The 72,089-nt window shown below is 32.1% G+C and overlaps 4 non-coding genes across 4 annotated transcripts; 2 read left to right on the forward strand and 2 right to left on the reverse strand.

Moving 5' to 3' along the window:
• Window positions 1–33,489: 33,489 nt before the first annotated feature.
• Trnah-gug lies at window positions 33,490–33,561 on the reverse strand. Its single transcript has one exon. It is a non-coding gene; the product is annotated as a tRNA-His (tRNA).
• A 293-nt stretch (window positions 33,562–33,854) lies between these two features.
• On the forward strand, window positions 33,855–33,926 carry Trnah-gug. The gene has a single exon. It is a non-coding gene; the product is annotated as a tRNA-His (tRNA).
• Window positions 33,927–52,492: 18,566 nt separating this feature from the next.
• Window positions 52,493–52,564, forward strand: Trnah-gug. Its single transcript has one exon. It is a non-coding gene; the product is annotated as a tRNA-His (tRNA).
• Window positions 52,565–64,592: 12,028 nt separating this feature from the next.
• Window positions 64,593–64,664, reverse strand: Trnah-gug. Its single transcript has one exon. It is a non-coding gene; the product is annotated as a tRNA-His (tRNA).
• Window positions 64,665–72,089: the final 7,425 nt, after the last annotated feature.

Raw genomic sequence — 72,089 nt, forward strand, 5'->3', positions numbered from 1 at the left:
TCAATTCTACAAGGAAAACTGTTGCAGGTTTCAAGATAAATAGAGGATGTATATTTTTCCTTAAATGCCAAGAAATAAATATTGTTTTAATGCTAAAATTGAGAAACTTGTTGAATTTCATCTACTGGAATTTGTACATAAACTTTAGGGTTTTATATGATAACTAGCTGACCCCGCAAACGTTGTTTTGCCTTATATATATATATTTTATTAACCCTCTCAATCCCCCCCCCCCTTATAACTTAGGGGTATGAAAAATAGATGTTGGCCGATTCTCAGACCTACCCGATATGCCCACAAAATTTTATTAAAATCGGTCGAGCCGTTTCGGAGGAGTTCAATATTTAACACCATGACACGAGAATTTTATATATTAGAAGATTATTAAAGCCATACTATTTAATATTATGTATATGTGTGTCGTTATACATGTTGAATGTTAGTAAGAAGGCACGACAACGTTAAAAAATTTCAGTATTTAGTCGAACATATATTTGTTTTCACTTGCAACTATAGGTTTTATATAAACTAAAATATCCCTCATGTTATATAATAGCCATTAGTAATGACTTTCAAGTTGTATATGTCGTCTACGATATATACAACTTGATGATTGATGTGGTAAATATTGTGAAACAAAACTGAAATGTACAGGTTTTGCGGTTTATTTGGTACATCTTTTTTAAAACTTGTAACTATGTCATTAAGCAATTTTTAAGTTTATTTATTTAAATTAACTTTAACTGAGGTAGGGCAGCAGGAAATCTCTGCTCAACCTTAAAAAAGATCACAGCTAAATAATACTATTTTCAAGCAGCGTAGTGTTCCTGTCGGTGAGTAAGGTGACCAGAGCTCCTGGGAGGAATTGGGGATAGGGTCGGCAGCACGCTTGCGATGCTTCTGGTGTTGCAGACATCTATAAGCTGCGGTAATCGCTTACCATCAGGTGAGCCGTTCGATTATTTTTCGACGTAGTTCTATACATAACAAAAAAATCGATAAAATAATTTAAAGAAATGATTACTTAAATATTAAAATATTTTCCTAAAAATTGGTGTACGTTTTCACTAAAATATGGTTATTATACGGTACCCTGCGGCGAGATACCACAAATGTTTTTACTAAACATTTAAAAGTATATGATAATAACCTTCAACGATATATTTTTACGATATTTCTAATGTATTACGAAAACGGTCAGGTCGTATAAAAAGTTTGAATTAACAGTGTGTACAAGTAATAACTATTCTTAGGACTACTATATTTTTTTTTATTAAATTTGTAATCCTTTTTATATAAATTTGAAATAAAAAATATTTATTGTAAAAAATTGAAGAATTTTCAGCCTTAATATTCAATAAGCTTCTTAGTTGATAGGTTCCGAACATTAAAAAAAAATCGTCAAGTGGTTCTCGCGTGTGTGCTATCATCCGCACATCCAAAACGTTGACGTCCAACATAATATTTATTTTGTCGATTCTTTTTGATATAATAATATGCAGAGAAGACTTCAAATGATATTTAATTTTTACTTTGATGTGTATTTTGTATAAAAGTGTGTATTTTATAGCATATTAATGCATTTTTATAAAAAAAAAGGTTTAAGAGTAAGCGCTTCGAATGCTTTTCTTTTTGTAGATGTGAAGTACAGCCGCAGGCCTGCAATAGCTAGAAAGTAATTATATTACTTATTAAAAAAACAACGATAACTGTTTTGGCATAGTCTTATAAATTTTAAAATCGAATTCATTTACTCATACCACACAGTAAAATTCAATAATAATTTATAGATATTGAAAATAATTGTGTTTGCTCGCAAACGAAAAAAAACCGACTTCAATTACATCGACGAGTAATACAACGTAGATCGAGGAAAAAATAGTTAAGTAACAACGCATTATCAAAGATTACTCAAAAAGTAGTTATCAGATCTCGATGAAATTTAAATGTGACCACATGATAAACTTCGGCTTTCGATTAAATTAAAAATCATTAAAATCGGTACACCTAATAAAAAGATATTGCGGATTTTCAAGAAGTTCCCTCGATTTCTCTGGGATCCCATCATCAGATCCTGGTTTCCCTATCATGGTACTAAACTAGGGATATCTTCTTTCCAACAAAAAAAGAATTATCAAAATCGGTAAACCTAGTAAAAAGTTATTGCGGATTTTCAAGAGTTTCCCTCGATTTCTCTAGAATTTCATCATCAGATCCTAGTTTCCTTATCATGGTACTAAATTTGGGATATCTCCTTTCTAACAAAAAAAGAATTATCAAAATCCGTACATCCAGTAGAAAGTTATGCGGTATAATACAACGTAGGTCGACGAAAAAAGCGTCAAGTAAAAACGCATTATTAGATACAGCTCGAAAAGTAGTTGTTAGATCTCAAATAAATTTAAATGGGACCAATTGGCACACACCACCTTTCGATTAAAAGAAAATTTGTCGAAATCGCTCCACCGAGTCAAAAGTTCTGATGTAACATATGTACATAAAAAAAATAATAATGATACAGTCGAATTGAGAACCTCCTCCTTTTTTGGAAGTCGTTTAAAAACTTAAAGAAAATATATTACACATTTATTATTGACAATAGAGCTCAGGCGATTATTGTAAAAATCGTTAATTTGTTAAATCCAAACTAGAGTATTGAGTAAATTTCATTACAAACGAAAATTGAAAAATAATAAATATATTAAATGACAAAATTAATCTCAATGTTCAGAACAATTACAGTATTATGAAAATATTTGGCGAGATGTAATTCTCTTTATTAAAAACAGTAGTCCAATTGTATCTGAACCAATTACATTGGTCTTGATTGTTTTCATTTCATTTCATCTCAACTTGTTTTATCAACTGTCAAAAATATTATTCCGCTAAACAGTTACCTATCTACTTTGTTTTGTTTGATGGAAAATTGTTTTATAATTGTTTCCCATAAAACAAAAAACATACTACTGGATTTTGTATTTGCTTTGTTTAATATAAACTTAACTTCAAAAAACGATAAGTTGTTAATATAACAAAGCTAGAAAGATATTATTCTTTAACAGCAAAAGCGCAGATATTATCTTTTTTTCCTTCAATGTGTGTAAGTTTACAGAGTGACTTATTGGAGCGCGAAATTAGAGACTGCCTGTCTTTGTTTCCTAAATAAAATTATCCGAATAAGACATCAGGCGCCTTGTAAGAAAAGCGCAAAAAATCAAGAGAGGATTCTGTTTTAGAGATAAATGAAGTTTATGTTTATTATGTTCAAAAAAAACATCATCTTTCTAAATTATTATTTTTATAGTATAAATGTGTGAACAACAGCCGTTTGTATTAATCCAACTGCTTAAGGAAAGACAAGTCCAACCAAGTTAGGTATTTAAAAAAAACAAGAACAAATTTAATTTCAGGAAGTAATTCAGTGCTTTATCTATCTATTTTACAACTAGAAAAAAATGAAACGCTGTGTTTGCGACAGCTTTTTATACTACACTTGTCTGTGGTTTTGCTTATCAGCAAAATTTAAGAAAAATTCGTTCGGATTAACGAGTATGTCCAAATTCTTACTTTTGTAAACTAAATCGACATGACGAGATACTTATAATATGATTACCATTTCTTTTTTCTTATTCACTAATAATTTGTACTCTAGTATTTGTTGAAGTAGCTAAGTCTTGAGTTGGATAAGAATTTTTTCATCTTTTGCTGATCGGACTTCTTATCAAATTTATAAAGCATACATATTCAAATGGTGTGATCAAAAATCAATATCGCGTGGGACAGAGAGATTTATGAATACATGATTTATTTATATATTTCATAGTGAGCTAACGTATGAACGATGTTGAAATGACAAAATAATTCATGATATTTATGTTCTTACTTCCCTTATAAAAATGAACGCAATAAAAAATATTTTATCGAATGTAGCGCAGTCGTCCGGAAGTAATGAACGTAGGTTGATACATTCCTTTAGATTTATTGAGTATGCGTTCCTCAAAATATAGAATGGGAATGGTAGCAGTCGAGCCAACCGCACTGGTGTAGTGGCGAGTAGACGCCTAAAAACAACGTTGGTTTGTGGGTTCGATTCCCGCTCGGGATGGATATTTGTATTTGTACAAATATTTTTTGTCGTTTTGGATGTCTCTCCTTGTGGGTTTCCCTACCGTGCCTCAGAGAGCACGTTAAGTCGTGTGGGTTACATTTGGTTCACATCATAAATACCCGATAGCGATCGTTACTCATAGTAACGAACATATTAGCCAACCCGCAGTAGAGCAGCGTGGTGGATTAAGATCCAATCCTTCTCCTACACGAGAAAGAGGAGAAAGAGGCGTATGCCCAACAGTGGTATGATATAGGCTTAATGCATGCAGTAGTAGGAATAGTCCAAGCGAGAGTAATTTACACTAAAATTTGACAAACTCCCTCAAAACAGCACCATGTTTAGCAGAATTTTTACTACAATCTAAGCCTGTTTTTCTTTTAATTAATTATAAATTTTACTTTTATTTAATTATAAATCTCTTCTAACTGAGGTAGGGCATAGGAGTTAATATTCTGCTTAAAAGCTGGAGCAGCGTGACTGGGGAAGTATCTCGACTTTACAGAAGGTCACAGCTAAATAGTACTGCACAAGCAGCGCTGCGTTCCTGTGGTGAGTAAGGTGCTCAGAGCTCCTGGGGGAATGACTGGTAGGGTCAGCAACGAGATTGCGATGCTTCTGGTGTTGCAGCCGTCTATAGGCTACGGTAATCGCTTAGCACCAGATGAGCCGTTCGCTGGTTTGCCGACCTAATTGAATAAAGAAAATAAGAATCTTATTCCACTTCAGTGTTAATCACTCAGCCTAAGCAGCTGACTTACAATATAAGTTGACATAGTATGTATATAGCTTATACATTCTCTTGAAAGCTATCTGCATAGGTAGTAAGCAACCACACAAAGGGCTATCGTTGAATATTAAATTTCTAGTGATTGCCAAACATATTATATAGTACCGAAAATCTGAATATTTATACGGTATTAGGTGTTGCTCGTGATTCCACATGACAAAAATGTTTGCATATCTTTTTATATTACTTTATGTGTTGTAGTCATCGAATTAAATAAAATTTCCTGGTTTTGCTTTTGTTTGTCATAGTGTGATGTTCTGTAGCCTATATCATTTCTAGATTCTAGATGCTATCCTTTTCTAGATAATTGTGCTATCCAACGCTGAAATATTCTTTCAGTTTCAAGCAAACAATCTTGCGTTTAATAATAGCAGTATCTATTGATATCGAAGTTAATTGTGATGGCAAAACATAAAAATTTAAAAATAATATAAAATAGTACAATTAAACTAAATATGAATACTTAGTTTAAGCTGTGACCGAACCTGTATATTAAAATAGTCTCAATTTTTTTCGGAATGCCGTTCCTGACACAGTAGGCAAAAATATGTTATTTTCTTTATTTTTGTTTGCCTGCCTGTCTATTTTTTGACAACGCCTTACGCTGAAACTGTTAAATGAATTTGAATGAAACTTAGCCATAATTTTAGCCCAGATATATTATATTGTATATTTATAGCTATAGCTATGACATTGCAAAAATTTTCCCAAAATTCAGTATGAATCTTTTCCATCCAGAGGAGATGGCGAAAATGTGTATTTGCGTATTATTTTGTGAACCCAGCTAGTTATATAACAAGGATCATATGTCAGAGCTTACGTGCAAATAAAAATGAAAAAAAGATAACGTCTCTGTACCAGATTAATCGTCGCAATTTGTCACTTGACGAAGCGCTGCATTTTGATGCTTAAAATTATATAATGTAAAAAGAGTCATATATTTTTATATTTCGCACTAGCGACCCGCCCCGGCTTCGCACGGGTGCAATGCTGATACTAAATATACTACAGAATGTCTTTATTTATAGTGTGAATGAAATGACATGGTTATTAGCATAATAACAACAACATTCAAATATGCGTCGTTAGATTACACGTTGTTACAGAATGCGTTAAAGAAATAAAGGTTCACTGCTCGTTTCCCGTAGGCGATAGCGTGATAATATGTAGCCTATATGTTGACCCGACTTCTGAATAATATTCGTGCCAAATTTGAAATAAATCCATGCAGTACTTTTTGAGTTTATCCCGGACATACATACAGACAAACAGACAAACAGACAAAAATTCTAAAAACTATATTTTTGGCTTCGGTATCGATTGTAGATTACTCCCCAAGTATTCTTTTAAAAAAATGTACAGTTTTGACTTTCCTACCATTTTATTATATGTATAGATATATGTGTTTTTAATTGATTATATACTTATGCGGTTTACTTTTCTTTTTCAATACATTTTAGGTGATGTTATTTAGTGTAGTAATTTTTAAAAGGGTTAAATTTTTCAAATACTTCTACTCGCTACCAATTGAATTCCTTTCAAAACAAGTCTAATATAATGTCATTTCCTAAAGAATAATTTTAAGTTTATCGTTATTTCGAATGATAGATTACGAATTTCCTTTCAAATTATGTCGTAGGTGAAATTGTGCCAAAATGGAGATAACTAGTACTAAAAATTACGTCCTGACTTATATACTTTTTATATATAAAACGGGGGACAAACATGTTTTCGAGTTAAGAAACTTGTCAGTAGTCGACTTGTAACTATAATCTCGTAACTCATTGTTAAATTTTATTATGTGCATGTACTGTTACTCTAATTGTAAAAGTAACACTTGCCCAAGTAGAAACTTCCGCTTTCCATTTCATACCCTTAGATATTTTATAATCAAAACGCTTGAACACATATTCATTTAGTTTTTAATCAAAATATTAGAGTTTTAGGGTTCAGTTAAGACTAAAGTTTAGTCATTCAAGCTTTAATAGAAGAATTGCCATACAAAACAGTAATGTTTCGTTTAAGAACGGTCGGAAATAGATTAAATCTCTCGGAAATGTGCCAGCAGGAAATTTCCTTATTCAGTCTTAGTTCTAATGTGTGAAATATATTGCTTTGATACTATATCGTATATGTGTATAAATATGAGACTGCTGTTCACAGACCTCTACTGCTATTAAGCTTAAAACATTAGGTCCTAATCTACCATGCTGTTTAACATCAGTTGCGTAACTAGAGCTTAGACTTGTTTCATAATTTCGAGTTCTATGACTATGTCACATTATTTTAACTTCGGAAATCTCGCTATCGTAGTTGTCTTACTATAAAATTGAACCCTTGGCCGTTTTTTGACTACACGATCTTCTAGCCGCTGTTCGAAGGCACTGAAGGATTTCAAGACTCTTTTTTTTCTCATCTATCAGTTGCGTATTAGGCTGTGGATGTTTAGCCATTTTTTTATACATGTAGGTCACCAAACCTGTGTACGGCTTAAATGATGTAAGTGATTACCGTAGCTTATAGATGCGTGCAACACCAGAAGCATCGCAAGTGCGTTGCCGACCCTACCCTTAGTCCCAAGAGCTCCGGTCACCTGACTCACCAGAGGAACACATCCCTGCTTGAAAGCAGTATTATTTAGCTTTGATCTACTGTAAGCTCGAGGTACATGCTGTAGGCTGCTCCAAATTTTTAGCAGGATATTTCCTACTGTGCCATACCCTATTTGCTGTAATAACCAAGTATCATCCATGACATTTTTTTTACAGTTTTTTTTTTATTTCCTACTATTTATTGGTATTGTAGGTGTCCATAGGTCAAGGTGATGGCCTACAACAGACCGCAAGCTTAGTTGCCAACCTAGTAGTATAAAAAAATCTGCATACAACGTTTTACCGTAATCGGTTAAGAAGTTCAAGCGTGAAATCCTATCAAACGTCTATTTTATCCATTCTGACATGCATCCATTTATCCTCGCAAGCATTCTCGTATATAATAGGATATCCAAACTTCGTTGGAAATTGCCCTATAAGCTCGTAAAAGAGCATAATAGCTTTGAAGACTGTTACTGGATTTTCTTAATTGCGGTTTCTAATCGTTCCGCAAATACTTTAGTACGCGTTTTTCATAATAATCCTGTAATCATTGTTGTTAATTAATTTTGACTGTAATGAGTTTCAAAAGGTTCGCGTACTCACGAAATTCTTAATTAAAATTATACTCAATAAGTATTAAAATATGAATTTATTCTTATTAGTTGAGTTTATTATACTGGATAATTTAATTTAACAAAGTAAAACAATAGATAACTAATTAAACATTTGAATATTTTTGTTTGTCTTAAATTAAAGCCAATTCCAGAATTTATCTATACTATAATATTATAAAGCTGAAGAGTTTATTTGTTTGTTCGAACGCGCTAATCTCAGCAAGTACTGGTCCGATTTGAAAAATTCTTTCAGCCGTAGGTAGCCCATTTATTGAGTAAGGCTATATATAGGCTATACGCTAAGACCAATAGGAGCGGAGCACCATAGAAGAATGTTTCAAAATCGTTTTTTTTCCTTTTGAGAGCTTTCGTTGCGTGGCCTGCGTAAACAGTACAAGTTTTGCAAAAATTATATATGACAGAATTGTTCCTATTCCACGCGGACAAAGTCGAAGGCAGAAGCTAGTCATTAATAATGATTATTAAATTACTGTAAAATTCATTATTTGTACTAGTATAAACTTTATCACGAATATTACAGCTAAATATTACTGTTTTCAAGCAGTGTTGTGTGGGGAATTTGGGGTAAGGTCGGTAACGCGTTTGTGATGCTGCTGGTTTTGCAGGCGTCTATCAGCTACGATAATCGCTTACCATCCGGTTAGCCGTACGTACACTTGTTGGTCGACCCATTTATATGAAAAAAAGCATTCATTCAAATACATTCGTTCATATTACCGATCTATTTCATAATAAATTAGGTCCCTCTTATTCTTTACCTTTCCTTCTAACCAAATTACACTTTGGGTCATATAGCTAATATATATAATTTAAAAAGCCACATTGGGCTCGGCACTATGTATTTACTTGGCATTAACTTTAATTAAAACACAAGATATTGCTTTATCTATACAAATAAATAAAATTGAAGTGTTTGTTTGTAATATTAAAATAACCGCTTTTTACTACATGTATATTAACACGGTTCATATACCAAAATAACATTTTTACAATTTTTGTCTGCCTGCCTGTCTGTCTGTCTGTCTGTCTGTCTGTCTGTCTGTCTGTTTGTTCCGGCTAATCTCTGAAACAGCTGTACCGATTTCGACGGGACTTTCAATAGCAGATAGCTGATGTAGTAAGGAGTAACTTAGGCTATTTTTATTTTAGAAATTTATTTATTTTATAACTCTGCGAATTAAACAATAACTTTTTGTTAAATTCCACACGAACGAAGTCGGGGGCACGCCATACAAATTATTACTACATACGAGTCTAAGTTAGGTTTAAGTTTGAATTAGTTTACAAATATTGAATTGTATGTACCTAACAATATAAAGTATGAGTACTTTTTTTATATAAATCTCATATTGTTTAGTTTTATTTGATTTGTTCTATTAAAGATTTTTTTGTACTGGAATTCTAGAAAATAATACAAACAGCACTACTACACGATACGCTCAGACGAATAATACATAATTAAAAAGTCAATAAAAATGTATAAACTTGTTGTTTGTAATGTAATAGAAATTATACTATACCCGTGTGCCCGCGACTACGTCCGCGTGGAAAAGTGACTTTGGACAGCGTTTTTTAATATACCTTTTGGTTTATTTTGGACATGAGAATGGCTCTTATATTTTGTCTGTTTTTGCAAACTTATAAAACCTTATATATTTCCATACAAGCTTTCATTCTCTATTCCCTGTTGTTATTTTGCACCCTTGAGGGTAAAACTTATTTTTTAGGCTGTTGATTCGATATGGATAAAATTTGTTAAAAATAAAAATTATTTATATCAAATAAATTTTATGTAAAATAATTTTAGTTTCAAGCTTCTAGCTCTAAAAATGACGACACTTCCATACAGCTTTTCATTCCCACCTTTCAACCCCTTACCCCCATTTTTTCGCATTAAAAAAAAGCCTATGTCCTTCCTCAGGCTCTTGACTATTTGTGGACCAAATTTTATTTTTTAGCACTTTTGGCGTGAAAGCTACAGACAGACAGACAAACAGAGTTAGTATCGCATTTATAATATTAGTGAGAATTTCTTTCTATAATTTTTTCTTTTAAACAAATTCAATAAATAAAAAGTGTTAAAATTTCAATATTATTTAAAATTATTTAAAAAAATACGATATATTAGTGTTCGCCTTTGGAACAATTAATCTGCCTTTTATTTCTTCCTCTGATTCTAATGTTTAATGTACTCTTTCATTGCAAAAGTATCCGACTATAAAAGATTTAGCAAATAACACAAGAGAGTTGAATGACCTTTTATATTTTGGCGCAATTTTACAAACTTACTTTTCAGAATTGGATCGTGGATTTAGCTTCGCTTTGAACTTTCTTATAATGGAAATGTTATGTGATGATATGACGACATGAGAAAGAGTATGTTACAATATTTTTGCTCTTATATCCTTGTAATGTGGCTTTTTTCTTTTTTTATATTGATAATGGAGTGGATGTAAAGTAATTACATCATCTTTTGTCGATTAGGCGAATTAAAATTCAATAAAGCTGATAACAGCTCTGGTATAGTAGTGAGTGCAGGCTGGCTAGACACATATGTACATACTCGGAATGGATATTTATATTTGCACAAATATGTTTTCGGTCTGGTTAGCTGCCCTGGGACTTTCCATCGTGCTTCGAAGTCCACATAAAGCATACGATACATATAATCCACATAAGTCGGTCCCGGTTGTTGACATATACATTTGACATAGATCGTTACTCATTAGAATGAACATACCCGCCAAACCACAGTGGTGTAGTGTAATGGATTAAACTCCGATTCATTTCCTAAATAGAAAAAGAGGTGTATTCCCAGCATTGGGATGTTACAGGCAGTGCATCACTCAATCAAAAGATGAAACAAACTTCAAATCCATTTTTCAGGTACCTACTATAAATATTATTCTTCTTTTGTACTACGTAAACTGTGCGGTAGCAATTTATTAACGAACTAGACGTACCCACGACTTCAGACGCGTGGGAGATTCTATCGAGAGACTCGTTATTTTTTAACTGATTCCGTGAGAATTATTTGATAAAGATATAAGTTGCCATGTGACTTCCTATATTTTATTTTAGCTGTTCCAGAGACAGATGTATAGACAGATATATATACAAACATGTAAAAACGTTTTTAATTTAGCAATAAATAAAAATATAACTTTAAAGCTTAATAAAACAAAGTAAATATTTTGGTACGCAGAATGTAGTATTTTGTTACACTAGCCTAACCCCTATCAGTGTGCCTCCAACTTTACTCCATACGAAGGCTGCAACAATCGTGATTATTTTAATTTTATTTGCTTACTAGCGGCCCGCTCCGGCTTCGTACGGGTATAAAATATATATAAACCTATGTCATTCAGTGAAAAAATGATTAAAATCGATCAAGTAGTTTGCATTTATTCATTACTGCCCGTGGCCCGCACGCGTTAACTTTAGAGTAAAACAATTGTTCTTTCCCTAAACCATGAAGATTTCCTGCTATCTTTGGAATATCTAAATTCATACACTACATTTTTTACTTATTTACTTTTTATACTATACTTATTGGCACGCTCCCGCCGCCCCGGCCGTCCGGAACCGCCGCAAACGCTACGTCCCGCAATTTTTAAATCTGTAATATCTTCGAAAATATTCATTTAAATCATATGCTGTAAAGGTCCATATAGATCTATATTCAATGAACAATGTATTTAAGGTATTTTATTAGATAAGGATTAATGCTGTATTGGTTAAAATCGCTTCGAAAATTAGCCATTATTTGTCGTAAAAAGTAAATGACAAAAAAATGTTATTGTGGAATATCCATAAGAGATAGACATTTCAGTTCAGTTTCAGTCAGCAGAGTTTTCTGTAGACCTTTTCAATTTGTACAATACTTAGTACATTATTTTGATAAATCTCGTAGGGTTTAGCCTGCGTTTTCAATGTAAGCGGAAAAAATGTAATTATTTACGAAATCACATTAGAAACCTCAAAAATAACAGTATTTCTCCAGTATTCAATGGATGTTATTATACATATAAACTTTCCTCTTTAATTACTCTATCTATTAAAAAAACCGCATCAAAATCCGTTGGGCAGTTTTAAAGATTTAAGCATACATAGGGACATAGGGACAGAGAAAGCGACTTTGTTTTATACTATGTAGTGATGTACAATTTCCGTAATTTATCTTATATTATTTTATAATTGAAACTTTTTAGGATTTTAGTTTTTTTTTGCTTACAAAAACTGTCGTATTAATTTGATTGAAAAATGTTTGGTTATTTCATATCTATCTGGGCGGTATGAACTCGTGTGCGGTAAACGTGGTTTTACGCGGTTAACGCGGGAATACTGGAATAAAAAAATAGACAAAAAAAGTGTGTGTGTGTGCTCCGACGCACGACTAGAGTTTACTCCTTCAGATCGACTGTCTAAATAGGCACAAAAAAGGCTTACTAGTCTAAGAAAAAGAACGATACCATATCAGATGGTAAATAAATGAATTAAATAACGCCATCTTTATATAAAGATGGAGTTAGCAAAAACGTAGTTCGGAACGGGTTAGAAACGGGTTCATTCGTTCAGTAGTTTCATATGTAATGTGGTTCATTCGTTCATTAGATTTTACTCCTCATATTTTTTTCATACCGGAGGCCTTATATGAAAATCAGACAGGCATACAGACAAAAATTTCAAAATCGTTTGTTTGTGTTTTAGTAACGTTTAAATAACTATATGCACTCGAGCAAACACAGCTATTTTGAAATCACAAACAGACGCTTCAATTTTATTTACATATATAGAAAAGTTTATTTTTTTATATGGAAACAGAATAAAGCCTGTGTTCACTATTTCGGTTGGGTTTTTCAAGCAGCAAAGCGAGTCTCTTATTTTCAACTGCTTTTATTTACATTACACTTTTAGTCATGAATACTCGTATCCACAATTTATTGTTGGTCACTAGTGCTTTTCATTGCGTTATAAAATTAAAAATAGCAGACTTTTTTAATTTTGTTTAGTGTTTTTGTAACAACGAATATTTCACTTACTCAATAATTTTAGGCTTCATTTACTTTTGCTCAATTTTACTATTATTATTTTGTACAGTTAAGCTTATATCTTATGTCGCTATTACCACAACTATCTATAATTATCACTTAATCTTAGATTAGTCGGAGTAATTAATTACGGCAAGCCGAACCTTCATTTATAGTTCTCAAACAAACATATGCTTGTGAACTGTTACACAAACGGAATTCAGTGTAAGATCAATTGTCCACATGGCACAAACAATTCATTAGATTGATTATACTTGCGTCGAGATATTGATACTAGTTCAGTTACAGATCTATAAGATCAATCTTTAATCAAAGTTCCGGAATTCGAATTTAAACAGGTTTGTCAAAATAATACAAAAAAATAATAATTGAAAATTAGATTATATCAAAAACAATTCTTTTAAAATAATTTTCTTTCCTTTACCTTCAACTCTACGTTTATATTAACTTGTTGGCATATCAAAATGAAGTAATAAACTAAATACCTATGATGATGGGGAGATGGGGACTTTTGGGCCAAAATGTAATAAGTAGAGATATTGTTCAAAAATTTGGTCATATTTTTTTATTTTAAAATATAAAATATCAGCTCAATTCTGAATCTAGAATCGGAGAAAATTGAGAAAGATAGTTTTCATCAAATTATTTGGGTATCGATTCAACTATAATCGATTACAGAATTGAAAAATAAAATGTTTGCACTAGTTAATTAACTCAAGATATTTAGATGCACAATTAAAGCTGTAAACAATAAAGAACATTTAAATAAAGTTACATTAATATCGAAAATATCAATTGATATCTGATAAACCAAACTTATTATCGGTTTCGTATCGATTTAAAATAAATCATATTTTTAATGACAGCTTTGACAGCTGACTAACAGTAATACTGTGTACGTCACTCGTTTCGTGTTTACTGTTTTCCGATGCATTCAGAGTCCATTCCTGATATTTATTTATGGTTTCAAGTGTATATCAATATTTGTAATGAGTTTTCAAACAGTTTTCACTAAATATAACAAACATTAATGCTACAAGAATTTAGTGATCGGGTTTTTTATAGACATTGTAACATAACCTCACTTTTACAAAAAGTCTAATAACTCCACTCTCAGATAGCTAAAATATAGATAATTTTCAACGAGGGATCAATAAGCCTAAATGCATTAATTGATACCATTTTAATTTCATTACATTTTGGCCCAAGAATGTATGGAATCGTATCGATCTCCTTTTCTTTACGAGACGGTAATCTAATACATATAAAAAAAAAAACAATAATAAATAAATCTATATAAATGTATCATAAGCTTTGCTTGAAATTAATACAGTATTATTTTATTGTTATGTTCGTTACTGACATAAGCTTGCTCAGTAACAAAATTGTGTCAGTAACATGTCCAATTAAATATAAACTATAAGTCAGCGTCATTACGCTTTGAAAATCAAACAAAAACATATGAAAGTTTGGATGAAGGTTTGGATTGATAATTTCGAACGTCGAATTGATATTTTAAGCAATAAAAAAGTTTTTCAATAGCTTCGAAAGCGTCGAACACAAAAGCGGCAAAAGTTTTCTTTTTTTTCTGTTGTATTGACATTTTAGTAAAAAAAAACTCTTTGATATTGAAACTATGGCAAATATTTTGACTTTTTTTTTGATATAGTTGTGGGTGTATGTTTATTTTTATTTGGCATATATACTTTGTATTAAGTTGTAGACAAAATGAACACACTTTATGGAAACTTGTCAAACTTTGTCGAGACAATGATATGTTTTATCATTCATTTTATGATTATTTTTTAACAAAACATAATTTGTTTGAATGCATCTCAGGACTGACTAGTTTCATTTGCAACGAGTGTGCTTTAGTTATGTTGCCGTGTTCTGAGTGTTTGTGCAGTCCTTGTGGGTCGGAGAGCACGTTGAGCCGTCGGTCCTGGTTGTTATAATGAGCGATCGCTACTCGTAGTAGGGAATATATCCGCGAACCGGCATTGGCGCAGCGTGGTAGATGAAGCTCTGATCTTTCTTCTACATGGGGAAAGAGGCCTATGACCAGCAGTGGGGTATTACAGGCTGAATCGTGGCATTTTTTCCTTATAATCATAATAATACAATACCGCTCTAACTTATTATATTTATATTTGTTTTTAATATTCACCAGTCGCGAATAATTGTTAAACTTGTAATCTCTTTTTTGCGGGACTTCACGCAAATGCTGGCGACTAGAACTGTACAAATATTTCGTGCTATGAGATTTCACCATTCATCATTCCAGCCGATTGCAGTCCACCGCTGGACACAGGTTCGCGCCAAAAATGCGTGAACTCATGTGTGTTGCCCATAGTCACTACGCTGGGCAGGCGGGTTGGTGACCGCAGGGCTGGCTTTGTCGCACCTAAAACGCTGCTGCCCGTCTTCGGCCTGTGTGTTTCAAAGCCAGCGGTTAGATGGTTATCCCGCCATCGGTCGGTTTCTTAAGTTCCAAGGTGGTAGTGGAACATGTTATCCTTTAGTCGCTTCTTACGACACCCACGGGAAGAGAGGGGGTTGCTATATTCTTTGGTGCCGTAGTCACACAGCACTATGAAATTTAGAATAACAGATTCCTCAGAATATTTTGGGGATGTTGAGTTATAATTTCCAAACGCTTAAAATTCGTGAATTTCAGTAGTCGTCAGCAGCTGAAGTCCTGGTTCGGATGTTATTTTACTTACGTTATATATGAAAGGCAATTCATCACTCTAGCATGTAGGCACATGAGCAGACACAAGAAATAGAATAGATCGTTACAGCCTACAATGCACAACTCCTCAGTCACCCGTGAATATAGTATCTGTAACGTTGCCGAAATATCGGAAATTTCAGTTAACAAAGTGACTATTGATATAAGACTCGTATACATAAAAGCGTAAAAGGTTATAAGTAATGTAGAGTCTGTTAGCAAATGTATCAAAAGTTTTTTCTCCTCGGACAAGTTTTTCCAATTGAATATGTTAGATATTTCGTCCCTAGAATTCTGAATTACTTTTAAAGAAATGTCGTCTTTTTGTTAGCGTTAGTAATTTGCATTCGAATCACTTCGATTTGATCAGAAGTGTAAAGATATCTCTTTTTATTTGAACTCTGATGCATTTTGGTACAAGAAAAGCAACTCAAATTTAATTTTAATATTGGAAAAATACGTTTTTTATTTTCAATTTTAGAATAAATTTTTTAACATAAATAGTGTTGATGTTTTGTATTAAAATTAGATAAATATTTTAGTTTAGTGGTGAGAAAGTGCCGTTAACTTGAGCAGGCGTCGATAACTCTAATTCGGATCAGATATTTTTATTTATGCAAATTTTTGTTTTGGTGTTTGATATTGTTCGTCTGGTTGTTATGCACAAGGGTAAAAGTAGATCCATCCATTCCTGTGGTAACTCTGGTCCTTTATCTGGAAGTAAGACTCATTACATGTATGGGATTTAGCTCCTAAAATTTTCCTATATAGCTCAGTAGTGGCACGATCACAAGCACTTTTAGGTCAGGTCGTACCGGTGCAAGTAAGCGGAGGGGAGTTAGACTTTTAATGAATAAAAACCATCCACGTGTGAGCAGGCCTCCGCCTAAGTGGCGCCTAAGTGAGATGTGGTTGCGCTAGCATGCACGACCTCGCCCCAGCGGCCGGCCCGAATGAAAACATCTGGGCTCCGGCATCCAGATAGGGGCGGCATCCACAAGACCACCCCTTCCGACGACGTGGGGTCTCAAGCCAGTCGAAGGTACTCGAGCCGGCCACCCGACTTATGGGATGCTCAACCGGACCATTCTACTGTCTGCAGAATGGAGATTCATGTCCATCTGACCTCCAACGCCCGGCTACACAGCATTGGGGGTCAGGCACGCCCGATCTCCCAACGCCAGATCGCACCGAGCAACCGAGCAAAGCTCTAGGGAGTCCAGGGCGACCCGGCAACTACCTCACGGGTCTACCAGTCTGCACCGACAACCGGGCTAAAAGCTCCAGGGAGCCAGCACAGCCCGGCCCTCACACAACTGGTCAGCCGGATTGCACCAGCAACCGAGTAAACTTCCAGGGAGTCAGTACAACCCGGCTGGCAAACCGCGCTTTTGCGCCACAGGGCGGGCGACCGAAACCACCCGCCCCGTCCGTCCACCGGTTTTGAGGTCCACGTGGGTTCAAGACCCACGACCGCTACCACTCGTTAGATTTCTCAGTCAACTGAGTCAACCCATTGTAGTGACAGATGATGGTTACCACAGAAATTTATAATATTTTATTTAATTATCTGAAATAATGAAATCAAAATTTACTTAAATAATACTGACACTACGAAAAAATTGTAAATTATTATGTGCTGGACTCCGATCTTATAGATTTCATCTTCTTCTTCGAAAAAACTTTATAAATTATAATTGAAATTTCTCTGATCTGTCAACGAATGATGGATGTTGTTAGAAATAATTTAAAACAAACTTTAAAATTGATGTATTATAAATGAACGTTGCCATTGAATATACGTATTCATATGATTGTAATAGTAGGAATCTATATAATAACAATAATAATTTTAGCCGTATACAAAAATAATTAATGAAGAAACAGAGAAAAAGCAAAAATAAACATAGGAAAACAATAAAACATAGGATATTTATATCAAAATATATATTAATCTATATTTATTAATGTGATGGATGGTATATTCATACAAATGATAATAGTTAAACAACTCGTACCTATTTTTTAGAAAGAAAAAATCATTGCGTTGTGAATATTAACATCGACTTCTTTAAATTAATTATACAATAAGACGTTTATAAGGTGTTTTATATATATATAAATTTATTTTGTACCTACTACGTGTATGTGTGTATTTAAAAGCAAGAACATAATATATTAGGTACTTACTTTTAAATGGTAAATAGTGTATATGGTTCAATTTACTGTCCCTCCCTTTGTTGAAACCCTCCTGTACCTTAATTGCATCTAGCACTACGAGTATTCCATTATAACGTTCAAATTTAGTTTAATCACTTATTCAGTAATTCGTTTTTTAATAATTTAAAAATACTTAAAATACGAATTGCTTTACAGCAATATACTAACAGAACAATAATGTTATTATTAATTAACTCATATCGGAACGATAAATTATTTTGCGGGTACAGATAAATCAAATAATCCTGTTCTGGAAGGCCATGTTACGTCTACACTATATTCGGAAATTCTTGGAAAAAAAGTAGTATCCAGTTTTTATAAGCTAATTTCTAAATTCATTACGACGTGAAATTTAACGATATCAGCCCTGGTTTAAATTCGTGGCCGTAGATTACTGTAAGAGGGTAAGTAAAGGATACTTAATTTGATTGTACTACTACTGTATTATGGACCTGAAATGAGTAATTAAGACATAATTCTATACGGCCTTGAGTTGTTTCTGGATTAACTGCTGAGTTTAAAAAGTCTAAATCGTATTTAAACTTTATCCAAGGGCTGGGCTGTAAAGTAAACCTATTGAAGAAAGTCATCACTGGATATTAATAGAACGCCTGGCAATAAACACAATCATTGCCCTATTTTATTCGTTATATAAACTTCTCACACTCAACGGCCCTCGGTAGCATGTGAATCTTGTGTTGATGATTCAGAAAACACACAAAAAACAAGTGCCGGCGACATACCAGTATTGTAACGATCTTTCTAATAAATGGACTTGTCAACTAAAATAGTAGACTTTCGTTGCAAGACTCATCAATAATACAAAGACAGCTACTACACACATAACAAACTCCACAGACGCTCATAAGTACAGAGTATATAAAATAAATAAGTATAATAGTGATGTGTGGGGATGAAACCCACAACTGCTAGTACATGAAGGATCTTCAAATATAATATAAAACCCAAACACCATTAACTTAACCGATTCAATTCCGTTATAAATTTTACATAATAATTATGTATACAAGAACCAGGGTTCTTGTTGTCAGGACAAAATCTTAACGTATTCCGTTAAGATGATAGATTATATGTATTGGTAGGTTGATAGTCCTTGAAACTAGGAGCGAAGGATTAAAATACTTTACGAGATGGATGTATCGTCAGATGACGCCCAGACTAAACAAAGCCCTAATAAATATTCACCCTAAGCGGCTATCGAACTAAAAGTCTTAAGATGTCATTGCACCAGACGGTCGTGATTGAAATTTAACTTTTATCACTTTGTCGTGCAAGAGAATAATCCACTATACTTTTTATGATTTAAACAATATTTTCTTTATAAAAACTTTGTCGTTAAATTGTAACGAAACTCAGTGCTTTTGGACCTCTGAAATATTTTCTAATATAATAAAACTCCTATCCTGGCTTCTAAGCGTCCAATTCCTTTTATGGTACAAAGTCTATATGCTTAGGACTCGGAGGAGAGACTCAATTATCAATATCGCGAATGACACTCGACGTAAAGACTTATTTATATTTTATATTCTATACAAATAAATAAAATTGGAGTGTCTGTTTGTAATATTAAAATATCTACTTTTTACTAAATGCATACGGATGTATATACCTACATACACACGATACATATACCAAAATATCATTTTTTACAATTTTTACTGTCTGTCTGATTGTTTGTTCCAGCTAACCTCTGAAATGGAATGATATATGAAATGATTCATAATAATGAATATTCGGGGGTAACTTCGTCGTTTATGAACTGATTTTGATAATTCTTTTTTTGTTAGAAAGGAGATATCGCAAGTATGGTGCCATGATATGAAAACCAGGATCTGATGATGGAATCCCAGAGGAATTGAGAAAAACCCTTGAAAATCGTAGTGACGACTAGTGCGATTGTTAATTTTTTTCGTCTACTTACGTTATAGTACTTGTCGATGTAATTGAAGTCGGTTTTTTTCGTTTGTGAGCAAATAAAATTTATTATTTTAGAAATTTATTTATTTTATAACTTTATAAATATATATTTATCGATTATACGTCGAGTACAAAGGGTAACTGTAGATTCCTATTATAAACGTCTACTCAAAATAGGTTGTATACCGCTGCGCTAAAATGTAGTCATTGTTAGAAAGAATTTTTGCGTAAATCTAATCTCTATTCTAACACGAATCTAATCTAATACGAATTTTTGGTGATATTTCTAACGGAAAACAAAACTATAACGTTGACGCCGCGTCAGTATGATCTGTTTTGAACGCTTTTACAAGTCAAAGCGATTTGTACAAGCGGTATACCTTTTATGACTATTGCATTATGTGAGTATAATGAGTTTCTTATTATTAAGTTCCTAGTATAATAATAAGCTTGATCAACAGAGATTATAGTATTTATTACGTAACAAAGGGATGAGCGGTGACAGTACGTAATACCCACCTCTTAGATAAAAGGTTTTGTTCATTAATGAGAATTAACGAGATGTTAATTATGTTTGTCAAATTATATTTGATAGATGTTTGTAATAGTAAAAGTTGATTTTTCAAATTTTCGGTGTCAAGTAATTCTTGTAGAATACTTACTATTTTATTTGATTTCAAAAAAGAACCTTCGATTCTTTTGGTTTTCATTATTCGTAATTAATGTAAAATTATTTAAATTTATCAATTCTAATTTTTGTTTGTCAAAAATTAATAAATAAATTATATCTCCAAGATCCTACTTAAAGTAGTATTGAAAGTGTTTGGATAAACGAATTGCTTCTAATAAAAATTAAGGGGCAACAGTAATGAAATTAAAAAAGGCGTTAGTATAGACATATAATATAATCGTGGTACTGTGAAATGCTAAAATTACTAGCAACCAATCCATGTTTTTTAATCAATTTTCTAAGAATATTTATTTAAATCTTATTTATTCCTTTAGCATTTCAAACACAGTTTAAACAAAAGCCAATATATTCTTCATTGAAAGTCTGTATTTGCTTTTAAAGATTTTCGAGACGGGCCATTCAGAAAAGCAGATCTCATTCGAAATTAAATGTATTTGAGTGATAAAATAAACCGAATTATTCACTTAATACGAGAGTACTTTCGTTTCGACGCGTTCGTTTGATAAGCTGCTTACTTGAATTGATAATATTCAACTTTTTACACGAAAAAGTCGTTTTAAAGCCGTCCTGAAACGTTGTTTTATTAACCCTAGTATCAGTAAAACGGTATAAACGGCTTTCTGCTAAAGAAAAACACATACAGTCAAGTATATAAAAATGGAAAATTTTCAGAAGTAAAACAAGCAAATCGACTGCGACAATAACTATGTATTCAACCTAAAAGTGAAGCACAAGGCTCTTCAGTGAAGGACAAACACGTTACGTAAACAAACAAATTGTACGATCTTTTTTGTTGACAAACTAAAACGGAAACGCAAATATCAGTAATTGTCAAATATTGCAAGGCGACGGAGTGAGCGAATGTTAGTGTACGAGGATAATATACTAGCTGTGCCCCGCAGCCTTCCGAATTTAAGGCAACTGAATCCCTGTGTAAGAAAGATTTTTAATTTTTAATAAATAAATAATACACAAACAAATAAATTGGTAAATAGTTTTTTTTATACCACAAGGTCGGCAAACAATCGTACGGCGCACCTGATGGTATGCGATTACCGTAAGTTATAGACGCCTGCAACATCAAATCCCCTGCAACATCGCAAGTGTATTGCCGACACCTACCACCATCAGGATCTCTGGTCACCTTACTCACCAACAGAGACACAACACTGCTTGAAAAAAGTATTATTTAGCTGTGATATTCTGTAAGGTCGAGGTACAACCTCAGTCGGGCTGTTCCAGATTCTAAGCAGGAAATTTCCTGCTGTGCCCTACCTCAGTTAAAATCAATATTTAGGTTTTGATATTTATTTTAGAAGGTCTTTAAATAATATACCTTTATAATCACTTATCCGCCAACCCGCATTGGAACAGCGTGGTGGATTAAGCTCTGATCCTTCTCCTACATGGGGAAAGAGGCCGATGCCCAGTAGTAGGATATTACAGGCTGAAGCGATAATCACTTAGTCATGGTTGATAGGAAATTAAGAGTAGTAGGAAACACCGCCTGTCCCGGAATTGTCTAGACGTTTACGTTGCATACGTCTAGACGTCCGTCTTGTGTAAATCAAAACCATATCGGTGATATAAATGTCTACAATAATTATGATATTAACTCGTTCTTTACTGTTCCACATATTGTATCTGTTTTATTTTGCGATATTTAGAGTAATACTCCGTAAAGTTGTTCGCTTATTTTTTTTATCGGTACTTATACGACGTTAATAACCGCTCTGGCGCAGTGGTGCGAGTCACCTAAAATATCGACGGATTGCGGGTTCGATTCCCACTTGGGGTGGATATTTGTATTTGTACAAATATTTCTTTCCGGTTTCGATGTCTGTCCTCCTCACCGTGCCTTGGCGAGCACATCAAGCCGTCGGTCTCGATTGTTATTATAAATACCTGATGGCGATCGTACTTATAGTACATATCCGCCAATGTGCAGTAGACTAAGCTCCAATCCTTCTCCTAAATGTAGAAAGAGGCCCATGCCCAGCAATGGCACGTTACAGGCTGAATACGAACGCATTAATTGTTTAGGAAATTCAATATTTGTTTTACTAACACCTACTTTAAAAAGTATGCTACTTACTGATCCCCGAAATAAAGCCTGAAAACAGATTGGTACTAGAAATATTCGATTTTTTTTTATCCACATTGAATTAGAATTAGGTACCACATTTAAAGATTAATTAGCCGTAATATATGTTTATGTATATTAATTTAAACCTATCTATTATCTTGACTTAAAATTAAAGTTACTATTAGAAGTAAAAGGTGGACTTTCTTACTGGGGACCGTTGAGCATTAAGCGTTTATTAATTATTAATTATTAATAATATTTTACTTAAAACAATAACTCGTTATTTAACCTCTAAATTTCAACCTTTAACATAAAAATATTTGTATATAATAAATCTCACTCACACTAACGACAGTTATATAATACATTTTCAAGTAAAAAACCTATTTATTCCGTCGAGATGTGTTACGTTTTGTCTAGATCATTGCTCAGAGTTGTGTTAAATTGAACCCGACGCGTAAACATTGACGCAATTTATCTTTCCCGTGGAATCTTAAATTCCTGATCAGGTATGATGGAAGAAAAAACGGTATTGATTACATTGGTGCGAATAGCCAATTATATTGTAATTTGTTTTTTCCATAGCTACTTTAATGTATTTCTTATTGATCTCCCTTTACAAATCTTTTTAACAGACTAATAAAAGGGCAGATTATATTAGTTTTCTATCTTTTCGTAAGAATATGTTGTGTAATAACTACGATAATATATAAGATACTAATAAGTAAATATATTATTTTGTAAACTAAGGATAAATATAACATATCGAAATTATAAATTAGTTTTAACTATGTTATGTAAAATTGACGTACTTATCGCATTTCTAAATTTTTCTTACATCTTTCTCTCTTCCGTCGTATGGTCTATATAATGTTGCCGGTGGTAGCTGGATGAGGATTGCGGAAAACCGGGATGATTGGCATGAACTTGTGGAGGTCTACGTGCAGCAGTGGATTGCGATAGGCTGAAGTGAAGTGAAATTTTACTTGTCTAAATTTTTTTTGTCTTTTACTTAAACCTATGATAGAATTTTCGACGAAAGCGTACTGGATATTAGGCTGTGTGGTTACGGCAGTACAGAATATAGCCACCCACGACGGCGACTAAGGGATACGACAGTTCCACTACCACCTTGGAACTTAAAAAGCCGATCGATCGATCCACTACCACCTTGGAACTTAAAAAGCCGATCGATGGCGGGATAACCATTCAATTGCTGGCTTTGAAATACACAGGCTAAAGACGGGCAGCAGCTTCGTTAGTGCGACAACGCCAGTCCTGCGGTCACCGATCCGCCTGCCCAGCGTGATGACTACGGGCAACACGCATGAGTTCCCGCCATTTTTGGCGCGAACTTGTGGAGGCCTATGTCCAGCAGTGAAGTGTGATAGGCTGAAGTGTGTGTGTGTCTGTGTATTTGATATTTGTATTTAGAATAAATATTTTAGTTTGTAATGATAACTGAAATAAATATGTACTTAATTAAAATGACACCGTGTAAAACAACGAATGGAGCTCAAATGAATAAATGAATGATTAAATTTAAATAAAACATTACGGTATTAATTACAGATGATGTTCATTGTTGTAATAAAGCACTTCGAAATGTATAATTTGAAACTCCATTTAAAAATATATTTTTATCAATTCCATTTTTTATATTATTGCTAACGATGATAAAGACATTTATTTATGAATTTCATACAATATAAAAGAAGAAAAGCACATTTATTTTAAGATGATGTGTTCCTAACAATTTCACCTGCGACAAATGTCGATACATGTCGGGTTGTATGACAGTTCGATATTACGAGTATTTGTCATTTCTCACCAAGAAAGGAATTGGATAGGAATACTACTTCTTATTTTAACAAGACGAGACGATAACAGCCTATACAACTGATAAATTATACGCTGGAATGAAAGTTTATGTAATATACGTAACTATGTATGTAATATACGTAACTATAGTGTATGTATACTATATATGTAACTATTAGCTGTGGGTTCGATTATCGCTCTTTGCAGATTTATATTTGTTCAACTATATGTTTCTGGTCGGGGAGCATGTCCTTATTTGTTTTTTATCGTGTCTCGAAGAGCACGTAAAGCTGTCAGTCTCTGTTGTTATCATAGATCCTTGATAGTGATCATTACTAGTTCTAGAAACAATATCTAACAACCCGCAGTTCAGCAGCGTGGGGGATTGGCCTCAACCCTTCTTCTATATGGAGAAAGAGGACTTTTCTCAACAACGGGACGTTATAGAGTAATTTATTTCAATATATATAATCCCATAAACATTAAATATATTTCAGACGCAAATGATAACATACTCATCACACTCACATTATCAAAATAATGATAAAACATCACAAATCATCATCATCCAAAGCTATAAGAGTATTACGTTTAGGAGACATCATCTATACTATGACTATTGATTAGCACATTTGGAAGTTTGTAGTGACCCTGCTTTCTGCTCCGCGGGTATTGGGTTCGATTCCCGCCTGAGTCTGGGTGTAATAACTTTGTATTTATGTATGTATTATTTCCATGTATATTTATAAAAAAAATATTAAGCTATATCAACCGGCTGTTACCTATAACGCAAGCATTAAGTTACTTATCTTAGGAACAGACGAATATGTGTAAATGTAAGATATTTTTTAATTTATTATTTATTTATAACCTTTTTTTGTAAAACCCTCTTTTAATCCGTAAGAATCGCTGAGAGCGGCCGGTAGAGAATTTACCGCGTAATGTCTCTAACGAGAAAGATATATTTTTAAATACAAGAGAAATCGTTCTTAAGAAACACTGTTGACACTGTCGGAGTTGACATACAGACTTTTTTGTTTATAAGAAATTAAAACAAAAAAAGGTAGTTACCGTTATTGAATAATTTATATCTTACATTTGTCAATACAGTACATATGTATATATAAACTAACCGTCTTTTGTTATAATAGTATAACAATTAAAATATGCAAAACATGATATGATATATTTGAACCGATTATGACATTGATGTGACATTTGATATGACAAGCGGCTGTTGACAAACTTGCCACACCCACACAATGATATTCGTAATATAACTGTAATCCACCGCTACAAACTCAGAGCACGTCAACTCTATTTGTACAAGCCCTCGTTATTGCTACACTCGTTTTGGAACATTGCGGTTTTAATTAAACTTCATTAATTTCGGTGAATCAAAATTAATTATAATATAATAAATACTAAAAATGGTAAAAAAAGCTAACACAAACTTAGTATTTTTTTTGTACTTTTTCTATGTTTAAGTTGCCAACTTTTAGCAAGTTGATTGGCAACTTTTTTAAATTATTTAAGTAAAAATTAAATAAAAATCTTAAGAATCATTGTTTCCGCCTGTAATATCCCACTGCTGGGCATTGGCCCCTTTTCTCATGTAGGAGAAGGAGCAGAGCTTATTCCACCACTCTGTTCCAATGCGGGTTGGCATATATTCCCTACTATGAGTAACGATCGCTATCAGATGTGCGACGGCTTAACGTGCTCTCTTAATCATAATTACCTATTTTTACTATATCAAATATAAGATGTAGAAATTGTATAATCATAATATGGCAATCAATTTTGAAATCGGTAAACTTTCAAGTTTATTGCTTAAAAAAGATTAAGTTCCATTAGTAATCAAGAATCACAAAAACATTTCACGTCATGACGTGGCCTGCCGCCCTCGGGAACAGTAATTTATTTGGCATCTCGTATTACATAAATTTTTCATCGAATTTTTGCTACGCCATGTTACGAATGACGAACCTTATGATTTTATTAGTATATTTATGTACTAAAAGTTTATTAAAATGTTTTGACATGAGTATTTTTTGTAATTGAAGGCTGTTTAATATTTATGTTAATTACTAGCTGTACTCGCGACTTCGTCTGAGTGGAATTTAACAAAAAAGTTATTGTTCAGTTCGCAGAGTTATAAAATAAATAAATTTCTAAAATAAAATTAGCCTAAGTTACTCTTTACTACATCAGCTATCTGCAAGTGAAAGTCCCATCAAAATAGGTCCAGTCGTTTTAGAGATTAGCCGGAACAAACAGACAGACAGACATAAGTTGTAAATAATGTCAGTTTGGTATTTGTACCGTGTATTCATCCATATGCATATAGTTATTAGCTGTTATTATTATAAATATAAATATATTATAAATATTATATATATATATATATATATATATATATTCTTTTTTTTCTTATATTTTTAACCGACTACCAAAAAAGGAGGAGGTTCTCAATTCGACTGTATTTTTTTTTTAATGTATGTTACATCAGAACTTTTGCCCGTGTAGACCGATTTCGACAAATTTTCTTTTAATCGAAAGGTGGTGTGTGCCAATTGGTCCCATTTAAATTTATTTGAGATCTAACAACTACTTTTCGAGCTATATCTAATAATGCGTTTTTACTTGACGCTTTTTTCGTCGACCTACGTTGTATTATACCGCATAACTTTCTACTGGATGTACCGATTTTAATAATTCTTTTTTTGTTGGAAAGGAGATATCCCAAGTTTAGTACCATGATAAGGAAACCAGGATTTGATAATGGGATCCTAGAGAAATCGAGGGAAACTCTTGAAAATCCGCAATAACTTTTTACTAGGTGTACCGATTTTGATAATTCTTTTTTTGTTGGAAAGAAGATATCCCTAGTTTAGTACCATGATAAGGAAACCAGGATTTGATGATGGAATCCCAGAGAAATCGAGGGAAACTCTCGAAAATCCGCAATAACTTTTTACTGGGTGTACCGTAAAAACCGTGTACCGTTTGTCATGTGGTCACATATAAATTTCATCGAGATCTGATAACTAATTTTTGAGTAATCTTTGATAATGCGTTGTTACTTGACCATTTTTTCGTCGATCTACGTTGTATTACTCGTCGATGTAATTGAAGTCGGTTTTTTTTTCGTTTGCGAGCAAACATAATTATGTAGAAGGTTCTTACGGAATGAAAGACAAAAAAATTTGAAAAATTTAAGATATCGTACCGATAATATAAACTGTATGTAACTGCACTAATAATATAATAATCGATACATAATAAATATTTAAGACATTTCTATCAACCAGTTTGCTTAACTATCGAAGTCAATGAAAGTTACGAGCTCGGGAGATTTTAATTAAGTCTACTAAAGTTTTTCCAAACCGTTTAAACCGCAAACTTTGATGAATATCGCTTTACTTTGTAAAATATTCATTACAAGAAATGTTTTACTAAGTTTATTCATTCGCTCTGTTAATTTATTAGCTTCCTCTTAGACTGGATAAAGTTACGACAAGATTAATATAATAATTATTTGCATTGTACATTCTCTGAGATAGGATTCATCAGGAAATATCCTGCTTGAAATCTGTTTAAGCCCGACTGGGGAAGTAACTTCGACCTTACCGAAGATCACAGCTGAATAATACAGTTTTTAAGCAGTGTAATTGTATCTCTAGTGAGTTAGGTGACCAGAGCTCCCTGGTGGTGGGAGTCTGCAATACGCTTGCGATAGTCTAGTGTTGCAGGTGTCAGATTATAGGAATGTATGTATGTCTATAGAGTTGTTTCACATTATTATTGTTAATGTTGCTTGTTTATTTTGTTCTTGTTTGGTGTATACTAAAGTGTAAATAAAGAAATGTAATATTTGATAATATAACATGTGGGTAGGACTATAATTTTTTTGTCGTCGTCTATAAAACGAGTGTTCGGACTCGATTGGGGGATTCTTGTTTGACACGTCGACCGGTGCGGAGCTCTCGGGGAAAAAGATAAGTATTATAGTTCTGGTATATATATAATCATAATGAATAAGTACTTATGTAATAATATTAGTGATAAATTGTTACAAGATGTTTAATTCATTATACGCTTCTTAAAGATAAAAGTATTTAATTTCACTGATCAGATAATAATTCTTAGATAAATAAAGTATGAATATATTATAAATTGTTTATTATTTATATTTTACTTTCTTTTTCTTAACATCAGAAGTGGGATATCACCCAAATTTACCTACAATAATGTGTGTTTTTTTTTTAAGGTTATGGGGCCATTCCAACTACTAGAAGGTCTGATGGAAGAAGCCATTCAAGAAGCAATTGCCTCAAATCGGCGCTCGGATGACACTGCTTTTTATTTTAATTTTGATTTCAATTTCGATTTTGATTTTTGTTTTTAGTCTTGATTTTAGTTTTGATTTTTGATTTTGGTTTTAATTTTGAATTTATGTTGAATAGGGTGATAATTTCTGATAATTTAATATATTGTATTTTTTTCATTTTTTATTTAAATTGAATGTCATTATTTCTATCCTTTTAACTGATTGAATTTTGATTTTAGTTTTAATTTTAATTTTGTTTTAATTTTAATATTGATTTTTGTTTCTTTATTGATTTTAATTTCAGTTTTAATCAAATTTTAGCACTGATTTTGTTTTTAAATTTAACTATTGTAATTTTAAATTTTAGTATTTATTTAAATTTTTAAAATTTTAATTATTGTAATATTGAATTGTAGTTTTGAATTTGGTGATGATTTTAATTTTGGGTTTGATTGAATTTTAGTATATTCATTTTGATTTTGGTGTGGTTTTGATTTGGTATAATTTGTTTTGTCACAATTGTTTAAACTACCATAGTTTCGGAAAAAATTTAACTAACAAAAATATGGACATATGTCTGAATTAAATTATTATTATTATATTTACATGTCTTCGATCCAGAGAATAACGACAATGGTGCTGAAGGCTGGTGTCGGAGCATAGAAAAACTTGGTGTTGAATTCAAGTGTACCAGCATCCACTAAGCTGCCACAGCAGGTGCCGAGGAACTAGTCGAGGTTTAACGAAGTTCTCTCACGGACTACGGTACGCCATCCTTAATAATAACCGATCGTGGAACTAATTTTTTTAATTTCGAGATATATCTAATAATGCGTTTTTACTTAACGTTTTTTCTCGTCGACCTACGTTGTATTAAACCACATAACTTTTTACTGGGTGTACCGATTTTGATAATTTTTAATTTAATCGAAAGCTGATGTTTATCATGTAGTCACATTTAAATTTTGTCGAGATTTGATAACTGCTTTTGGAGTAATCTTTGATAATGCGTATTTACTTGACTATTTTTTTCATCTACCTACGTTGTATTACTTGTCGATATAATTGAAGTAGTTTTTTTTTTTCGTTTGCCTGCAAACACAATTATATTCAAGACAATTGCGACAGTTATTTGATGAATGGCAAACTAGGCATCATATGGTAGCGACTGGTACTCCCCAGGGGAACGGCCAAGTCGAACGGTACGTAGCTACAATAACAAATTCTTCTTATACCGATGTGTCAGACTGGCCGAGCGTTCTGTGGAAAGTATAACTTTCCTTAACCACTGCTGTACAGCAATCGACCCGCTTTTCACCTATTAGGTTGCTTATTGGTAAAAACTGTAACATTCCGTGTATACAAGCTCGATTAGATGAGGTAATACAAGATCATAATATTCTTAATATTGTTGCTAATAAATTTAAAGATCGCTTTGACCAAGCACGTAGAGATAACATGGATTATAGTGTAGGAGATATTGTATATATAAATCAAGGCCATATAAGATTAGGACTATATTAAATAATGACAGATTCTCGTTAAAGGGTATTAGAAATTTAAGAAACATCATAGTTGCAAAAGAAAGAAAAATTTGCCTGTGGCCTGGAGAGTGGACTGAGCAAAACGCTGTTGTAGAAGATTTATTATACAGTTCAGCCTATCGCAGTCCACTGCTGGACATAGGCCTCCCCAAGTTCGCACCAGATATCCCGGTCTTCTGCTGTCCTCATCCAGCCTACACCGGCAACCTTACGTAGATCGTCGGTCCAACGGGCCGGAGGACGTCCCACACTACGTTTGCCAAGACGCGGTCTCCACTCTAGGACCCGTCTACTGCAACGGCCATCGGTCCTGCGACACAGATGATCAGCTCACTGCCACTTCAACTTGCTAATTCTGTGGGCTACGTCGGTTACTTTCGTTCTCTAGCGGATAGTCTCATTTCTAATCCTATCTTTGAGAGAGACCCCAAGCATAGCCCGTTCCATTGTACGTTGAGCGACTTTAAACTTGTGAACCAGTCACTTCGTCAGCGTCTACGTCTCGGCTCCGTATGTTAACACAGGCAGGACGCATTGCTCGAAAACTTTTGTCTTCAAGCATTGCGGAATCTTCAAAGTGAAGACTCGACGAAGTCTGCCAAACGCCGCCCAGCCCAACCGAATCCTCCTATCGGCCTCCTTCTCGAAGTTGTTGCAGCCTAGTTGGATAGTTCTAGTGTGTTAGGATTTATTATAATTAGTATAAAATATTATGTATTGTTATGGATTATGAATGGATTATGTATTACGGATTATGGATATATTTTGTATTATTATCGATTATGGATGGATTATGGATTAAGGATTATGGATATATTTTGTATTATTACGGATTATGGATGAATTGGAACCTTAGCTGTTGTATGATATTCACTGGCTGCGAGTGATTAAGCTTCACTGACTGCGGGGTGTTTGATCTGCACAGTAAGGTCTGATTATTGATTACAGCATTATGATTATAAAACGATTATTGAAACTAAGTAAACGAATGTACCTATTAGTATTATCTATGTGATAATTAATTAGTAATATATAATGATATAATAAATAATCACTGTTGATGGGGGATTTTGTAATTGTACTTCGAGAGCGAAGTACTTGTCAGTATGGCCGTGTCAGATTATAGGAATGTATGTATGTCTATAGAGTTGTTTCACATTATTATTGTTAATGTTGCTTGTTTATTTTGTTCTTGTTTGGTGTATACTAAAGTGTAAATAAAGAAATGTAATATTTGATAATATAACATGTGGGTAGGACTATAATTTTTTGTCGTCGTCTATAAAACGAGTGTTCGGACTCGATTGGGGGATTCTTGTTTGACACGTCGACCGGTGCGGAGCTCTCGGGGAAAAAGATAAGTATTATAGTTCTGGTATATATATAATCATAATGAATAAGTACTTATGTAATAATATTAGTGATAAATTGTTACAAGATGTTTAATTCATTATACGCTTCTTAAAGATAAAAGTATTTAATTTCACTGATCAGATAATAATTCTTAGATAAATAAAGTATGAATATATTATAAATTGTTTATTATTTATATTTTACTTTCTTTTTCTTAACACAGGCGTCTATAAGCTACGGTTATCGCGTTCTTTATAGGTGAGCTGTACGCTTGATGGCCGACCTAGGTGTGTAAAAAAATCAGTGTAGGTTATGTGTTAGCATTATCACTATATTTAATAATAAATATAGTAAAAACACATCATTTAGAAATAAGAATGCTTAATAGCTTAGTATTTGGACACCTGATACAGGAGTAAAACCTTGTGATTGAGAGCGAGGCATTTATTTATTTATTTCAAAAGTATTTTTTAATGACTAAGAAAGTTCCCGATATCAATAGAAACACTTTGAGCGCCTTAATGGGTTTTCATGACTCCTACTTTCATTACTGATGATGGTCACCATCAGTTACTGCTTACTGTAATAAAATCAAAGCAGATGCTATACGCAATTAATAATTTTATTTTGTTTTTCATTTCATGGCAAAGACTAGCTGCTTATCAATTAGAGAGCAAGTCATATTGAAATCAAAGATAGCAGAGCCTCGCATCAAAGCCTCCAAGTTATTGTCTTTAATCCTGGAAGTAAAGTTAGCGAACTATGCGAATTAATTCTTCCCATCATTCGTCACAAAGTTCTTCAAGTCTTCAGAGCCGCGGATTGTTCGTAATTCTATCCAAACTTTACTTAGCTATAGCAATGTCGTATTTGTTAAAAGCGTTTGCTTGAGAGTGATTTGTTTTATCTTTAAATATGTACTGTTTATTAATTAGCCCATTGGCGTAATTTGCAGTGAAACTACTTTCTGCTCCGGGCGTTTTTGGTCCGATTACTGCATCAAGCCTCATATCTGGGAGTAATATATTGTGTATTTACGTATTCTTTATTAGAGACATTTATTGAAAAAGAACATATCTATATGTGCCCACTGTTATTAAAAACACGAGCATTAATTTATTTACCTTATTGAGTAATGATTGATATCAGGTATTCATAATAACAATCTTGATCGACTTTTTTACATGCCCTCCGGCACGGTGATATGACCAATGAAGGTTAGATGCACTCTAACCAGAAATAAATATGTACAAACACAAATATCTGTCCCAATCGAGAATCGAACCCGCAAATCTGGTGTTAATTTGCAACGGTATAGTTGTCAATTGAATTAAAGAGATTAAGCGATATCAGTATATATTAAGAAAAAAATTCGTGGCAGCGGATATAAACCGTCTTTGGCAAAATGTAAGAAAAACCGGGTTGTAAATTTAGTATAATTAAGTATAAACTAAGTAAAATAAAGTGAGCAGCTAAAGTCTTTACTATTTTTTCAAGTCGTAAAGATTTTATGCCACCTGAATGATCAATGCATCAGAATTTATTGTTATAATTAAAAAATAAAAAATATTGCTCCGCCGTAACAGCTTTTCGCTGCCGTGACCAGGATTCGAACCTGGGTTACTACGGCCACAACGTAGGGTCCTAACCACTAGACGATCACGGCTATCGGAGCTGATGAATGTAGTAACGAAAATAACAATCTCTTTGCGAACACTTTCATTTGAAATTTGATACGGTCATGTCGTCGGCTATAAAAAGATAAATAAAACATAAAATGTTCCAGTTTCGCTTCAATTTCTCTTTTTTTAATTACCAAAGTAAGCAAACCCACTAAATTGAAGAGTCATTCAAGTTTTTAAAGACTGTTATAAATGAAGGTATTTTAAATTATATCGGTTTATACTTTAGTTTAAAATATATTTGAGGTTTTTAAGAATAATTGTATCAGCTCCGATAGCCGTGATCGTCTAGTGGTTAGGACCCTACGTTGTGGCCGTAGTAACCCAGGTTCGAATCCTGGTCACGGCAGCGAATAGCTGTTACGGCGGAGTTTCACTCTTTTTACGAAAAGACGTCATCCCTGGGTACACAAACACACATTAATTTATTATTGCTTTTCCGAGGTGTAGACTAATAGTTTGTAGTAACAAAGATTAATTCTTGATAATTAATTAAGCTTTTTAAAATTAGATTATTTAATGATCTATACTAATATTGTAAAGAGGTAATGTTTCTAACTTTGTTTGTAGGAGGTAATCTTCGCCAATACTGATCCGATTACGAAAATTCTTTCACTAACAGAAAGCTACATATTTTATTGTGATGGAACAAAAAAATCAGTGAAAATTTTTATATATAAAATTTTCGTATCACAATGCTAGTAACAATACTCCTACGAAACGGCTAGACTGATTTTTAAGAAATTTGGTGTATATATCGGGTAGGTCTGAGAATCGGCCAACATCTATTTTTCATACAGCTAAGTTATGGGGGGGGGGGGATTGAGAGGCGTTAATAACATATATGGCAAAACAACGTTTTTTGGGTCAGCTAGTTAATAATATAATGGTTAACAATATTTTAATTACATAAAAATATTAACATCCTCGTTATTTATCATGTACCTAAAAACTAGCTCTGTAAGTTAACCTGTTCATTTATATTCAATAATAAATGATAGGCATTAAAGAGCAAAGTACTATGTTTCACACGAGAACTGGTAGAGCTAGCCATTATTCAATAAAACATGAAAATTTATGTTAATAAAAATGGATCTCCGAAAAATAATCTGCGGCGTCAAAGTGAATGCAAATTGAATATAGCGTCGCGTATACGCGATTAACACTTTTACACTTCACTCTGTCTTCTGTCGTATAATGTTCTATATTAAAATAAATGAGAAATTTAATAGACATTTTAATAAAGATCGAGGTTTATTGTATAATACGAATACAATTTGAAATTTGCGAATTTTATTTTCTTAGCATATTAATTATTATTACTAGCTGGCTGGTAAAATTCGTTTTGTCAAAAGTTAATAATATTTTTTTTTTGTTTTTAATTTTTTTTGTTGTATTTAAACCTTCCGTGGGCCTTAAGGAATATACAAACAATAATTTAGCTAAATTGGTCGAGCCATTCTCGATTTATGCGCTTAGCAACATTTATTTTTATTTATATAGATTTTTTATTATAATTTGCCGCTGTAATTAAATATATGCATTTTGAAATTTATGTTTGTTTTATATAAACGATAGAGATATGAGAAAAAATATTATTGGGACCTTTATCAACACAAATAGGACCCAAAACAATGATTGTTAGAATTTTCGTCTGTTTGTCTTTGCGTTTGTGCACGCTGATCTCAAAAACAGCTTACCTGATTTAGATGTAGTTTACACTAATATATTGTGATAAGCGTCATTTAAAATTTTGTGCTTATTTCATGTTAATCGGCTCAAAAATAAAAAAGTTACACCAATTTAAAAAATCACGTTGAACATGTAAAGTCACTATTCCACGCGGATGAAGTCGCGAGCACAGCTAGTATATAAATAAAAAGGCGCTAAGCGATTTTCATAGAAGCGTATTTTTTATGCACTGAGTTTTAACCCAGTTAAAACATTACATAAAAATTGGGCAGAAAAAATTAAAATAGAAGTAGGTAGATCTACTAACTCCACGAGCTAGATGGCTAAAGTAATAAACATATTTTCTTGTGTGTTTTTAAAGTGTTTTGCTTCAAAAACACATACAGATTGAGGCTACGAAGATTTTCATTTCGCGTTTGGTCTCTGTCATATTATTGCAATTCAGTAGTTTTATATTTCGTTTGAAATGACGAACAAATTGCATTTTGAAATAACCAAAGGCTCTAGATGACATTAAGAGACTGAGAATATATTTTTAAAGGATCCAAATACTAATGCTTATATACTTTGCACATGTTTGGTGAAACTTCAAACGAAATTCACATACGTATTAAAATAAAACATATTCTATTAAAGTTTATTCTTAATTGAAAATATTCATGAGATAATATAAAATACAGTTCTTTTAATATTAAAATTTAAAAGTCAAACGTCAGAAACATTCAATAATAATTATGTGGTGTCATGGGATACCAGGTAGGAACGAAGTTCCTTCGGATAGTATAGAAGCTACACAATTTGAAAAAAAAAAATTGTTCAATTTTATATATATTTCCTAGTTCTTGATTTTTTTTTAATTTTGTTCATTAGTTTTTAATTAAGTGCATATAAATATTTAGGAAATTTAGTATTTTAGAAAATAACAAATACCGTAAAAAAAATCAAACAAAAATATAATAATAATAAATCAAACTATTAAGTGAAATAAAAAAAAACATGTGTCTGTATTTATTTTTGTCTACAGTATAAAATTACATAAATAATTTTAAAAAAGTTTACTATAATATAGGTAATTTTTATTAACCAATTCTCACCATTAAATTCTATTACTGAAACTATTATTGGCTTGTGGTAACTATATAAAATAAGATATATGTTTGCGATTCTATTTTGTGCAAATATCTTGAAAAAACAATATCAATAGTAGTAGCATAATTATTTGGTTGTTGATTCAATTCAATCGTTAATACGTAAGTTAAATTTTTCTAAAAGAAATGTATTTAGTGGTTCTGATTTTTCATCTGCAAAATTGACGTTAAAATCAATAGACAAAATTATCGGAAGCTGATGGAAATTTCCACCAAGTATTCAGAAACCTCTTCAGTATATTCTTTCAGTGCTCGATGGATGAAATGTTTTACAGTCACAGTGTTTGTCAGTTTTCATATTTGATGAAATGTAGATTATTACCATGACAATTTCAAACTATTATCACTGGCCTACTGGCTAAATCACTTGTTAGTTCCCTTGCCATTATTACTATATTTAATATCGTATTGAAGATTTAAAAACTATACGAAAATAAACCTGTTAACTTGTTTAGTAATTAATACTTTTAAAATTTTTAATATGTTAATTATGTCATTTCAACATATTTTTTATAAGGCAAATAGGGATGTGGTGATTATATTTTTAGAGGTGAATGAAATAAGTCAATGAAATGAAAAAAAAAGCTTACAAAATATTACAAATGTCAATCTTTTATAGTTGTGTTTCTTGTAAAGGTTTTATTTTATATAATTTTTTTTTTAATTTTATATTATGAATTTAACTGTAATATAAAGTAATATTTACACTATGGGCATACCCAGAATTTTGTTAAGGGCGGGGTAGAATATAATAAGTATAAAAATTCAGTAAGTACATACGAGATAGAAAATTAAAAATTCTTTTTTTTTAACTTTCACATACCACACATTGTTTCAATAAATAGCTTGCAAATGTTTTCGTTAATCTAAAATTTAAATTATGTATTTATTTTTATAATAATTATAAACTTTTTATTAGCTTCGACTCAGGGTTATGGAAATGCCCCATCTTGCCCCACTGTGGAAACGCCCATAATTTTCACTACTCACTAATATTCAGTCATTCTTTCTGCATGAACAGATCTCAGATCTATCATGCCATTTCAGAGTTGAATTCCTATTTAGGATACCGAATTAGACACAAGATAATTTGTAATCCAAAGTTAGCGTCCGTTCGGTACATTAAAACAAGATATTATGTATGCAGGCGCCACCAAGACCGTGCTCCTTGGCTATCGGCCAGCTTCAGACTAACTGCCTTCCTTGTTTGAAGATTGACAAACATACCTATAACGAAGAAATATGTTTATCGTAAATTCGTTTATCATTGTACGTATTCTATTTCTTTGTTTACAATGTTCCGTATAATCTCTATATATATAAAAGCGAAAGGTCACTCACTCATCACGAAATCTCCGAAACTATAACACCTGCAAACTTGAAATTTGGCAGGTAGGCTCCTTATAAGACGTAGGCATCCGCTAAGAACGGATTTTACGAAACTCGACCCCCAAGGGGGTAAAATGGGGGTTGGAAGTTTGTATGAAAGTCTTATGTTTTTGAAGTAAGAGACTTGAAATTTAAAATGTATGCTCTATAGATGATGAAAAGGTGTCCAAATAATGTATCTTTAGAAATCAACTCCCTTTTGGGGTTAAAACGGGGGATTGTAGATTGACTCACTCACCACAAAATCTCCGAAACTATAAGACCTACAAACTTGAAATTTGGCAAGAAGGCTTCTTATAGGGCGTAAGTATCCGCTAAGAACGGATTTTACGAAATTCGACCCTTAAAGGGGTAAAACGGGGTTGGAAGTTTGTGTGAAAGTCCCATGTTTTTGAAGTAAGAGACTTGAAATTTAAAATGTATGCTCTATAGATGATGAAAAGGTGTCCAAATAATGTATCTTTAGAAATCAACTCCTTTTTGGGGTTAAAACGGGGGATGGTAGATTGATTCACTCATCACGAAATCTCCGGAACTATAACAGCTACAAGCTTGAAATTTAGCAGGTAGGTTCCTTATTGGGCGTAGACATCGGCTAAGAACTGATTTTACGTAAATCGACCCCTAAGGGGATAAAACGGGGGTTAGAAGTTTGTATAAAAGTCTTACGTTTTTGAAGTAAGAGACTTGAAATTTAAAATATATGCTCTGTAGATGGTGAAAAGGTGTCCAAATAATGCATCATAATCTATATATATATATATATATATATATATATATATATATATATATATATATATATATATATAAGAGAAAGATTCACTAACTCACTCATCACTCACCATCCGGGTTGGACAAAGATAAAATTTAGCAGGGAGGTAGATTATAGTTAGCAGACATCCGCTAAGAACGGATTTTACGATATTCCACCGCTACACATACTACATACAGCCTGAAAATAAAACTAAAAATGTGGTGTATAGAGAGGTTTTATAAAAATAGCTATTAAATTATGCTAAATTGTGCCTTTTAAAAAGTTACTCAGTTTGATAAGCATTGCAAGTGACTGAAATAAAAAAATAATTTGTGTTAAACATCTTAATAGTAATGCATATCTTCATAACCACGCGGATTTTTAGTCGCGGGCAACAGTTAGTGTAACGCTTCAGCCTGTAATATCCCACTACTGGGCATTGGCCTCTTTCCTCATATAGGAGAAGGATCAGAGCTTAATCCACCACGCTGCTCCAATGCGGTTGGCGCTATCAGTTGTACATGATAACAACCGGGACCGACGGCTTAACGTGCTCTCCGAGACACAGTGGGGAGACCTACAAGGACTGCACAAACACGCAGACCACGGCAAACACCTGTATGGCCCAATACAAATGTTTGTCATGTGCGGGGAGCGAACCCGCAACCGCCAGCGCAACAGGTAGATACAATCCATGGCTGTAACCGTTGCGCCAACCCAGTGTCGCAGTTAGTGTATTATAAAACAGTCTCCAAAAGTGTATGTGATCGATTCGCTCAAAATCTACTGAACGGATTTTCATGCGGTTTCACCATTGGAGAGAGGGCTCCACCATGGGCAAGAGGAAGGTTTACGGAACGGCTAAGCCGATTTTGATGAGAGTTTCACTGGAAGTTTGCCGGGAAAACTTTGTGACACACTAATTTCAACGCGGGCGAAGCCGCGGGCACAGCTAGTTAATTTAATAAATGTCAAATCAAAGAAATCTTGACTTGTCTCATACAGATAAGAATCAAGCCATATTTTACTATATCTGTTAATTTAAACACATATTATATATACCTTTTACGTGCTTTGATAACGGTTTTCATGAAATTATTTTCAGCGAGAATAGTCTCTATTTAACCGACTTCCACAAAAGAAGAAGATTTTCTAATGTTTAAACAACTTATTCGGATTGTATTGCGGATTATTAAATTTAAAATTGTAATTTTCTGGGTAATTTTCTTAGATTGTTTTTCAAATACCAAATTAGAAAATAATTTTTCATACACCCATAGGTATTTCCTAGTGTAGTTGGTACAGGTAAATACGCTGTTAGTCAAAATGTCGAAATAATATAAATGTATTTACAAATCCGCGTATCTAGTTTAGACCAGAAAATATTTACACAGTCCTCATGTAATATTTACATACGCATGTCCCTTCATTCAAATATAACCTTATTATTAAATTAAATAAACCTTATTTCACATAACTATTATATAATATAAAACCTTTATTTTTGTTCTAAGAGTACATTTGTGTCATGGATACATATTTGTATTCGCACAAATATTTATTTCCGGTTTGAATGTCTGTCTTTGTCCACCCCACCGTGCCTCGAAGAGGATATTAAGCTTTTGGTCCCGGTTGTTATCATATACACCTGATAGCGATCGTTACTCATAGTAGGGAATTTATGCACGAATCTACAATGGAACAGCGTAGTGGATTAAGCTCGAATCCTTCTGCTACATGGAGAAAGAGGCCTTTGACTAGCAGTGGGATTTTCACTCATACTCTTTATTAAAATAGTAAATCATGATAAATTCCGTGTAAAAATAGATGCTTAAAAACTTTAATCAATTATTTAGATCTTAAATATTATTTAGAACTCAACATTGCATGAAATTGATATTTAATATTCAAAGGTTATTTCATTTTTTTTTATGACTATTCTATGCATTAATAAATTGTATTAATATATTTTTTATATACTTTATTGCACTCAAAAATACATATAGAAACATAAAATAATAGTAAGGTTTATGGCAAAGGTGGACTTATCTCTAAAAGAGATTTCCTTCAGTCAACCCATGGTCATGAGTAAGTATTTCATATAGTGAGGCAAACAGTGCAAGAAGTATTCATTAAGAAGAAAAAAAAAATAAAAATAAAAAAACCAAAGAGAAAATAAATAAATAAAAGATAATAAAATTTATATATATACAAAAATACAACATATTACATATTAATAAATACATATAAAGATACATACCAAAATACAAATATACTTATACATATACATAGACATATACATACTCACTGGAATATATAAGTAAATAGATAATATACAGATTTTTACTACTGAATCTAATAAATGTACAATAATTTAAGCATAAACGCCATGAAAATAAAATAATATAACCACAGCCTGAATAGTAGAGTTGTAGGTAATTACAATAGTTTTGAACTGAACAATATTTCAGTGTCAGTACAATGCAAACTTCGTTTTGAAACCAACAGACTAACTTGTATAAACTTAACAATAATTATATTAATAGTATTATACTATAAATCTAAAAGTTATACTTGAATAATAGACACCAGTCTAACTTATCTTGCCTGTGAATTGTTTCTACATTACAAAGCATATTTATTTTAAAAAAAAATGTGAGTTACAAAATATCACTCTATGACCAATAAAAATGAAACAGAGTGCCTAGTGCGAGTTTTATTTACAAAAACATGACAGAAACGCGTTTATACGTGAAGATTATTTTGTATGAGAATTTAAACAGTGCAGCCAAAACAATAAAGAATAGTTTACAATACAATCGATACAGAGTCATCTAGCGGCAAACGCGAGAACTAGGTTGAAATCCCGAATTTCCCATACAAAATGAAGTTAAAATTTACGCCCGTTATTGCGAGACGGATTAAACAAAACTCGCACTAGGCACTCTGTAATGGATAAAACCGCGTGAATCATCTTGTGTATGTAATTAAGTTGAATCGACTGCAAGCAAATCGATCAAATAATCGCGCTGAAAAATTGCCTCTTTATCACGATTTCAGGTCCAGTAATGCACCTTCTATTGAAGAGTTCAATGCCTTTAGAAGTTTATGTAGCTATTGTAGAAGTCGTTTTAAAAAAAAGTCAAATTGGTGCGAAATCACACAAGATTATTACCAATAACGACATGTTCGAGCACGTACTTGACGCACGTACAAGGTTTACGTTTAAACGTCGTTTCGTGTTCTATTATAGCACTAAAATAATGTTGAACCTTTTGCACTAAGAGCGCGTAACGTCTCAAGTTGCTCTTGAAAGAGAACTTCAGAAATAAGTTTCAACCCAAATCTAAGTATGCACTCGTAATAACATAATTTAACATTTATTAGATTTATCATTCGATTTGTTGTTCAACTAATCGACGAAATGATACTAAACATTTTATTCGTCCCAAAAGTTCTTAGTCAAACTAAATGTTAGCCCGCTTCCGCGGCTCCTCCAGCGGAATGCTGAATGTGTTTGTTGACTGGTGGTCACTGATGTATCGGTGGGTGTAGCTTCATAAAAGACCGAATTGTGTAACTGTGTCGTACTAACATTAGTTTCTAAGTTTAAAAATGTTACTAACAATTTTTATGAATGAAAATCTGAAATAAATTATTATTATTAAATGAATGAAAAGGTAGAATTAAGACGTCATTAGCAACTTTGTTACTTAAAATGAGTACAAAATAATGTGCTATTTAAGCTCGTACAATATGAAAACTTCAGTTGAGCGTCCGTTGTTTGATAAGAATTCTCTAAAAATGTTTCGCAACAATGGTTCCGTGGTAACAATAGAAATACAACGGTAAACCACAAATTGGGTGCAACCATACTGTAGGTAGGTGTTTACGTCTTTATCTCAATCGCTTAAGCTGATAAGTGAACATCTAAATGTAACTATGTTTAAAAGGTGTTTTATTTAAGATGAAAAATAAGCACAAAATACTTTCAAAGGTATTAAAGTAAAGGTAGTTTAGTAAAGGTGAGTTAGATTCGATTCTACATTAGAAGGCTTTTACTCATTTCTACGTTAGAATTCAGATAGTTTTTTTCATTTCAAACAATTGATATTGCTTAATGTTTCTGAGAATAAGGTTAAATTCTAATTAAATGAGGAAAATATTTATTAGCGTGATTAACATTATTAATTATTAACCTCCCACAAAGCCAAGATAATTTAAAGTTTTAAATTAAAATATAAATTAAGAATATAATATATTGTTGAATTGTCGATCGTGATATGGATATAATTCGACTGACATTTTCAGCTTTGCTGTGAAAAGTCTCTAAATCAAAATAGAAAATAAAAAAGAAAACCTCAACAAGTTGATCGAGTTTAAAAAAATACATTTCAATAGTATCGTACTTAATATGTAATAAAATTTAGTATGATGTGTAAGATTGTTTGCATTCGTATATATTATATTTATGAATAGAAATTCATCTATATGTATCGAGTCAATCAATAGTGTGAAAACTTCAAAAAGAAAAACACCTTGCCTCAATGCCTCCTCTTGTGATGGAACTGATTCATTTCTCGAAAGGATCGAAAGGAAAGAAAACGCCGTCAACGTTTCTATGTTGTCATTTTTGTAAATTTCTACGGTGATAAAATTTTTATTTTAAGATATTTTTTTAGATTTCATTAAAACTACGTTGTAATATTATTATTTTTTTTTATAAATATTAATTAGTTCTAATTTAATTATTATATTATAACTGTATTCGTTCATTCATTCTCGATTGCCATTTCTTTTATTAAGCCCCTAAAATAAAATATGTACGTAATCTTTATATGAACTAGACGCAGACCCAATATGAACTATTCTATTCTACTTCGGATTCCAAGTTGTGTGATCCCCATAACATTATTTAAACTCATTCAAATATTTGGACAGTGCCATCTCTGAAATATTTTATTTCTACTAAAAACATAGTAAACGCGGCCTACCCATTAAATGTATGTATGCTAATAAAAAAAAACCAAACGAACTGTGCTGAATCTCGATATAAAATAAAAATAGTATCCTAGTTTGCAGCATGAACTCAATGATTTTTTTAATACTAGCTCGTCAAATAAGCGTACGGCTCGCCTGATGGCAAGCGGTTACCATAGCTTATAGAAGTCTGCAACACCAGAAACGTTGCAAGCACGTTGCCGATCCCCTAATCTCCCCCAGGAACTCCAGTCACGGTACTCAGCATTGCTATTTTTATACAACTAGGTCGTCAAACAAGCGTACGACTCGCCTGATGGCCAGCGGTTACCATAGCTTATAGAAGTCTGCAACACCAGAAACGTTGCAAGCACGTTGCCGACCATACCCCTAATCTCCCCCAGGAACTCCAGTCACGGTACTCAACGTGTTATTTAGCAGTGGTATTTTTTAAGGTGGAGGTCCCTTCCGAGTCGGACTGCCCCAGATTCTAAGCAGGAAATTTCCTGCCGCTTTATTGGTTTCTTCAGTTGCCTCGATGTGTTATTTTATTTAAATTCGTCCAACAAGATACACGGTCAGTATAATGAAAGACAGAAAGACAGAGGAAAGACAAAAATGAATGTTTGTTTTAACTGAGGTAGGGCACAGCAGGAATTTCCTGCTCAAAATACGGAGCAGCCCGACTGGGGTAGTACCTCGACCTTACAGAAGATCACAGCAAAATAATACTGTTTTCAAGCAGTATTGTGTTCCTGTTGGTGAGTAAGGTGACCAGAGCTCCTGGGGGGATTGGGGATTGGGTCGGCAACGCGCTTGCGATGCTTCTGGTGTTGCAGGTGTCTATAGGCTACGGTAATCGCTTACCATCAGGTGAGCCGTAAGCTTGTTTGCCGACCTAGTGACATATAAAAAAAAAATGAAAATATGTAAGGTTGACCACAATGTAGTTTGTTATTATAGTGTTCAAACAAAATATAAACGAAACTTCTTATTTTGTGATAAATAAAGTGGAGCAAAACATTCCATTTAAATTTCATATACTGATTAATTACATAATAATTAGATATTATAAATGTCACATATAAAAAAATTAACTGCACTTTGTATTTTTTACTTGTTAACACTTCTTTTAAATTTAATATGTTCTCCATATCTCTGACATGTAACATGCGGGAGATATGCACGGAAATTTAATTTCTTATATCGGAAATTTAAATTTTGATAAACGGTAATAATCCCTATGTGTATATACACATAGGGATTATTATCATATGATTGATTACAAGTGATGATATCATCTTATGATGACGATAACTTTTTAATATAAAATATATGTGTATAAATTATTATGTATGTGTGCATTTATATATTGTATAATTATGTATTTATATTATATTTTTATTATCTATATGTTTAGATTGTACACGCTAATTTTGCGACTGTTTTATAAGTTTCCTGTAGCAGGACTACTGGAAGAGATTCCATTATGGGATAAGTAGTGCCTTTGTACCAGCATTGTTTATAAGAGCTATTTCCTTTTGCTATCCTAGTGTACATAAATTGTTAAATAAATAAATATAAGTGTAATTTAATAATTTTAATTAATTCTTACCACTTTTTCGCCCTTGGTTTCGTCATCGTGGACTATTCTATTAAGGCTGACCATATTTTCCCAGATAAAGTGTACTTTATGTCACTCAGTGAGAACGGAATATTTTACAGGTGAAAGACATTTTAAAATCGGTTGAGTAGTTTAGAATGTATCCATTACATAAAAAAAAAACCCAAAACCGATACTTTAAAATATGTTTTTATAATACATAATTAAACGCTATCAATATCTCAGGAACGCTACTTGTACAGATTAGCGTAGAATAGCATCGAAAGCATTACCAGTTTAGATAATAATAGTTATTTTGCTAATACTCTTGATCTACTCTGCGTAGTATGTAAAGTATGTAATGCATAATAATAATAACATAACACGGTATGTGCAATGTACACATGTGTAATTCGAATGATTTTTTTTATTTCACTAGGTCGGCAAACAAGCGTACGGCTCACCTGATGGTAAGCGATTACCGTAGCTTATAGACACCTGCAACACCAGAAGCATCGCAAGCGCGTTGCCGACCCAATCCTCAATCCCCCCAAGACCTCTGGTCACTTTACTCACCAACAGGAACACAATACTGCTTGAAAACAGTATTATTTTGCTGTGATCTTCTGTAAGGTCGAGGTACCCCAGTCGGGTTGCGCCATATTTTGAGCAGGAAATTCCTGCTGTGCCCTACCTCAGTTAAAGTTGATTACAAAGTCTCGTAAGATTTACATAGTTACTATTTTCAAGTGTAAATAATATTTTGGCTAATAATTACGTATTCATCATAAATGGCATATTTTTCGCTTAGACTGGCATATGGCATATCGTTTGGGCAAAGAATAGACTCCTATAAGACCACCCTTAATAGTATCTTAAGCTTTATGTGTATTGTCAAAACTCTTACTAAATCAAATTATATTTTCAAACGTATTTTTGAATCTTCATTTAACAAATTCTAGTTGTATCAGGCTTTAGCAAATTAATAGGACTAGTGGTCGCCCAGCGGTCGAAATTCGACCATAATCAATTCAAACTACAAGTTCGGACTTTAAACAATAGGGTATATATGCATGTGTATGTAAAATACATGGTAATGTGTGTAATGTTTTTTTATTGATTTAATGTTTTTTTTTATGAATAATTTTTAAGCAACACATACACACACATATATAAACTATAAGTGTGCGAAATAAATACAAAATTATACATTGTACAATAATTTATCTTGTTATTTCTTGGAAGGCGGTTAAGACAGAAGACAATTTATCTTTATCGCCTCCTGTCGCTAAGCTCATTGCCATTGTTTGATGTATTATATGTTGGGTATTTTCGTAAAATTTTCAACACATTATTCTGAAAGTGTCGACTCATATGACTTCAGAGGTGTGTTTAACAGAAAGGTCAACACACTCCCCTTTGTTTTTTTAATGAGTTAAATGCAACTTGCGTTACAACAACTGCTTACAATTCAGCTGCTACTTTCAACTGCTGCTTTACAATTTCAATCCACTGGAATGGCCTGTAAAGGTTCGGTTGATAAAAAAAACCGGCCAAGTGCTAGTCGGACTCGCTCACCGAGGGTTCCGTACAAACAAAATGATTAAAAATATGACTGTTTTATGATGTACCTAATTAAAGATTTATACTTTTCGCAATTTTTCCTTTATTTGTGCTGTGATTCGTCGCATCGTACCAAACTTCAAGATTCTGAGTTCACGGTAAGTATCCTGTAGGTTTTGATTCCCTTGCGAGTGTCAAAAAATTGCAGTATTAACGGCTGTATCTTTTGATTGCGTTTTCTTAGAAGTTTGATTTTTTCACAGTTCCAAGGGGCAGTAGGCTTTAGTTTTTGATATGTTTATGCTTTGGCTTGATACCTCTATGCATTTCTGAAAAAAAGGGTCTTAGCAGACAACAAAGTAATCCTATAAGGGTTCCGTTATTTTCCTTTTGAGGCCATGAACCCTAAAAAAGACTTCTTACTAACTTATTTAAGAGAAGGATTATAGTCTATTCTAAGTTGTTCAAGATATTCTAGAGATTCTGTGTTCAAGATAACCACTGGGAACGAACCGGAAAACAAACCGAAAATAATTGTTCATGTAACTTGTTAAAAAATACACCAGAAAAGCTTTTCTAATAATAACAATAATAATAACATACTATAGCGCGGCCGTGAATTTTCCAGCCATATTTATCGCGATTTGCCTTTAACAAACTAAAGAAGATAATTATTTAATTTTTATTCATTAAGCAGATGGGTAAATATCAAGTCTAGTTCGTATCTTAGACTATATGCATAAATTTTAAAGTGTAAGTATTAATAACATGTTTGTTTCAACTTATTCCATTTACAGTTAAAGGTCTGATGAAAAACGATATTTTTGTACTTAACAGACTGTCTTTTTGGCAAGGATAAGAAAGACTGTCAATAGTTGTTCAACAATCGTAGGCGCAATTATAACGACAAATATTAACAAAAAGAAGTACAAATTCTACAAGGAAAAGGTGAACACGATTAAACAACCATTTTTTGCTATTAAATCGACATTGAATAAAGCTGAAAAGTATATTTTATTACCAACTTAAGATTCTTATAACCTTAGCAAATACACTTGGTCTTCTAAAAGCGAATTTAATTAAAAAAAAATTCTTAACACAATACAGGTCTTTCATTTGAGTAGTTAATAAATATTGACAATAAAAATGACAAACGAAAACGAGATCAAAATACTTCTACTCATTTATTCTATTTCTTAAAAATATACATCAATAACTTGGACTACGTAGACGAATATGGTTGTAAATGAAATGTTACATAAATTATTATCGTTAAGTATGCGATATGTCGGACACTTAGTGTTAGTTTAACATATTATAAGTCTTAAACACGAAGTGTCTCAAATGTGTGGGGGCGTCTCAGGCGGGAGAAAACTAAGGGTGGGGAAAGCATTAATGTTAGCTTGCGGTTCTATCACTTACCGCACGAAACGCTGACATAGTAATAGCTTGTTTCTTGCGGGTTACCTATAAAGTAGTTTCCTATAAACTTTACAACATTTAGTCAAAATAAAACTTTTATCGTTGAAATTGCTTTCAAATATTGATAAAATAATATTGAGTAAATTAATCAAAGTTGTAATTTACTATATTATTTTTTGGAGAAAATTTTGTCCTTCAACTTAGATTAGATTAAAATATGAGCGAAGAATGTCTGTTACCAAATTCGTTGCTCTGTATTGCTTATCGTTCATCTTTGTCATTGAAATTTTCAATTACACAGAGTGTATTTAGAGCATTAATAGATGTTTATATATTAGAAAAATATTCAATATCATGATATTAGAATATATATACATAAGTAGATAACTGGGATAGTAGTTGAATTTAATTTGCTCATTTAATATAAAAAAAAAAAATGTAAAAAATATTGTGTCCAGTCCGAAATGTACAATCGTTTCTTAATAATCAAATAAATAAATAATATTATTTAAATTTGAGGCGTATTTACTTATCAAGTAAAATAAAAACTTATAACTGTTTCTTGTTTTTTAAAACATTTATTAATGTACCAGTAATTAAAAAAAAAGTATTATTTAAACGATCTAATTAGTCACTAAAATCTACAAAAAAAAACTTGTTTGTAAACTGCCATCCTTGAAAATACTTTCTATGAGCGATTTCTTATTGTTCGACTTTGTATGAAAAGTTAAATTAACCGTAAACAAGATGTGATGCCAATAGGTCATTTCAATTTTTTTTTTACAATATTCTATTGGCGGTATAATGTAACTAGAGTCTCTCATTTTTTTGAATTTGAATTGATTGGTTTCGAATACAAGCTTTTAATAGTGTCAGAATACAAAAAGTACAGATAATTTCGCCAGTGTTATGTAGAATGGAGAAGATACGAAGGAGGTCAATTGGTGTTGTAGAGAAATCAACCTCAGTTTAATTTTAGAGACTTATAAAAATAGCAGGTATGAACCATTTAAATAACAATAAACACATCCAAGCACTTTTAATAATATTACCTATATTATATTATATATATAAGCTACATTATATATTATAAAGCTACATTATGTTTGAAAATTTTTAATTTCACTGGTATGGCAGTCAATAAGATACTATTATGACGCCACAAAGGCCCTAAAACAACCATTATAAACATTTTATTCGAAAAAAAGAAAAAAAATCGTTGTAAAACGATTGTAAATACTACAATTGGGTTCTAAATAAAGAGTAACCATTAAAAATTCGATAGTTACGTCAACAATAGCAAAATGCAATATCGTCGAAAGCCATCGATGGCCATACTTTTTGTACGAGTTAACGAATTATTCGACTGTAACGAGTGTAGCTATAGTGATGCGCTGAAAACATCGACATCGGTAATTGAAATGAATAAACTAATAAACTAACAATAATTGGCACTCTGTGTAGTTAGTTATATTGGAAACTGCCAATTTATCGCTGAAAAGTATTATTCATTCATGCGTTGTTGCGTAGCGTCTACCCATTAGTGATGTGAATTGTCGATATACAGGTCGTTTAATTGAAATACTGTAACCCTAACAATGGCTGAATTTTGATTGAAAATAAATTGAAAGTATATTTTATTTTCGTCGTCTTTTGTAGGTGACCAATGCCTACTTTATTTCACAATATTAATGAAAGAGGATTAATTAAAATAAAAATAGGTAAAAAAACTTTTTAAGTTAAACGGTTTTATGTTAAACATACATTGCAATGTTTAAAGATAAATGTACTAAAAACCAAAAAATAATAAAATAGATACAGTCGTGGGAATTATAAACATATGCATAGACTAGACTAAAATAAAACCGTGGGGCACGTCAATTGTCTACAATCGTTGATTAAAATGTTTGTTTTGTAATGTTACACTATAATTAGGCAGTTGTTCAACCGACAACGATGGACGTGTGATAAGTAGGGCTAGAATGTGGAAACAAGCTAGCAAGCTCGATTATAAGCGAGTTTTAGGGTTTCATAGTGGTGAGCGAGTAGTACTTTTATCATATGTTTTGTCGATTAAAGACAAACTACGAGCAGTGAAACGATTCCTCGCCAGCCAGCAGTGTGAATGTCCAACGATAAACTAGTTGAAACATCTCTTTTATTTACATGGAGTGTATAACTATTGGAATTTCCATGAGCAAGAAAATAGTAAGTAATTTCCTCACCGTCTGCGGGCCAACTGCCTATTTTAACGACGAATTAAACGATTCTTCTATCGCACATTAAGTCGATAATTTGTAGACAATTGACGTGCCCCACGGTTTTATTTTACTCTAGTCTATGCATATGTTTATAATTCCCACGACTGTATCTATTTTATTATTTTTTGGTTTTTAGTACATTTATCTTAAACATTGCAATGTATGTTTAACATAAAACCGTTTAACTTAAAAAGTTTTTTTACCTATTTTTATTTTCTAGTTTTTAGTTTTTATTTCGCATTCTGTTTAATTCATTTAGTGCTTCATTATTGCAAGGCCCATCTTAAATATTGAGGTTGTATAGTGCACTGTATTCTTCTTGTCAAGCCCTTTTATTTGATACCCATATTGGTGGGATTGATAAAAAATTGTTATCAGACATTTGGTAGCGGCGGCCAGCTTAGATTTCAATTTTGCATAGTAAATTGTATTCTACTTGTTGAGACCTTTCATTTGATACCCATGTTGATGGGATTGATAAAACCTAAGTTATCCGCCATTTTGTAGAGGCCGCCATCTTGGATTTTAATTTTATATAGTACATTGATTATACTGGTTGAGCACTTTCATTTGATACCCATATTGATGGGATCGATAAAACCTACGTTATCCGCCATTTTGTAGCGGCCGCCATCTTGTATTTCAATTTTTATAGTATATTGTATTCTGCTTGTTGAGCCCTTTCATTTGATACCCATATTGATAGGATTGATAAAACCTACGTTATCCGCTATTTTGTAGCGGCCGCCATCTTGGATTTCAATTTTTTATAGTATATTGTATTCTGCTTGTTGAGCCCTTTCATTTGATACCCATATTGATGGGATTAATAAAACATAAATTATCCGCCATTTTGTAGCGGCGGCCATCTTGAATTTATAATGATAATGAATAAACATAATTGTATTGTCACCAAAATCCAAAGTGTATACAAAATTTCAGATTAATCGGTTGACAGGAAGAGGGTGAAATTTGAATTACTAAATTTGACCCAAGAATAAATAATAAAAAATAAATAAAACAAACGGGGTGAGCTAAATAAAACCGTTTAAAAAAACGATCTTTTCACATTCGTTACGATATTTATGATTTTTTTTTATTCATTTATTTTAAATATTTATAACAGATAGTTTTTATTATGTTGCTTAAATGGAATAGAATGAATCTCTTTACCATTTTGCATTTTATGTACTTGTTTTTTCTTAATTCTAAAATTAATACATATTATATTTACGTCAATTTAATATAAAGGTCATTAAAATTTAAAAGACAATAAAGTAATTAAAGAAGAAGAAAAAAGATGATATTAACGTTACGACGCGACGGTCGAAGGAAAGGTCTTTATTTTATCAGTCGTTTTAATACTTTTATTGGTAGAAACAAGCAGAAGCGGTAATCACGGACTTGTGATTTTGTTTCGCTTTAAATAAATTTATCTTTCTTTTATCTATGATTATTTTTGAGTCTTGTTGCATAGTGAAATAAGTTAAAGTTATTATGCCAATACAATATCATTAACATATTGACTTGTTTTAATTAATAGTCCTGATGTCTCGTTCGTTGATGTAAGTAGAAATTCTAAACATTTTTGAATATCATATCAAAAATTGACCGCTCCAGCGGGATTCGAACCCGCGTCTCCGACTGACCGTGTCGGCGCTCTAGCCAATTAAGCTATGGAACGATGTGCCCGCCAGAGCGAAATTCTTGATATGATGATTTCTATTTTCGGTTTAAGCGAACCTTATTTTTGATACCGAAATCTTTGATATGATATTCAAAAATGTTTAGAATTCCTAATGTGTGGGTACACAAAAATAAAATCGTAAGTAGAAATATCAAAAAAAATTATATATAAATATATATATATATATATATTTTTTTTTTTTTTTCAAATATGCCTGCATATAACAACAGTCCTATGTTACATAGATAACGCACACATCGTTACCTAAGTAAAATGCAGTTTAAATTTATTGCGTCATTACCGATTTTATTCAAACCGTTAAAAATATTGTACTATCCCCAACGGTTATTGCGAAAAAACCACTTTCGATTGCAAACTGTACTCGATTTTCGTTACTGCTTTCACCAACTCCGATAGCCGTGATCGTCTAGTGGTTAGGACCCTACGTTGTGGCCGTAGTAACCCAGGTTCGAATCCTGGTCACGGCAGCGAACAGCTGTCATGGCGGAGTATTTTTTAATTTTTATAATAAATTCTAAAGTAATTTTATTGAAATAGGCACCAATAGTACCTTTTTATCGTCGTTTTACATATCAAAATTATATGTATTTTATTAAATTATTATAATTATAGTTAAAAAGTGAAGCTACCATCGATTGATAGCTTGATTCAATCGTTCGATTGATAAAGCTTCGATTCAGCCTATTACATCAAGGCATTGGCCTCTTTCTCTACTTGGGAGAACTGCGGTTTTTCGAATGTGTTTCCTACGATGAATAACGTTGTTGGATGTGGGAGCTGTGTTAAGATGGAACTTACAAAGGGTTATCTTAATTGAGAGCAAATTACTCGTATCTATTGGTTCCTTATTATTAAGAATGATTCTTGGGTAAACAATAAAGTGACGCATTACTATGGCAAGTTGTGAAAATAAACTGTCATCAGATATCGATTGTTAAATAGAATGCAATTTATCAAGATAAAAGGTGTTAAGGTCTGTCAGGACTTTGTATTTCTTTTGATAAAAATCGAACTATGGATAGAAAGCCTTTTTAAGCAACAAAATATAGTTGGAACTCACAAGAGCTAGAAATCATTGACATTGATTGCGTATAACATCTCACCATAGACCACTTTCTCCGCATAGGAGACGGGTCGGAGCATAATCCACCACGCTTTTTCACTGCGCGTAGGCGGATTCCCTACGATTAATAGCGATCACTATCAGGTGTATATGATAACAACTGGGACTGATATCTTGACGTGCTCTCCAAGGCACGATGATGAGATCCACAAGTACAGACATCCATACCGGAAAAAATATATTTGTAGAAATACAAATATCCATCACGAGCGGGAATCAAACTCACAGTTGTCAATATGTGAGCGCCCACATGACTCACGCACCACTAAACCAGAGCGATGTCTAATAATAATCAGTCAAACTCTAATACAAGAGACTAAACTATGACTAAACCGTAACTTCCAATTTGACGTCAACTGTATGAACTAAGTCGTTATGTTATCTGTGATTTTAATTACGTTTTCTAATTTACCAGTGAAGAGAAACACTATTTGGTAGTATTATACATCAATCTAAGTGTGTGGTACGTGAGCGGTTTTATAAACGAGCTTGTTTTGAATCAAAAATACAAATTTACATTTTTTAGTTTTTCACATTATATTTTATTATTATAAACATAGTTACATATATATGTAGCCATGCATGAATATATTTATTACATTACTATAAATATGTACTTTTTTTTGACCATTTAAACCTGTTAAACTGATAATCAGGATCACCCTTATTATGTATCTACTAGTCGGTAAGTGGTCGAATTTCGACCATAATAAAAAAAAATATATAAGTTTGAACATTAAACAAAAGAGTACATATTATGCGTGTGTGTTTCAAATACATGTGTGTATAATTTTTTTTTTATTGATTAAATGTATTTTTGTGCATAATTAAAAAAAATATTAGAATTTTGTAAGCATTCTGCACTCCTTCTCTATATAAACAATAAGTGTGCGAAATATCATACTCCTCCATCCGCGCAATTTTCGTAAAAAGGGATACACAGTTTTTGCTTTACGTATTAATATATAAAAGATTTTTAACTTAAATTTAGTAACATTTCGTGATACAATATAACATCGCGTAACATAATACAACATATCAAGGAAGGTGAATAAAATACTAATACTCATATCATTACGAAGTAAAGTCTGAAAAAGTGACTGGAATGTCAGCCATAGATTATACACTTATATACTGGATGTCAGCTTTACCGACTGTCAGTCGGCACGTCTCTAATATATATCAAACGTGCCATACGTTTTATATGTAATAAGTTTATTTATTGCTTTCTAGTTGTTGTACCAAAACCTAAGAAGGCTCTTTTTCGTTTCATATTTAAGACGCAATATCATCATCAATCAAACCTAAAAAAATGTTTTCTGATTATATTTTTTACTGATAATATTTCTTTACTAAGCTTTATTATTATTAAATATTTTTTGAATGATGGATGTACAGTATGAAATATTTTTCCTTAGTTTTACAACTCGTGGTTGAAAGAATGATGTTTTACGTCTTTTATTAAGTAAGTCTAACCTTAGAATCTAATGACGTGTTTTTTTTACCTAGTCCGGACAGACTTCGTTCCGTCAAAATTTATAGTAAAAATTAAATTAAATAAAAAATCGTATTAAAACTTTTCGTGGACCTTAAGGAACATAAAAAAATAATAATTAGCCGAATTGGTCGAGCCATTCTCGAGTTATGCGCTTAGCAACATTCAGTTTTATTTATATAGATCAAATTTGTATATTTATAACTTTATCGAAGAAGATTTGTTGACTTTGAAGTATCTAGCGGGTCGTTACAGTAGCGCAAAAGTAACAAAGTAGCAGTGACCATACCCGCTAATCAATTATTTCATTATAACAAGATTAGAGAATAACGCTATTAATATATTCTTAGAATACTAATTAGATTAACTTCGCGTTTTTAATTAATAATATAGAATTATTAAAAAGCGTATATGTTAATAGCGTATTCGTGTTGAACACAATCTTGTTCAGTATCAATAACAGTCAGCGCAACATAATCAGTGGCTTGCGGCGATAATCTCCCGCCTTGATTGACTCACGAATTGGATCCTAATTAAATAAACCATCCCACACACTCTCAAAGGAAATCAGACTTTATTTCCATTAATATAAGGAATTAAATCTAAAAATCTAAAAATAACTCTTTCAAAGCTTTACGCTAAAATTTTCAAACTTGGATTATTTGAACCAAAATAACAAACAAAGTTGAATTTTAATCAGAGTGAGTTTATCTTTTTAAATCTCAAAATAAATAGCAATATTTGACATATATATTCTTTGAATTTAAATTTAAAAACATACAAAGTATTTTTTATTTATTATTCTTTGCCTTAATCCTGAAAGTGTCTGGGGGTCCAACAAACAGATTTTGTTGTGGCTACAGATGTAATTTTATTTTGTTGGAACTGTTAGCTCACTCGAAAGGTTATAACACTCCCAGAACATTTATTTAAGCTGACCATAGATACGTACAAAAATTGTGATACATATCACCTGTTATCAGTTACATAATGAACATAAAAATACATCATCAAAATACAAGTACATAGAAAGTGTGTTTATACTCTGTATATTCACGACACCTGACCGTGGCCGCTAAAATTTTCAAAGTTCCTCGTGAGACTTTCAGCAAGACAAGTCAAGTTAGACAAGTTTAAGTAAACTAAATTCACTTTGGCAGATGCAGTTCCTGCTTCAGAGAAGTTAATTAAATGTATTCTGCTTATATATCTAGTGTTATTGGAACGAAGTTCCTTACGGCAGGCTTGACATTTGGCTGGGTGACCGAACTGAAAAAAATGTGATACTAAAACCGTAAGAAAAATATATACCGGAAGTGACGTAATATCAGTCACACGACTGTGTAATATGACGTATGTAAAACTAAAATATTACTAGTAAACTCTTTTTTAAATTATTTATGTAATTTTATACTGTCGACAAAAATGAATAAAGACACATGTTTTTTTATTTCACTTAATTATTATTGTTATTATTATTTTGTTTGATTTATTTTATTTTACGGTATTTGTTATTTTCTAAAATACTAAATTTCCTAAATACTTCTACGTACTTAATTAAAAACCAATCAACAAAATTTTAAAAAATCACTAACTAGAAAATATATATAAAATTCAACATTTTTTTTCAAATTGTGTTGCTTCTATACTATCCGAAGGAACTTCGTTCCTACCTGGTGTTCCGTGACACCACATAATTTTTTCTAGGAGTTCTTTTATTAGGCTTTATAATATCCTAGACGAGCGTCTTAGTTCGTTGAACGTAATCTCGCTGTCGTCCCCGCTCGTCCAGCGTAAGAATAGTTGCCGTCCGCTTTTGGAACAACATCTTCCAAAAGTTGTTAACTTTCATCTGTTTTGTATATATTTGTTTTTTTTTTCGTACAAGAGTCATGGAAGAGTCACTCGACACTTATACTTTAGTATAAAATTTAGATCGTATACTTATTGACCCCTGTTTACATTGAGCAAGAGAAAGTTGCCCTATAGTCAAAAGTCGGAATTCGAGAAACTTCCATTTATGTAAGTATTTATTTATTTCATTTTATTTTATACTTTTTTTTACACCACAAATATATTACAAACAAAGCATAAAGATAGTTACAGACAGTGAAGTACAATGGGCGGACTTATGGCTAATTAGCCATTTCTTCCAGACATCCCAGGTATATATTTTGTAAAATAAATTAGATCTAAGTCAATTACATGTAAAATTATTTTTCGTTTATTTTTAATACAAAGATTGTCAACCATTGTTCTGACAAAATGTCTAACTTGTACACAATAAATATATACGTATATACAAAGTGGGACTTCAATTACTACACGAAAATATGAATGTCGAATATCCAATTTGATCTGGCGACAGCACGTACCTCCACTTAGTAATCCTCAAGGGTCTAGCACCCACTCTTATACATCATTCCGTACAACAGGGTTTTGAAAAGTAGTGATAAAATCACATATAACCTCACACCTAAAGTTGTGTACATAAGAATATAATACAGAATAAAAATAATTTACGTAAAAACAGCAATCAATTTAAATGATTTATTTTTAACATTTTGAATTCAATCATTTAACTGTTATCTTATAAAGTTAAAAAAAATATGATAGGTAAATTAATTATTTAAATTACTCCGTTATATTCTAATTTATAAAAAATTTGCAATATAAACTCGATAATTTGCTCGAAAACGAAACAAAACCGACTTCGATTACATTGACGATCGCTTTATTAAAGAATACTCAAAGAGTACTCACATCACACACATCACATTCCATCGAATCTCGAATAAACTTAGACGAGACCACATAACAAGCATTAGCTTTCGATTACTACCAAAATCTGTACACCCAGTAAAAGTTCTGAGGTAACTAACACACAGTAAAAAAATACAGTCGAATTGAAAACCTCCTCCTTTTTTAAGTCGGTTAAAACTAATGAGTTTATAGGAAAATACAAAGAAAGTATTTATTTACTGAAATGAACTTCAAAGAGCCTGTGAATTTTCCGCGGCGAGTGCTTTCTTTAATCTACGTTGCAGATAAATATTTTATATCCAAAATTATGTTTTCATATCGAGTTGTTTTTTTTTTTAATTTAATTTTATTTATTTTATTTTATTTTATTTGGGAAACATGCAATTTTATATTACATTAATATATTATGACTATTACAATAACTGAAATCAATAAAGTTTCCACCATTAGCTAATACATACAACAGCACTATAACATTGCGTGAAAGATATTGATTTGGGGAAAAAAAAAATAACAAAACAAAATGGAGAAAAAAAATTGTTAAATTTAGTGTAATAGAGACGAAAAATCTTTAATCTAAGTAGGCATATATTTGCTTAACGTCCCGCTTGTATCTTTCTATTTTTCAATTAAAAATATCAGTTTCCTGTAGGTGCTTGTTATAGATTTTTTTTTTTAATTATCGTGTTCTACTAACACATATAATGTTGTGAAAAACACGTACCATAATGATTCAATTGTCGCCTACAAAAGCACAAATGTATGAGGGAGAAGGTATTTTCGATACCCAATTTTCTCATCAGGTCACTATTAGAGCGAGGATGGAATAACGTCACGGCTGAGAGTCGTGAGGTACGGTGAGTGTTGTTTGGTGTGTTTTACAATATGCGACATTTCTTGTCTTATGTATTTATTTTTTGGATATATGTGCAATATACGTTTTTATATGTAAATGTTTATATTAGTGTAGTTTATATATTTTTTAATTTGTAAGGAACATAACATTGTTTATACTTTTATTCAAATTTTGTTGTACATATTTATATTGTTAGAAAAAAAATGTTTTACCAATGTGTAGATTGATAAGTTATAATAGTAGTTAATAAAATATATATTAATAATCAGTGACGTAGCGAGCTTAAATCTCGCCCGGGGCACAATAACTTTTTAGCGTGCTCCCCCCTTTCAGGAGCTATATAATATGTCCAGCAATTGCGGACCATTTGGGGCACCTTTGTGAGTAGCGCCCGGGGCATGATGCCCCCCATCGCTACGCCACTGTTAATAATCGATAATTTAATTCGAACTGGAACATTTAAAGGAGAGCTAAGACGTGTTAAAAAAAAGTTATTATACTAAACGCAAAACATAATTACAATTCAATTCTTCACACTATTCAACATCGAAGACACGATTACGACATATCGTTGTCCTATCTTAGTCTTAAGGTAAAAAACTCTTTCGGTAGACATCGTTAGAGCTTGTGAAGTTATTGATTCCACCGAAACGATAACAACGTGCAGTGCACGCTGCTACGACTCCGTTACGGTAATTGATGGCTTCGAGGTAAATTGTATTACGTCTTTTGTTTGCTTCCTAAGGATTATGACTTACGTGCTTGTCTAAAAATAACTTTGACTCAGACTTTGGTGTATATGAAAATATTTACCTAAGTTGATTTTTCTTGTCACTTTTTATTTCTTTTGTGCATCTAATAATTGTTTTTACAAAGTGTTGTTTCATTAGATTCGTTTTAATTAAAGAGCCGATGTCATTGTTTTTTTTAATGTTGTTAAAAAACCATAATAAGATATTGTAACAGAAAAATTTCGTTAGTGTCAGGACTGTCGACCTGTAGTTTTTTTTCTGATGTTTATCAAAAGGCGTGGGCATTTTAGAGCCCATGGATGTTAATTTAAAAAAAATATTATATTTAAAAAAGTTACTAATAACACAACGCGAAATGTATGTATGCAAGACACCAAAATTTGTGAAATTCATAAAAAAACTATATTAAGCAATATCTGTTTCAGGATCTTGTACAAAATGTATATGCACATTAAAATAGAGCACCTTTTAGGTCTACATAAAAAGTATTTTTCATGTTATCCCTAATGAATATACATTTTGCTACAAATGAAAAGCTGGCAATATTCTTTTATCTATTCCTCATATAATATATAAAATTTTCGATGGATATTTATCATGATGAACATTTTTTAACCGATTCCAAAAAAGGAGGATGTTCTCAATTTGACTGTATTTTTCTTGTATGCCACCTCAGAACTATTTACTCGGACTGATGGACTGATGGACGATGGATGGATGGGCGGTGGACTGATTTTAATAATTTTTTTAAATTGAAAAATGGAGTGTTATTATGTGTCATGTGGTCTCATTTAAATTTAATTCAGAGAGATTCTGAGTTACTAATAATGCGCATTAACTGAACTATTTTTTCGTCGATCTGCTTTGTATTATATATTATACCTCAAAACTCAGTTGACCGATTTTGATAATTCGTTTTTTATTCAAAATCTGATGCTTGTCATGTGGTTTTAGTAAAATTTCATTGAGATCTGATGGATACTTTTTGAGTAATCTTTGATAACGCGTATTACTTGACAATTTTGTCGTTTACCTATGTTGTGTTACTTCTCGATGTAATTGAAGTCCGGTTTTTTCGTTTGCGAGCAAACTCAATTGTAAATTAATAATAATAATTAATACCAAACTTATTAAAATAAAAAATAAAACAATTTAAATTTTTTTAAAGGACATCAAATGATTTTTGTTGGACTTGAAAAATCATAATGTTTTGAGGTAGAGACAAATTTATGAATTCATAAGCTCAAATAATTTTCAAATAATTGTACCTACATAATATGTCGAATAAATTAATCGATTCAGTGAATCCGTCGGCCATATTTATTATACACAGTTATTCAAATTGATGATTATTTGTGCAATGAATATTAATGTAGTGAATCCAATCGGAAAACACTAACTTAAATATTGAAATAGTTGACATGCAAAATAATGTTTACCTAGATTTATAGATAAGTAACAACTGCTGTGGTGTAGTGGAGCGTGCGCCATGTACGCGCCTAACGATCGACGATTTGCTGGTTCGATTCCCACTCAGGATGGATATTTGTTTTGGTACAAATATTTCTTTCCGTATTGGATGTTTGTCCTTGTGGGTCTCCCCACCTTGCCTAGTAAGTTAAGATGTAGGTCCCGAGTGTTATCATAGATAACTGATAGCTTTCGAGACTCTTTGTAAGGAATATATCATCAAACTCGCAGTGGAGCAGCGTGGCTGATTGAGTTCTGATCCTTCGCCTACATGGAAAAAGGGTTACGCTCGGTAGTGGAATGTTACAGACTGGATCGTAAGAGATAAGTGAAAAACCGCGCACGCTGATACTACTCGTGCCTTGTTAGGGAACAAGGCCATCTATTTTTCACTCAGAAATACATCAATAAATAATATATCAAATTAACACAGTAATTAAAATTAAGATGGTAATTAGTACAAAACAGAATTCGAACTTATTAAAAGTACGCGAGACAATCAAGTATCAAAAATAAAAAAGCAAATAGCATAAATTATGAAGTATCGTACAATGAGTCAGCATTTCAGCGACACAAAATATGATGACGTGTTTATATTAGCTTGAAATAATTATGATTGATGTTCGCTAATTATTTGAAATGGTTCTTTAAGATAAGATTAATATATATTTATGTATAAAGTTTTATTATGAAATCATGTAGGGGAGGTGGTTGCAGTAATTATAATTACAAATAATCTGTTGCCTCGACAATTCGATTCCGGCTCGTGACAAATAAAAATTAAATAAGATTCTTGACCCAGGCCTAGAATCACTTGTTAAAGGTGAAGCAATGTGGTCATATTGTAATACAAATATATAAATGTATACATAGTGATAAGTACGGAATATCGTCTGATGAATGATGAATGTAGAATTTACAGTTATGTAGTAAATTCAGGTTCTCCTTAGTTACTTCAAATATATTTATTCGTCAAACAGCAAGAATTTATAGGTATAAAGACGATATGTGTTGTTATTTAATTACACATAGTTACAACATAGGTATTATAAATTCACTCCCAAAGGAATTCTAATAAGGAAAATTGTTTAGGGAAACTTATAATTTTTGAAATTTGAACTGTGTAACTTTGCGTTAATTCCTCTGAAGAATAGCAGACGGGATCCCTTAATTATCTAAGTCATCCCATGCTATTTCATAATTTAGTTGATTTATAAAACATACTTTTGTAACTTTGTTTGCGTGGAATTTAAAATTAAAAATTCATATTAGTACATTAATAAATGTAATAAAAAAATATGATAAATGTCTCTTGTTAAATTTACATGAAAAACGTATTAAAATAATTATCTAAAAAATCACTTAAATAAGTTAAGTTCAATCTGTGCTTATGACAAATGACGACGCGTTGGAGCAGCAGGTTTATGGTTGTTGCGCTGGCGGTTGCAGGTTTTAACCCCGCACATGACATACTTTTGTATTGGCCATTCATATGTTTGCCGAAGTTTGGGTGTTGTGCAGTCCTTGTGAGTCTCTCCACCGTGCCTCGGAGAGCCCTTTAAGCCGTCGGTCCCGGTTGTTATCATGTACACATTATTGCGATTGTTACTCATTGTAGGGAATATATCCGCTAACCCGCATTGGAGCAGCGTGATGGATAAGCTCTGATCCTTCTCCTACACGGGGAAAAGACGCCTATACCCAGCAGTGCGATATTACAGGCTGAAGCTTATATGAAAAATGCTTGTTGACACCATACAGATGTTTGTCGCGATCAATGCGTTTGTCAAATAAAAATTACCATACTTGTGTATAGGACAAAATAAAAAAAATGATGCTAGACCAGAGAAGACTTAATGGTCCTGGCTCGTCTAATTATAATTTACACGTTTTGAATGTGACCAAAAGCCGAACGATGGCGGGATAACCATCCAACTGCTGGCTTTGAAATACATAGGCCGAAGACGGGCAGCAGCGTTTTCGGTACGACAAAGCCAGCCCTGCGGTCACCAACCCGCCTGCCCGGCGTGGTGACTATGGGCAAAACACACGAATTCACGCCATTTTTGGCGTGAACTTATGGAGGCCAGCAGTGGACTGTGATCGGCTGAAATGATGAATGTGACAAAATAAAAAATAAAAAATCTGCCAACTTTAATAGTTATTGTATGCTATAATTTATTTAATATCGTCTGCCATATTTTTTTCTCAAATCAATTGAATATGTTTATCTAATAATACTAATACTTTATTCTTAGATTCATTACTATCAATTACTATATTTTAATACTTATAACTTAAGAACGTAAGACGATTTTCGTTCTAAGCTTCAAGACATTTAATTATCGATCTCGGCGGCGCTGTTCACGGGATAAAATTTTGTTCATTTCGTCGACTATTTCCGCTCCCCAGGATTCAGTTACAAGGGTTACGGACAAGGCCGGACCTATAATGAGAAATAGTACCTCAAACAGAACAAGCCTTTAGCAATATATACATCAACACTAATGCAATGAATAATGGTCATAACATAATTAAATACAGTTTAGTTTCACGAAATATTCCTCAATAAAAAGGTTAACAAAATTACTATACCGTTAATTTATTACATTCAAACTGATAATGACCTTATTTATAAAATTATATAACCAATGCTTACGCGCGCAAAGCCGCAGGCAATAATTAGTATGTATTTACAGACGTTTTTAAACTATTTAAAATACCATTGAAACTGAGTTTAAACTAAGAATTTATCTATACTTATACAAATAAATAAAATTGGAGTGTCTGTTTGTAATATTAAAATAACCGGTAGGTATATAAACGGTACATATACCAAAATAACATTTTTTATAATGTTTGTCTGTCTGTCTGTTTATTCCGGCTAATCTCTGAAACGGCTAGACCGATTTTGACGGGACTTTCATTGGCAGATAGCTGATGTAATAAGGACTAACTGAACAATAACTATTTTGTTAAATTCCACGCTGACGAAGTCGCGGACACAGCTAGTCTAATAATAAAGCAGTTCTCATTGTTACGTAAAAATATTATAATTTTTACTGACAAATGTTTGACCCAGAAAAGGTAAATAATTTAAAATTCGAACATTTCCCCGTCGTATATTTTATAACAGTACCATTCTCTCATAGGAAATCTACGTAAATTTGCGACATTTGTCTGGATTCAACAAACTCCCTCCCTCTCTATTCTTCCTTACCCATTTATCCACTTACTAAATTTAAGTTGGTGGTATTTGGAATTCAATTTCTGATTTAAATTTTGTTTTTGTATTTAGATTAAATAATGGAAATATTTATATTACAATATTTAATTTTGTCACGGTCAGCGGTCACGGCATTAAGTGTTGCGCTGGCGGTCGCGGGTTCGATCCAAGCTCACAACAGATATATGTATTGGCCATATACGTAGATGTTCGTCGTGGTATGTGTGTTTGTGCTTGTGTGTTGAATTTGTTTCTGGACACAGGAAAAAATCTTAAAAAAATTAAAATTTTAAAGAAAATATTTTATTTTTTATTTAAAAAACAAAAAAGGTCGGTCGTGGTGCCGTAACAACTTAATTAATTTATAATTTCACACGAGATTCATTTAAAATATTTTTTAAACGTGTAATTAATTAAAATTCAAAGGTAAATATTTGAATTAACACATGATTTTTTAAACATTTTGTATGTCATGTGAAAACATAAATTTTAAAATGTGAATTAATTTACCGTTCAGTTAAGTAATTTTATGAACATTTATTAGCATTCAGTTAAAGAATTTTATGAATATTTTTTTTTATCTGTGTAGCTTTATAAACTTTTCTTGATTTTTTTTTTTCTTAACAGGTTCTTCTAAATATAAAACAAGTTAATGTATAACGATTAATATCTAGAATATCAAATAGTAATACGATCAAACAATTAAAAATATTGAAAATAGTTCTTATTAAAGGGATTTAAACAATTTTTGTAACATAATTCTCATAAGAAAAAAAAAAAAATAATAGCTCCGCCGTAACAGCTGTTCGCTGCCGTGACCAGGATTCGAACCTGGGTTACTACGGCCACAACGTAGGGTCCTAACCACTAGACGATCACGGCTATCGGAGCCTGTGGTAACAGTAGTGAAATAAACCAACTGCTTCAACATAAAACTTACTTTCACCAACAATTTGTATCGGTAACTTTTTTATATCTATGAAGAAATAATTATGTGGCAATTTCCGATGAAATTCCATTTTATAAACGTTATTTCTCAACTTACTTCAGTAACAATGTTGTTATTGTTCACAAGAATACGGATTAAAAATACTTCAGAACACAAATTAGATTAAAGGAAAGTAGAAATAAATGTTTTCCTTGTACACAGAGTATCGAAAATAAAATGTAATAGATTTTGTCATGTAACGGCTTAAATTTACGGATTACGGAGTCTAGGCTGCACTAGACCGATTAATTAATTGATTCAGTGTTGAGTATAGGTATTTTCTCCATGTATGAAAGGTTGGAGCTTAATCTACCACGGTGCTTCACTGCGCATTTATTTAGGACATTATCCCTACTATGAGTAACGATCGCTTTCAGGTTTCTATGACAACAACCGGGACTGACAGCTCTACATGCTAAATAAATTGAATTGATAAACGCTTCACACTCCACGGATCCCCCCATAGGATTTTATCCTGTGTTGGGGGTCCGGAAAAACAAACAATACACAAACACAACGCCCAGACCACGACTAACATGTTGTGAGCGGGAATCGAACCCGCGACCGCCAGCGCAACAGCCAGTGCTATTACCGCTGCGCCCATTCGTCGTTTAAATAAAGATACACCCAGTCTGGAAACATATGTATTTACACAATTACAAATATCTAGGACTGATCTTTTGAAGTAACTATTTTATCGAGAATTACGATAAATATCATAAAATCCATGATGTAAATATAGCACGAGTGAATAAATGACCGTAAATGTTGTTTATTGAATCAAAAACCCGCAATCATCGTCGTATATCAGTCACCGACCCTTTTTCGATATGATAAGATTATCTAATAATCAGTTTAAATGAAAGCCTTTTATAGAGGTAGAATACGGAAGGAAATATATTGCTCAAAATTTGGAGCAACCCGACTGGGGAAATGTCTTAACAGAATTTTTTTTTCTATTTTGATTTTGTGACTTTTACAAAAAGTCCCATAATACCCTAATCGCACGCAGTCAAGTAGAACTTCTATCCTACCATCGGCCAGTCAAAAGTATCCTATTTTAGTATTTAGTATTTAATATTATGTAATTTATCTAATTTTGTTTTAGTATTGTTACTAACATAGTTTTATAAGATCATTGTTACTAACACTTTTTATGGACAATTTTTGTCTGAAATAAATGATTATTATTATTAATCACAATCCGACCAATAAAGACGTGTCTCAGTTATTTTCGACCAGTCTTGATTTTTATGAAATATTATTTTTGGAACCAAATATAGGTATATAATTAAATTTACTCTAGGCACCAGGATCTTGAAAATCGCGTAACAGTCCACGTAGCGTCGATATTATGTACATGACAAAGACATGTTGGGTCATTGGAGATCCTTTTCATTCAAAATGTATTGCTGAATTTTTACTAATTACATCTTATATCGTCAGTTTTTATATAAGAAGTTTGTGTTTCTTGCTGATTATTTTGTAAATGATATGCATAAAATATTTTTTGTAAAATGTAGATTAAAAAGTGACTTTTACAATAATAAAGATTTTTTCGATATTCATTTAAATTTTATTTTAATCAGTTTGTATTATATTATAAATTTTTGTGAGGAATATTGCATCGTAGTATCACGCAAAACTTTTTTTGCAACCCATTTGCAATCCACTATTTTAGTATTTGTCACACAAAGGGATATGACGTAATAAATTACATTTAATTAGAAGACAACAGTTATCAAAGTTCACGAGCAACTTAGCTACACTTGCGACATTGTAAGACCTCACAATTATCCCTTGGCCATTTCTGTAATCCGTTGTGAGGAGAAAGTGCTCCAGTTATAGCGCAACTAACTTGAGAATAGTTAACTTGAAACGATTTCGTGTCATAGAAATTGACACTTTAATTTATTTAGATAATATATAAGTCTGTCAATTTAAAACGACTTACTTATAAAACATTTTCAGCTAAAATTGTAACTTTTTAATTTATTAGATTAAAATTACTTTTAAATATGTTTGTAATATATATACATTTTCATTCCATATTTATGTATATTATGCGCCTTATAGTCAATAGTTATATAGCTACATAATACCAAGTGCATCACAAGCTGGTTGGCAACCCTGCCGTCTAATTTACGAGAATCAAAAGACAGTAATTACTGTTTAAAATAGTTACAGAAACCAGTTGGCTACTGAAGGCTCTAATTCTCAAATCGCAAGACTTATTACGCAGTATGATAAGCAATATTAAATGTATTAAAACTGTGCTCAACGACTTAACTGTAGTCATTTGGTCTAAAGCATTGGAAAACGCTTTGAGAGTATAATAATAGTGGTCATAGATTGTATATTCATAGGAAACTGTACGGGGGTTACTAAACATAAATTACCCTATTTGCCGGGAATTTTGTATACTTTAACCGACGTCCACAAAAGGAGGAGCTTCTCATTTCGATTTAATTTTTATTTTTTATTTCTTTTTATGCAGGTATGTTATTTCAGAACTTTTGACTGGGTGGACCGATTTCGACAATAATTTTTTTTAATCAAAAGGTAGTGTGTGTCATTTGGTCCCATCAAAATTTATTTGAGATCTGACAACTACTTTTCGAGTTATATCTAACAATGCGTTTTTACTTGACTATTTTTTCGCCGATCTACGTTGTATTATACCGCATAACTTTTTACTGGGTGTACCGATTCTGGTAATTTTTAATTTAATCGAAAGCTAATGTTTATCATGTGGTCATATTTAAATTTCATTGAGATCTGATTACGACTTATTGAGTGATCTTTGATAACGCGAATTTACTTGACTATTTTTTCGTCTACCTACGTTGTATTAGCGATGTAATTGAACTTGGTTTTTTTTTCGTTTGCGAGAAAATACAATTATTATTTGTACAATATTTGTACTGGTCTTGATGTATGCCTTTTTTTTTGGCCCCACTAATGTGGGTCGGGGAGGGAGGGGGGGCCTTAGGCTGCCAGCTACGCTTGTTAATGTAGAGACCAAATAGTATTCGTAACTCATGGTAGAAAAATCATCCATTAACCCATAGGTGCTACTCAACTGGTGAATTATTGAATTATGTTCATGGTCCTTAGACAAACAGACTTGAAACAAATATTTGTAAAAATACAAACGTTCAGTCCAACCAGAAATCTAAACGTCGACCGTTATTAATGAAACTTTTTGTGCCACTGCACCAGAATGGACGTCAAAGCAAACTAACTGGCCATTACTTATGACTAATTGCTACGTCTCCCTACCGCATCATGAACCGTTGGGACGTTGTGTCCTAATCGGATTTGAGGAATAGTTTTCACTTTTAACGCGAAATAAGTTTAAAAAAGTGCTAATTTTTATTTTGTATCTTTCTACGGCACTAATACAATATTAAACATAGTTTTAAAGTAGCTACAAATTTTATAGTGCAAAGTGCGGCCTTGTGCCTGTCAATAATATTGTTATGGCATGCTTAATAAGCCATTATTTTATTTCATACAACCGAACGTAACAAAATAAGCCCCTATATATAAATAATAAATTATATATAATCAATATTCATATATTTAACACTCAGATTATATAAATATATATATATGTATATGTGGATGATTAACTTCTCCTGAATGGTAGGATTAATTTCGATTATTTTCGAGTTTTCGCCTATGTATAAGATTCTGTAATGCTTTAGATTCACAATAGATCACTCGGTTTTTAAGATTTTACTAGGAGCAGAAAATACGCCTTATTATCTGTCGTTTCCCCTATTTATAAATATAATTTACCAACAAAAATATTATATAAAAACATTAAATAGGTCATTAAATAATTTCATAAGCCGTAATTAGAATAAAAAAGGAACTATTGAGTTTACGTTTAATTAACTTTTTGCGCAAAAGCTGTTCAAAATTACATTAAACAAATATTATCCCATATTTAGTAGTTACTAAGTATTGCTATAGAGAATAAATTAGAAGTGAAAAACCTTTTTAAAAAACAAGCTTTTATTTGAATGCGCTAAAACGAAAATAATAAATTTTTACTTTAAAACTATCTACTTATAAGGCCATTTTATAATTTATATAATACAATAAATTAATAATAAATTTTAGTAACTTTTATTTATTTATTTGGTTTTTGTTGTCTTTATTTTTCTTCTTAATAAATACTTCTTACGCCGTTTGCCTCGCTATATGAAAACACTTACACATACACTTACATAAACCTTACTGTTATTTTATGTTTCTGTATGCATTTTTAAATGCAACAAAGTATATAGGGCTTAAGTATTCATATTTCCTTAGTTTGAAAATTTTAATAGTTGAAATCGATCACATCAAGTTATTTGCTGTACTTGTTTATCTGGACAAGTAAATCTCGCGACAAGCTTATAGCCATATAGGTTGTAAAAATCCCGCTATTGGCAAAAGCATCTTCCCAGTAAGAGAAGAGTCGAAAGTCCGTATATTTAGTATTGTTTTGGGCAAAAACAAATATATTAAAAAATTCTCTTTAGAAGTAAAACGTCGTAATATTCATGACTCCTATATTTATAAGAATATTTGCAAGGTTGTGATTTATATGGATTGTATTTTGTTTTAACTGTATCCCTACTATTATAATGAATGAGAATGTAAATTTGTTTGTTACGCTTTCACGCGAAAACACTTAACCGATCATCATGAAATTTTGTACACATATTTTTGAAGGTATTAGAAGTAACATAGGATACTTTAATTGAAAAAAAAAATTCAATGCGAGCGCGGTGAAAGTCGCGGGTAAAAGCTAGTAAATAATAAAATAGAAGATATTATAAAGATTTATGGTTCGTTAAATTTGTCTTATTCAGAGAAACTGTAGCGTTAAATGCGTATTTGACATATGAATGACAGTGAAGCGTCACTGTAATTTAATAAATTTTATTATACTCAAATATATGTACCGTTTCTCGGAAAATTATGCGTAATGTAAGAAGCTTTATGCCTTTATATTACTAATTATTTTTATTTAATAATATTTTCACCGACTTCAAAAAAAGAGGAGGTTCTCAATTTTACTGTATTTTTTATGTGTCATTCACCTCATAACCTTTTACTGGGTGCATCGATTTGATGATTCTTTTATTTAATCGAAAGCTAGTGCTTGTCATGTGGCCCCATTTAAATTTGATTGAGACCTGATGAGTACCTTTTGAGCTAACTGAAATAATGCATATTTATTTGATTAATCACTCGTCTAATTACGTTGCATTACTTGTCACTGTATTTGAAGTGGAAATTTTTTTCGTTTGCAAGCACACACAATTGTTGTGTCATAAGCTTCATTGGAGGTTTCCGATATTCTCAACAGCGAGTAGTCGAACTTATTATCTAACATACGTTTTCTATTATAAGCGACTGCCCGTGTAATCCTGCTTTCCACTCAAGATTCAAAGATTAGTTTAGCGAATTCAATTAAACTGTATGCAAAAAGATTCACCAATTAATGTTTATTATTTAAATGTGTATACTCACACTTCGCTTTTATACTTAATCAAACTTAGTAAATATAAAACAAAAAAAAAACACCTTATTTTAGTTTCTGTAAATTAGTAAATGAAATTATTATAATAGTAACACATTCTAAAAAGTACATAATATTACGTTTGTATAATTACATATATCATGTGTTGTTGGGATTAACGCCGCATGCCGTAACACAGGTTTTCCTAGTATGGCAGCAGAGGCATCTATACAACTAAATAAAATTGGAGTGTCTGTATGTAATATTAAAATAACCGCTTTTTACTAAATACATATGGATACATGTACAAGGACACGGTACATATACCAAAATAATATTTTTTACAATTTTTGTCTGTCTGTTTGTCTGTCTATAATAAGGAGCAACTTAGGCTACTTTTATTTTACAAGTTTATTTATTTTATAATTCTTCCAACTGAACAATAACTTTTTGTTAAATTCCACGCGAACAAAGTCGCGGGCACAGCTAGTCCTAAATATAATTACTGTGAAATTACTTTGTAACTACATTTAAGTGCAAATGTAAATCTTTATATTTGGAAAAAATACATTATTATTATTATTATGTATTAGACCAATCAAATCATCAACATAATTACCCTATCCAGCAGTGGAGCAAGCTATTTCTGTTTAATTGATGTTATAATTTACATTACACATATGACACCTTTAGATAGATTGTATAATCAATAAATATGACTAATGGGTGAAAATTGAATTAAAATAAAGTACTACTTAGAAACAAAAATAATTACTCATTTCGCCTGGAAACATGAATCAAAACGAAATTCTTCTGTTACTCACATTAATTGGAAAACATTCGCTTTCCATTAGTATGTAAAACAGCTTGTACCCGTTGGACATGTACCCGAGATATTTTTTATTTTCATATATCATGCTATTGTATTCCTATTCGTCATATAAATAGGAATATATATGCTTGTATATGCTTACAATGCAAACTTTGCATATTTTTTGTGTATATATAAATTAATCTTTTGTTGTTGTCGCTCGCAATTTTTTTTCTTTTTCTCTATAGAAAAGCGTGGAGTGCTTGATATATTAAATGTAACAATTATTCTACTTGCAATTATCTATGTGTGGAGAGTTATAAAAATATAGTAAAAAGTTATGAAAATATAGTAAAATACACCCCACGTTTTTTACTCTGACTTGAATTATTCTCTTAATAACTTAAATTTTATTATAATTTTATTTTGAAGTAATTAATTATGATTATGTTCGATCTTCTACTACTGTAATATAAACTCTTTGTAATTAAAAATTATTTTCTACTTTTTAGTTCGATTAGCTATAAAAGCGTGGTTTTTTAGTTTTATTAAACTATAATTTATTTGAAGTCAGTTAATAAGCAGCGGACAATTCAGATCTTTCTAATGATAACTAATTTGTCTGAATATGACAAGTAGTTTAGGAGATATGTTCGAACAGATGAACATGGATACCTACATACATACATACATAGACTGTTAAAATTATAACCCTCCTTTTGGCTTTACCGTAGTCGGGTAACAAAAGGAAAAAGTGCTTGACAGTTGTGGAGCTAAATAACAACGTCTAGACTCATCGACCATCGCCGTAATGTGTTTTAAAGTCTTGTTCTTTTTATTATTTTGTACTTGTGACCAGATGTTTTATGGACCTTATTCCTTGGTGCTGGAGTTGAAAATCGGGTGTCCAAGATATTTAATTAAGCTGTTTCGTCCCGTTTGTATTTGCTAACTTAAAGTTTAAATTTGTTGAACGGACACTTTAAA

Source organism: Melitaea cinxia, chromosome 1 (assembly GCF_905220565.1).
Source record: "Melitaea cinxia chromosome 1, ilMelCinx1.1, whole genome shotgun sequence".
Classification (NCBI taxonomy): domain Eukaryota; kingdom Metazoa; phylum Arthropoda; class Insecta; order Lepidoptera; family Nymphalidae; genus Melitaea; species Melitaea cinxia.